Below are 50,921 nucleotides of genomic sequence, written 5' to 3' on the forward strand. Positions count from 1 at the left end.
ACAACTAAACAAGGTGTTAACTGAACAAACTGACCCAACACAATGACACGTGAGGGAACATTCTGTACGGCAAAATCGACCAAACCCAAAATCTCCCCCATGAAATGTCAGCACATGGTTCGGCCCAATGAGCTGGATCAAGGATTAAGAGTCCTGGGCCTTCAGCCACGCCTTTTGCTCTATCAGGAAAGGGCCTCCCCCAACAACCACTGTAACTCAAAGACAAAGAAACAATTGATTAATATAACAGCAGATTGCCCATGTAAACCTGCAGTGTTAAAATATGAGTACTCCATATAAAACAATGTAAGGTTAAAAGTAAATAAACTGATTTGAAATCAAACACACTGTGTGACATTTAGGTGTGGTTTACTGCAAATGAAAATAACCTGTGTTGGTAACAAACTAATGAGGTGAAGGTTGGAGTAATTCAGTATTACCCTGTGTGACTGTCTGTGGCTATCGCATTTATCAAGCTTATTTTGTGGATTTAGCAAAATGCAAAACAAAAGTGTAAGATCATCACTTATTACAAACATTGTATTAACATTTTAAAATATGGCCAAATGCAAATATGTGAAAGTCCAAAAATTACATTTGTATTAAAAATCAATCTTTGTAAACCTAATGTAAAACTTATTTTGAAATAGTACTTTGGTCTTATTATTTCATTATATTTAATATTAATTTAATGTTGTAAAACACACAAACCTACACAGCTATTTTGCACACGCCAGATAGTTTTAGTGAATTAATTTCATTGTTGGAAAGCTCCTATTCACAGGATATGATGAACATCTCTGGTGCTAATTAGAAGGGTTGTCGATAAAACACCAGATCAATTTAGCCATCATTAACCTCAGTTGTGTTCCTGTTTTTTAAGAGTATTATGCAGTGCTGTTATAAAAACATCTCCAAATCAAATAGTTGGCTACTGAACTCCAGTAATCACTACAGGGTTATCTATGGAGGTAATTTAGGGCCAGAATGTTTTAAAGCAATAAATAACAAAATGTGAATGTAAAACTAAATAAATAAGAAAATCTAACTGTAAACATAGAACAAGAACACTGAACTGAGAATGAAGAGTGAAAAAAGTTGATTTCAATGGTCTTGTTACCCCTTTAGATTTCATGTTTTGCTTAGTTTTTTTTTTTTTTTGGTTTGCTTTTTGTTACGGATGTTTGCTCATTTGCATTTTTTGTCTCATTGTTGGTTCTCTTGTTTACAGAGTTGGTAGCAGCTAATGCTACCTCTTAATGTCCAAAGTGTAGTAGCTAACGTTGGCCTTAAAAAGCTACTCCATTAGAGCTTTAGTGAGCAGCTAATGTTACTGGTAGTGATGTTACATGAGACATCGAGGCCTCGAAGAGTGTTTTGAGTACAGCTCCGCTTTTCTGTTGAAGTGTGTACCGATGCCTGTATCATTTTAGATAACTGAAGTCTAACTGAACCACATGACTGTTTTTGGTGGTGGTTTGAAGTATGGAGTGACCGCGACATGAGACCTCTGAGACAAATTATATTTAATAGTTTTAGGTTGACACTGATTGGCATTGACTGGTTGTATTTGCAATGCACCCACCAAGGAAAACTAAGACTTACCCAGTTTGACTACACTTTGATCTTATTTCTTCCAATAAAGTATGAGCATAATAGTGTAAATTTATTATAAAAGCTTTATATTTATTGAAAGATATTTTTTCAAGCACATATTGCTTAAAATAAAGATACAATCCTGGTTTCCCGTATACTGATAACTTTGTAATATACAAACATTTGCATTTGCCTATTTTACATTCTGGCCAGTAGATGTCGCTCTGTTAACATGAAGCATCAAGAAATAAACCTTTTCTCAAACCATTTTGCTGGAATAGTTCAGTGCTTCATGAAGCCTCATCTCACCATCACTAGTTCCTGGCACTGTTTAATGCAGCTTAATGCTACTTTGTCCAAGAGTTAGTAGCCAAAGCTAGCCTTGTAACACTGAGAGGTTACAAGGAGCTAATGCTATCTTTGTAATTGTAAGACCCAACTTAATGCAATTTCATTAATCTTTGTTGATCATTCTAATGTTCAACTATTGTTCAATGTATAAACAAATACTCACCAATCAATTACTCAACCATTTCATTGATCTTTGTTGAATATTGAAAATGCTGAACTAAGGTTAAAAAATACAAATAACCAATTAGTAAACCATTAAATAGTGAGGGTTAGGGTTGAATTGTCAAATCTCAAATAATGACCTGTTTAAATGTTAAATTCTCTGTGAACTCTTTGTGGGCAGACTATCCAAATTAACTGTTACAAACTTATTGTATAAATCCGAAAACTCACAGACTAGTGGGTAAAATATGTGATTCATCGTCAAAGTTTATGTGTGTAAAAACCACAGTTCACATACTGTATCTTAAGTATGTATGTGGACCACAGGTCTAAAGAACATATGTGAACGTGGTGAGTGTGAACCCTTTAATTGGATCTAAAAACCATTAAAAAAAAGAAACTTGAAATTCTAAAATAAATGGGTAATAGATCAGTTTAGATCAGTTAGACTCAGTTCTGCTGTAGTTTTATCCCATTGCCACTAGAGGTCAGAACAACACCACTGTAATTTTCAGGACAATTATTGAATGCACTAACTAACGGTCTCTTGTGATGGTGACCCAACCATTTATGTGTTACATATAGACCAATCAATCTCTGCTTAATGAGTGGGCACGGACAGCAGGAAGTCTTTATCTATCTGTAAAGCTAATTAGGAACAGACATATGTTTGAATGACAATGAGAACATGTACAACAGATAGTGATTAACAACATAGGGGTAGTCTACATAGGATTTGTATGGGTGACATGGTTCTCTGAATGTAAGTTGCTCTGCTTGTCAAAACAGAGACTTCCACAGGAAGAATATGTTGCTTGTGTAAATACCTCAGCTTCATCTTATCTGTTTTCTATCAAATTTGTCCTTCTGGTCTCAGCTCCTGTGAAGCAGTGGGTCTGTTCTCCTGACTGCAAGACATTAATCTAGAGCATATTTATTATGATCATATGCTAGTTGCATTGTTTGATTAATGGGTTGGCTATGGGTCAGTGACCTCAGTATGTCCATCAGTACATTATTAACGACCAAGGAGAAAGAGAGGGTGTGTGTATTACTGTGCACGTTTTTGTGCATGCATGTGAGTGTGTGTGGCATGTGCACAGACAAATGCTACGCACGACATCGACAAACGGAAATAGATGACTGGAAATATTGCAGTTTTATCTGAAACCAATAAGCAGGAGGAAGTGTGGTGCACCTGAAAATGGCCACATTTAATGTGGTGATTTGTCAAAGGGACCCTGAGAACAAACCTGGGATAGAAGAGGAGGGGATATATCTGTGTTTGGTGGCGTACAAAATGAGCAAGGAGAATACAGTTGTGCTATTTAGGAGACTGAGAATACATAAGAATACACACATGACTTGTGTGTATAGTCACTGTTGCAATGTATAGGTCTAGAAACAAGGACATGATCTTCAGTTTTAGACGTGTGGAAAAAGCTGTGATGCTTACTAAAATGAGGCACAAATTTGTTCACGACATCATACACACATGTAAAAACACACCCACACAGTTTGTTATGCAGCACTAATCGTTTCATCCTCTGGCAGAAAGTGCATTGTGATGTTATTGTGTCAGCTAAATAGGAAGCGCATGTTTTGTGCTTACAATGAGTGACTGCAGGAACATTGTACTAATGTCACTGAGCATTACTTGACTGGTGTTTTACACCAGGAAATCTCTGGGTAGAAAAGTGTGTGTGTGTTTTACTGTAAGATTTGACAGTAAGTTAAGGTGACTGGTGGTCACAAGACAACATAGTACGATGTGTGACCCAGGATGTATGTGGACTCAGTGAGAAAGTGTGCTGTTACGTAACACTGTGGTAACTGTGAAACACCCCTGTAGCCAACACACACATGCAAAACATGAACTATATGTCCTACTTAACAACAATAGTTCTGGACACTTTGTTTTCTTGCCAAGAGTCAGATGAGAACCACTCTCATGTCTGTGCTAAATAGGACGCTACAGCTAGCAGTTAGCTCATTTAGCTTATTTTGTACAGATTAAACACTAGAGATACATTACTATGTTAATTAATGAGATTTAAACATGCTGCTTGGAAGATACTGTTACTTATGGACAGAGCCGAGCTAGCCGTTTCTCCCTGCCTCTAGTCTTTATGTTAAGATGAGCTAACCGCCTCCTTGCCGCAGCTTCATATTTATCACACGATTTGAGATAGGTATGTTATTGAACTCTCAGCTAGAAAGTGAATATGTGAATTTCCCAAAACGTCACACTATTCCTTTAATCTCCTAAAACGGGAATACGCCGATGGTGTGACGTGTATGAAAGTCAGGAGGGGGGTGTTTTTCATGCCGAAGGATTTAAACACCCACACATGTACATACTTAGAGCAAACCACGATCGCTCCTGTTTCATTCCCCCTTTTTCCTCTAGAAATTACATACACAATGACTCAGAACTGGAAATCCTAATTGCACCCAGTTATTGTTGATACACTGTAAAGAGATTATATGACTAAACCAGGTTTCCCACCAATCAATATGGTTACAGATTTTGCCCGTTTTATGACAAATTTTTCAATTCTAGTTTCAATGAGTGTGACATTTCTTAAGTACAGCATTGAATTGAACCCATCAAGATTATGATAATTATTTTTGCTTAATTAAAATAATTGCTTGCAGAGGATAATAAATGCAAGGTACACTGATGAACACTGCTTCTCTTACAAACACACACACCAAAACACACACACACACACTGTGTTTTGGTCCCGCTCGTTGTGGTGAAGTATTTTTACCCCATCCTCAGGGCAGCACTGAACTTAATGGGAAGCGAAGGCTTGTCCACTATAGTTAGTGTGTGTGTGTGTGTGTGTGTGTGTGTGTGTGTGTGTGTGTGTGTGTGTGTGTGTGTGTGTCCTACTTGTTTACCATGCCCTGGCCCTCTCACTCTGCTCCTCACACCCTCCAGCTCTGAGAACATGGTCTCATCGCTGCGATGATGAATGTGACATGCTGCCTTCTGATTGGCTGGACGTGAGCTGTGGCCTACCCGCTGCTCCAATCTGCATCCAGACTGAATGTGAGAGGTGAGCCTCAGCTACACAAAACACTCACATCACAGTGACGCAAAAATAACAGTGTTTTTCCAGACCTATATTTTTGTACCGTCACATTTCTTTTCCCATCCACGGTTTGATTTGTATTTTGACACCATATAAGGAATTTAGACGTCATCGCAAATCCCCTTGAATCACTGATTCTCCACCTGTTAATGCTTCCTGCTGTCAAAGTACTTGTGTGCATTAATATTCGACCCTTATAAAGTACAGCACCTGAACACCTGCAGCAGTATGCTTTGTGTGATTATCTTAGGTTGAGATTTCTGGTTGTCCACTCAGCATCCACCCTCCTCAGGGTTACTGCCCTGTCAGCAGGATTCCTTTATCAAGGCCTCCAAACAGCTTAAGGTGGAAGTTGCTCAGTGATAGAAAATTCTCTTAAAATGGTCAAATTGGAGAAACTGAAAGAAACTCGAATGAAAGCTTAACTTTGCCAAGGCCTTTAAGGTTGACCTCAACCCTCAGCTAATGATTTGTAAGAACGGCTGACTCCTCTGCTCACAGTGACGTCAGCAGTTTCAGTCTGAGGACTGGATATGAAATATGGAAAAACGACTGGACTACACGTCCTCAAAAAGCTCTGCTGAGGTGCACATCAGACAGTAAGAAAACATACTGTTCAGACAGAGGTTTATAAGTAGACCATAATCACTACAAAGTTCTTGCACACCAGAACATCTTATAGACGGAAACTGTGACCATGAAAGAACCAAAAACATCCTGCCATAAATTAATATAATCGAATGTAATCTGATGAAGGCCGGAGGACTGAAACGTCATGAATAAAAGGAGAACAAGTAATTGACTGGTTGAAGAATTATCAGTGAAAAACAGATGACGTGATACAGGTGTCATGATCTCCCTCCATTAAAAAATCCATTCTTTTTTATCATTACTTGTCTTGGATGTGTGTGTGATGCATGTGCAGAGTCTCTACGAGGCTGCTGTCCCATCTTATGGTTCAACACATACAGTAGGTGGTTCAGCTCCACAAATACTGAAAGAAAACATCCCTTCAACAACCATGTTTGTGTTTTCCAGCAATCTCTATTCCTTCCTTAAACGCCCTGTGTGATTCTCATCCTCACATGTTTTACATTAATTCATTCTTTCGAAAACAATCAGTTTTATACTTTTTAAATTCACATTTTTTTTAATAGATAATTAGATTTTTTGCTCTACGTCCCTCTTAAAGGGCAATACTAGTTTTGAAAGCAGCTGGAAATTATAACCGACCACATAGAAAACATTTCATTTTCTAGGAGCTGAATTCTGAACAGTCGAAAAAGGCCTCAAGGCACAAGAGACATTTCTAAATATTCTGTGGATTGACTCGGCTGTGTTGCACGTAGGAAACGATAAACCTCACATGAAGAACATAGGCTCTGATTGATTAAATTTATTTATATATATTTATTTGTAGAGATTTTTTTGTGTGGACATTTTTGCAGAAATATATGACGGCAAGACAAAAGGGAGAAACTGTGGTTTTAACATTTTGTTGCCTCTCAGATGAACACACACACACGGACAGATTTTCTTAGTGTGTTTTTAATGAAAAGTCAATGGCAGTTGTTTTGTTTGAGGGTGACTATGAGAATATGAAACAGCAAATGTCTGTGATGTCGACAACGAGCAAGAAAACACATTTTGCTGGATTTTTTTTTTTTTTTTTAGACAAAACCAAGATCATCCTCCGTAGACAGATGTAGTGAAAGTATTACATCAACTAATTGGTGCAATCTGTGTTTTCAATTAAGTGTGTGTGATTATTGATCATGAATGAATGTGTGAATGTGTGTTTGCGTTGCAGATCGTTAGATGTAGATGTTTCCCGTCTATAGAGGTGTATGACAAAGAGGAAAATTGGGGAGGGTCCAGAGTCATCTCGAGTGCAGAAGGCCCATAATGCCTAGCGACGCCCTTGGGTACATTAATAATAATCTCTAACCGTCCTTTGCCCAGTTTAGGTCTGTATTTAGAGCCATTAACCCAGCGTATGTATCCTCTTCTCCCACACTCCTTCACTCTGCTTCCTAATAGCCTGGATTAGCCACTGCTTTAATAGACTCATCCATCTCCTCTGTTTATTCACTAGTTTCCCTCTCTCTCTCTCTCTCACACACACTGTCTCTCCATCTCCTTCTCCCTCCATCTCTCTCTGCTCATGGGCAATTACACAAACAAATGCAGTTTGTTTTCCACTCGGCAAATGAATGGATTTATCAGGCCATTACATTTTTAGTTTAAGGTCAGTTGTTGTATTATCACTGAGAAAAGGTGAAGTCACAGTGTCACTCCTTCAATTTGCACAGAACATTAGCCATGCAGATTTATGTAAATTCCTGCCACAGAGTTTGGCTCCTGATTGGCTGGAGCTTGACGCCCCTGCAAAGGAGACTCGGAGCTTAAATCCAAATTTACACAGCTTGACAGGAAGCGAAAGGGGAGGCAGAGAGGAACAGCTTTGTGTCAGCTGACGTCGCTGGGGTGGCAATCGTCAGAGATACGTAAGACACCCACGCACAGTTCAGACAAACACATGTATGGGCGGCACAAGCTTGTTGTGATTTCTGAAGGACAAATCAAGGACAACACCAGAGCTTCCTGATTTTTTTTTTGTCAAATGTTAAATTCTAGATATAAAGATTTATCCAAAGTGTAAAAGGGTCACCCAGATTGAAATCCAAAGCTATGGGCTGTAGGTTTCCACTTTAACATAACACACGGTTCTGTTCATTCTTCATTCGTGTAGATTAAACCCCTCACGAGTCGTTCAAAATAAAAGCCATGCCTTTGGAAGAAGTGTTTTCTAAACTCAGGTCACAGTAGATCGGCAACGTAGCTCCCCAGTAAACTGTAGGATGCAGCAGTGTGTGGTTGTGTGTGTGTCTACATGGTGTTTATTGATTAGCTGCCATTTCCCTAAACCAGCCTGAGAGGAGGCCTAAAGTAAGGATCACATACACACACACACACACACACACACGGGTTTGAAATAACATATCTGACTTAGTGTTACTGTAGGCGATGACGGGGGCGCCACTCACGTTCACACGTCAACTTTCAACTGTCACCGACCCACTGTTTCCCTCCCTCCCTCCCTCCTCCCCCACGTGCCCGACCCCTCACTCCACATCTCCTTCCGTCGTGTTTTCCTTTCGCTTGATTCCCTGAGGGGAGGAAAATTCCCCTTATCAGCCCCAACCAGATGCAGCTGTGTGTGTGTGTGTGTGTGTGTGTGTGTGTGTGTGTGTGTGTGTGTGTGTGTGTGTGTGTGTGTGAAGGATAATCCCTTGCCTTGCTTTTATTGGCTCAGCACTAACCCGTTTTTGGTGAAGCTGATGACTTGGGGTTTATTTTAGAAATAGCAGTGTTTCATTAAGCATTTTAAAGGTTGTGTCTTTTAAATGGCGCAGCAGTAATTACAACATGAAACATCTGAGAGTGGCATTTCAGAAAATTTATTATAAACTGTTAACTCCTGCCTAATCAGATTGTATTTGCATCCGCTGACTGTATTAGAGCATCAGTCTGAGTGTGTGTGTGTGTGTGTGTATTGTATTAGTATAGTGACTTACTGAGCTTGTCTAAGAACATTAGTGTCAGTTCAGCTCATTCTGTTTTTTTACCAGCCTGCTCCTCCAGAGAATCTGCTTTCCTCATCCATATTGGTGATACCCTCCATGGCTATGGGTGTGTGTGTGTGTGTGTGTGTGTGTGTGTGTGTGTGTGTGTGTGTGTGTGTGTGTGTGTGTGTGTCCGTTTCCATTAAGCAAAATCATTGCAGTCCACCTGCACGTGAACATGAACACCCTTCACTTCATTATGGGATGATTTTACATGACCAATCACTGCTGTCATCAACATCAGAACTTGTCATCCATTGGCTGCAGACTTAGAGCTGGTTTGTGACTCACGCCTCCACTCAGCACCTCAGCCATGATCACATGACGACTGTGTGTGTCTGTGTACAACCCTATTGCCAAAATTGAGAAAAACGAAAAACTCTCTCCGCTGTAGTTGCCATAGTAACCAGCGATTCGCTGCATCTGGAAAATTATAGGGTTGTATTGAAGGGCGAGAGGGTGTGTGTGAGTGTAAAGTGTGTGTTCATCTGTGTGTGTGTGTGTGTGATTGTAGGAGAGTGTGAACCTCTCCTGCATACAAAACCACATGTTCAGGTGAAAACGAAGAGGAAAAATGGACGATCAATTATCATTTTTGCAGCCAATCAGTATCAGATAAGGCAGTTCTTACTCTCACACTAACACACACAAGACACAAAGACACACATAGTCTGGGTCATTAATACCAGTTATTATACTCTAAAACGCAGAGTGGGTTGAGATGCTGTCCTCCCAGAGGGCAGCGCTCCACTGATGCTTTATGACGGAGTCAGAGAGAGACATGATGTCTCCGTTGACCTTGCAATAACCTCGTGTCACCTCTTCATCAGTGACGAAGGGTGTACAGGTATGAAGAGAGAACAAAGGGGTTCAGATGATACATTTCTCACGCAGCGACGTTACAAACACCCTCCTCCTTGCTCTTATATAAACACAGTAAAAGAAGGTCAAGAGGAAACAGTTGTTCCCTTCCAGTGATTTTATGCAGCGCCGGCTGATGGACTCAAACATAATCATAATACACCAGGATACATCTGTCAATACACACACTCTGAAGGTGAATAGGTGCATTTGATATTTTTATGATTTTTAGAAATGAGCTCAACCAGACTTATTGTGCACCTGTTAAACTAGGTCAACTTATACTTTTATTTAGCACTAAGTTATACTTTTCCAGTTATATCCCACTCCTTTTTGAATCCTATTTCATTGTAGTTTGTTTTATTCTGTTCATTTTTTGTATTTTTTATGATTGATTTTATTTAATCTGGTGCTGAAATTTTTTTTATCTTGATTTGCATGTAAAGCACTACCTTTGTTTTGAAGTGTGCTATGTAAATAGAAATTTTTATCAATCATTTTTATTGACAAATTGAGTTTGGTGATGCCCAGCACTGCTCCACCCATCACCATTGTGAAGTTAAAAGTAAAGTATTTTGCATTAGAAGTAGCATTGGTGCCTGGACTAATTTTTGGAGCTCAACAGGCTGCTAACATTAGCATCCAATGTGAGCTGTGTTTCAGGCTCCATAGAGCTGCAACTGTAGAGTTACAGGGAGTTAATACTCTGAGTTGGTCACTACTACAGACTCCCTTCACATACTGTTCAAATATAAATATTGATTAGTGCAGCTTTGTTATTTCCACCATTATAGAAACACAATTAAATGCAAAGCGACACCTACAGAATGACTGATTTGAAATCCTTAACGAGCCATTCACACATACAGATTCAAAAAGCTGGAACAGTGAGAGCTGCTTTTTTTTTTATCATGAATGAGATCTGGCTTTACATACCTGGGACAAACAGGATCAACTTTGCATTGTGTGGCTGCAAGCATTGCTCTATAAATCACATGGGTAAATGGTCTGTGTTTAAGGTTTAACCACTCCCTATTAGAGAGAGTCATGTATGGCTGTCAGCACGCTGTTTATTGGGAACATTAAGCTATTCATAAAAACTCATACAGTGTGAGTCAGGTGTGCTTTCCTTTCTTCTCACCTGACAGCATCTACAACTGAACCAGACTTTGACATCTTTATTTTTTACTGTATTTTATTAACTGAGGGAAGGAGGAGAAAATGGGAGCAGTCTATGGAGAGACGAGGAGGAGGAGGAGGAGGAAGAGGAGGAGAAAGAAAAGGGAAAATGGAGGAGAGAAATGAGAAGTAAAGGGAGATGTGAGATGGACAGCAGATAGAGGAAAGATTGAGAAGGAGGAGGAAAACGGAGGAAGAGGAAGGTGAATGATAGATGTGTGTGTGTTTGTGTGTCTGTGCGAGAGAGGAGAGAGGTACACAGAGAGAGAGAGAGAGGTGTGTGAGGGCACCATTAAAGCCTTGTACTATAAATCTCTGACAGTGCGTGTGTGTGTGGAGATAACAGAGGGATGTCTCTCTCCATTCTGGCTCTGTCAGAATGATGTATGCGTCCCTTTCTTCCTCCCTGTGAAATATTAGAAAGAGGCCCTGTGTGTGTGTGATCTCCGCCAGCATGTGGCCAACATGTTTGGTAATTCCTCACCTCTTATCAGTGCTCACATGAGGTATTGTGGGTGGGAGACTTGTGGCCACCTGGGAAAAGAGGTAAAAATGACTGAATGAAAGACACACACACACACACACAGACGACCAGTAAACCTGCAGAAATGAAAGAAAGCCAGAGACGAGGCAGAAACGGGCAACAGCTGACAGTGACAGCTTTCTTGATCGAGGGCTACGTGCTTGACAGGTGTGATTGATCACATAATGCCAAGCACATTTCGGCGCTCTGCTCCTCATTTAGCTGACAGCATTTTCTTTATGGCACCTTGTGTTATGGTATCATAATCATGCCAGTGCCACTGAAGCGCCCGAGGAATAAATCTTTATAATCCCCCCCCCCCCCATCCACCACATGATGCACCAGGAGATGCAGCTGAGCGGCTGCTGCAGCTGCTCAGGCCTCTCTCCTTCATGCTGTTTCAAATGGCTGCATCGGCTGTCACTCAAATTCCCTCATCATTCAACTGCGTCACAGACAGAGTGAGGGTCAGACAGAGAGATATAGAGGAGGAGGAGGAGGAGGAGAGAAATGAAGGAGGAAGTATTCCTCCTCAGGTGAAACCGCACCATCTCTCCTGACAACCTAGGGGACTGGTGAGTGATGGCATGCTGACGGCAAATGTAAACATGCTACAGCACCTGAACATGCTGTTTTGACTCCTAAGCATTTTTCTTTAAAGCTGCACTAATTAATATTTTTATAGTTGAGATGACTTTGTGTAACGAGAAAGGGTCGAGAAAGGATCTGTTTCTCTCTCATCACCAACCCACAGAGAGTTAGCACCAAACGTTTTAGCCTCTTTTAGCCTCTGCTTTGGTTTTCTGTCCCTCAGCAGACGAGTCAAACCTGGTGGTTTTAGCCAAATCGACTGTACCTACCAGTCTGGCATCAAACTGCCAAATGATAACATTAGCAACTAGCTGGTGAATATAGTAAAGCATCTCTCAAAAAATATAAAAAATCAAATCTGCTTCATTGGGACTGGTTCATTCAGTTATGATTCACAGTCATCTCTGATAGATAGATAGATAGATAGATAGATAGATACTTTATTTATCTCCTAGGGGAAATTCATGAAACATAAACAAAAAAAACACATCAGCTATAAACATTAAACACACCTTGAAAATCTTTAACTGTTTAAGCTTGTTCAGCCTGCGCCAGTATGTGATGTATAAGTGTACTGCAGCGTCTGTCGGTACACTGTGACATCACAGGTGGGTGTGGCTACAGGTGCATAAGACCACACAAATATTACAACCATATAGGTCGTTTTTTTCAAGCCTCTGATACGACCCATTGGGGTGTCTCCTGAAATAGCGCCCCTATGGCAGGAGGCGTACTGGACCTTGGTTGTCATGGTAACAGTAATAATGGTCGTGGCTTGGTTAGGTGTAGGCACAAAAACTACTTGGTTAGGTTTAGGAAAAGATCGTGATTTGGGTTAAAATAAGCATGCTACTTCCTCAAAATTAGACGATCTTTGTTGTTGTCATGGTAACAATAATAACAACACGTTTATCTTTGTCGAACCGCACACCTGTATCATAGTCCTGTGTTTTGTTGACCCATCCATCCATCCCGACCTCCTCCAAACGCAGACTTTTTACTACGTCACCGCACTTCTCGCTCTGGTCCTGTCATAATTACTTTGGCCACTAGATGTCGCCTAGCAACAAAACGTAACTATGGGTCATAATAACCTGCTGCACCATCTGACCTATGGGCTCGTTTTTTTACAGGACAGTCTCCACTAATACTACAGTACAGAAGCCTCTCAATGTGAAATCACCAGTATGGTTCCAAGTTTGGCAGATAATATATGTTCATGTAGGATCACATCGCTTTTACTAAGAAGTTTAAAAAAATAAATAAATCAGGACCTTTAAGTGCATGAGAGAGAGTCATAGAAGAACAGAGGGAGGGAGCAGGAGTGAGAGAGAAGAAATGTCTACTTTCACACAAACCCTTATGCATCTTCACTCTTCAACCAAATTTTGCCACATCTAAATGGCTCCCTCGTACTTTTGAATGATGTCAATATGTGTGTCTTTTTTTAGTTGTTAATAGCTTGTTGGAGAAGTTTTCTGTTTTTTGCGTAATTGTCGTTACAGATGCATTGATCAATTTCATTTCCTAATAGCGAGACAATTATTGAACTTTTTTTTCGGATCACGGGACCTCCTTCTAAGCTGATTCTTTGGTCAGATGAGCTCATATTGAGGGTTCCTCTTGAACGTACACATCACTAGCCTGCTCATAGAAAAATACCTTCCGCTTTGGATGGACGGCCAGCAGAAACGACAGAGGCAGAAAATGAAGCGAGGAAAAGACCGGATAGGCAAAAGTGAGAGGCAGATGGATGGAACGGAAGGAAGAGGTGGAATGAAAAACCCCTTGAAATGGGTGATGAGTTAGTGAGAGACAGAGATGGAGTGAGGAAAGAAAATGAAGAAATACAGAGTTGATGAGTGAGGAAATGATGAATGGGCTGAAAGAGAGACAGATGGTGCGGCTCCATCACAGTTTTGTGGCAGAAAAATGGGGAGAGTAAGTAAAAGAGAGACTACGAAGCCAAAATGATGATAATTATGACGACAATGACATAGAGACACACACACACACACTGAATAAAGTGCCCAGAGGCTGGAGTCATCCTCTTAAATAGATTTCACATTAGAAATACAGCATTTGTAATAATATAAATATTAGCAGTAAAACCCTTTGGCTCATGTTACGAGGACTCAAACAAGAGAGAGATTTAATAGAGCAAATGCAATAAACCCATGTGTCACTTCAGCATGTGTTTCTGTACACTTGTGCGTGTGTGTGTGTGTGTGTGTGTGTGTGTGTGTGTGTGTGCGTGTGTGTGTGTGTGTACCTACACAATAATTATGAGAGGTAAAATGAAGGAAGGAAATAAGACGGAGAGGTTAAGACTGTTTCCTGGACGTCTAAATGGAGGAAATTAACTGATAATGTGAATGAAATTCATGAATGTCAGAAATCTAGAGACCCTTTGAATGATTTTCTGCAGAAGCTGCAGTTTCAGTTATTTAGTTATTTGAAAGAAGACACTCAGTGGCAAATGTTGGAGACTCGCATAAAAGTTAATCTTGGCTAAAAGACGGATTGACAGTTTCACTATTTAGTTATATTACAAATATTTAAGTTAAAAAGGTTTCCATGGTTACAATAATGAGCTGTTGTGGTCATGGTTAAAAGAAACAATGGGAAACAAACGGTGGTCTCCAGTGTTTAGTTGTCCCATCCACCCAGGCTTTCTCCCAGTGTGGACTTTGTTGCTTCGTATCTACGCCACCTGACTTCGTCTTTTCCTCCTGTCATAATTACTACGGCCACAATAGGCTGTTGTCACTCGGAGGTAAACATGTTGTTTTGGGGTGTTTGTTGAACAGACTGATGCAATCTCACACGATGTTAGATGTTGCAGAAAAGTGTAACTGTATGACTTATGAGGTTGTTTTTTTTTTGTTTTTTTCGTGAGGACAGTCTTGTTAATTAGCAGGTAGATTTTATTACCTTTGTGCAGAGCCAGGTTGTTTCTTTATGCTAAACTAATCTGCGGCTGCTCGTAGCTTCACATTAAGCATACAGATGTGAGAGAGGTGCCATTCTTCTTCTCTACCTCTCGCCAATAAAGCGAATTTCCCAAAATTAAAACACAGTGTCTTTAGCTTTAAATGTTGAGTTAATTTATACTCGTTAGTGACATTAGTGATAGTTCTTTCGGTTTGTCTGGTTTTTCTTCATTGTGATATGATGGCATGATGTGCTGAACTGGATTTTGAACCCAAGAAGAAAATACTAGTCTCTGTTTCGATAAAGCTAATGAAAATCCTAATCGATTAAATTAAATTAGATTAAATGGAAAATCATGTAATGATTCTGACATGCGCCTCCTCTTTAAAAGACATGGAGTTCACACAGTGTTTACACAATTTGTACTTCAAACTCTGACAGAGGCATTCAGGAGGTGAATGTCATCTAGATCTTTCTTTCTTTATTTTGATTTGTGACGCACAGTTACATCACACACACTTTAATTAGCCTGATGTGAACCTCACAATCGAAAAGTGGAATTTTGTCCAACAAATAAATCAATTCCTGTAACACTTCACTTGTCCCCTTATGTAGTCTGTTTGTGACGTCAGCACCTAGCATTTGGTAACCCTCCTCTGCCGGTCTTATTCTGTTAAACTAGAAAACACTCACACACACACACACACATGCAGCCATAATGGAGCAATTATCCTCTCTAGCTCCGATCTGCTCTTCTGATTGTAATTTGCATTTATTATTAGCCTTCAGCCTGCCAGAGGCTGTGAGGCGTGAGGACGGCTCGTCATACACCACATCACACTGATAGACCTGCACAGATGCTTCATAAACACGTGTGCCCGAGGACACAGCAACACGAGCCCACACGCACATACAAACCAACATATATGCACCACGGATGAAGTCATGACAGCATGATGTTGCTTCATTTTGTTAATGCTGATCCCTGTTAATGATGCTACAGTGGGAACAGTATGTTCAGTGGCGTTCCATCACAGAAGTACATGCTTCACACCGTGATGTCTTGAAGGGCTGCGATGTGTCTTCCTGTCCCATTTCTTGGTCTGTGTTCTCTTTGACTGTGGAGATGGCCTCAGGGCTCATCATATGGAAATTTGTGAGAAGCAGAGTCTCTCCGGGCACATACACCACATACAACCCGCCAGCCCCCTAAAAGACTCGCTCACTGCTGCTCACGCACACACACACATGCTCATACATGCACACAAAGAGAATGTGCGGAGGATCAGTGAAGCGTGAAATGATTCTGTTATCATGTCGTCTGTGTGGAATATATTTTCCCATCAACCTTCTATGGCAGGTGTGCCTGTGTGTGCCTGATGGGCTACTGTGTGTGTGTGTGTGTGTGTGTGTGTGTGTGTGTGTGTGTGTGTGTGTGTGTGTGTGTGTGCATTTTGTGGCTCTCTCTGTCAGTCTGTTGTTTGGCAGAATGGAGGGAGGGCTCCATTAAAACACGGACAGAGTGTCAGAGCAGCTTTCGAGCTGCATGTTCCACCTTGCTGTTTGACATTTGACATCAAGAGGCCGACTCATTTGCTAAATTGCTGTAAAATCAGATCTTAAATGACTGATGGGGTCAGGGAAGATGTTTCAGATACTGGCAGAAGTGAACCCATTTACTCCATTTTTTGATATTAATGAACTCTATACGGGTCCGTAAAGGCCCTGTAAACTGAGCAGCGGGGATGAAACATGACATGAGAGATTTCGGTATTTTTTGTTTTGTCTGTACTCCTCTCACTGGTTGGGAGTGTGTGGGAATCAGTGATGTCACATTTCCATGCACCAATCACAGCTCGGCAACAACTGTCATGAACATATGATGACAGTTGTTGTGTTGTTTGCTTGTGTTGTCAGCATTGTCAATCAAATATGATCAAACCACACCCACAGACTTGACTCTTAAACTCATAATAGATTGTAGTCACTTTTTTTTTATATATCAAACTTTACCTCTTTACCTTTAATTGTTGCCTATTTAGTGATGAATCTTTAATGTTACAGAGATAAGCTGTATTAAAATATATGCTGAATAATACCTTTACATACAATTTCCCCCTTCCCTTTTAAATAGCATTCCTCATTGAAGCTCCATGACGTTTACGTGACAAAAGTCAAGTCTTGAGCTGATGAGAAAGTCTGAGGAGACAGACCATCAGACAACAAAGACATGACATGATAGCATGAATTCTTTTAGACTAAATACTCATTGCTAATTGTTAAGATATTCCCTTTGAACATCTATTTCTTTGGGTTTCTTCTGCTGGTGCAGTTTCAAGGCAAACTTTTCTCTAGAGATCGATTGTCTCCTTTCACACTCTTAAAAATACACACAGTCGACTCACATATGCACGTGTACACGCGCACTAAAAAACACTCATGCACACGCTTTAGTGGCATGTTGATGTGCATGAGAGGAGGCATCCGGAGGGAGCGCTCAGTCTGAGCGCCTTGACTGCACTGCCTAATTGATGTGTGCTTCCCTGTGTGAGAGAGACAGAGTAGGGGGTGAGGCATCCACATGTAACAGTCCAAACTAACCTCACCTTTCTCTAAACAGTGCCTTAAACTTTGGCAGGAAATGAACAAGCCTGTCAATCATGTTCTAATTTAGGCTCTGCAGGAAGTCAGAGTCTTCAATCTGTCAGTCTGACAGTTCATATCTTCCTGAGATTTTAAGACAACCGTGAAACAAGATAGCCAAGTCCTGAGGAGACATGAACCTATTAACTACACGCACAATACCTCCATCCTCACATCCTCTCACACTCACACACACACACACACACACACACTCACACACACACACACATCAACACACACACATAAACACACAAATTCAAGACTGAGGGCAGCTCTTTCGATGTACGCGCAGCTAATGTAGCAGTAACAGCTACTTATTGGATGAAATATGGCTGACATGGAGGGTGGACAGAAACAGCTAGGCTATGTGTTAAAAGGACCTGGAAAATCTCTCCTTCTTTTAGCTTTAAAATGCTCAACAAAACTTTCTGTGCATTTAAAGACATTTTTGGTGGCTGTTTTATTTCACAAATGAGGCAGCCAAAATGACTTTAGACTACTGTTGCAAGCTGAAGGGGAAATAGACAGCAGTGTTGATATTAGCATGTTTTGATGTTTAATCAAATATTAAGACATTACATGTATGTAGAAAACGTTTTATAACACCTGTTAAAGAACAAATTGTTACTCATTACTCAAATTCAGACTGTCTCTGAGCTGGTTAGTGTCAATAGTGGCAAAATGTCGGACAGTCCTTGAAGGCAGCATTGACTCGTAAGTTGGTCCGTCGCTATGGTAACGCTTGTTTATTTCCCAGTTGCGTTGCAACCATCGTCTATCTCACTGACGGCAGTTAGCGAACTCGCCTAAGCTAACATAACAAGAAATAGTCAGAATTTCAAATATAAGGTCCGGAAGTTGCAAATACTATATTTTCCTCCATGAGCAGGTGAGCCATGTGTAATCTTATCAAGGCAAGCTATTGTTAGTACACTAAATACAGTTAATGAAGGCTAACAAGTAATGTAACTTTACTAGCTACTATGCAGATGAATTAAAAAAAGCGTTAACCTTCTTAATTACGTTCCTGTGCCAATGACCAATGGTGTAATATAACTAAGTACATTTTCTCTAGAAGCTCCTGTACTTGAGTATTTCCTTGAATAATTTATGTTAACATAACTTTACTTTGTACTCCACTTGGTTAGCTAGCTACATGGAGGCAAATATTGTACTTTGTAATGCACAAACTACATTTATTTGACAGCTTTGGTTTATAGCAACGTTGCAAATTCAGATTTATTAATCAACTAATAAATTATGATGATGATGATGATGATAACGTTAATTTAAGCTACCCTGCAATATTTTAATTAGTTTAAAATGAGCCCATCTTTGGCAGTTGCAACACTAGTGATGTTTACACATGAATGCATTATTAATTCAACTTCGATTATTATTATAATTAGCAAGATATGGGCCATTCTGCATAATGAGCACTTTTACTTTAGGTACTTTAAATATGTACTTGTATCACAGTATTTCTGCGCTGTGATATTGCTACTTGTACTTGGGTAAAAGCTCTGAATTCCTGCCCCATGCTTTAAATGCTTTCTCCGCTGTAATTTGATGTCCAGGTTAGAGTGTTTGGGGAAATCCTTCAGTGGTTCCCAGAAACAGGTAATGTCTGTCTACATTATGTTGGTTTTTCTTATGAATTATATTGTTCACATTCATTGTTGCTGTTCGCAACTCACTTTATGACTTTGTTTTGTTTGTTACACACTGCTATGAGTGGGTCACATGTTACCCCTCTACATATTCAAATAAAATTGTATGAATATTCTAATTGGTTTATTTTTTAACTCACCCCCCGGATGTAGCTGGCAGTGGAAGTCACCTCTGCTCAGGCTGAGACTCACAAAGTCAATGGTAAGAAGTAATTCAGACTGCAAGTCAGTGCACAAAACATCACATGTAGATTCATTTACATGTTGAAGCCTGAAATGACAAGATTTCCACTGTATGCTTCTGGTGGTCATTAGCCTTTCAGGGCAAACTCATTCTCTTGATTATGATGTTCTAGGCACAATTGGGAAAAAGACAGTCACTAATAAACCTTGGTAAGAAAATAAGAAAAATCCCATCTTAGGAAACTTACATTTCAGTCATAGCACACCATGCTCATCGTCTACTTGTTTTTTTTCCATCCAGCAGGAGTCTTCCTGCCCGCACACTGCCTTGTTCCGTACAGGTGGGTATTCTGAGATAGATTACACCATAACTGAATTGCATCACTATTACACAACTATTCTTTACATTTTTTTTTTATTCTTTAGGTTTCCGGCAAGGAGACTCAAAAGCCTAAATCTCCAAGTCGGGGTGTGCTGAATACAGAAGGTACTCTGAGACTGAGGAAGAACTAATCTCATTGATACTATTTCACATAAGAAATCCATGGCTGCACAGGCAGAGATAATAATTTTTACTCAAAGAGCACCCTCAAAAGACCAAAATGCTATGCAACTATAGGAGTGACTCACGCTTTATCTTGAATAAATAAAGTCACTTCCTTTGTCATTGCACAAAGCCACTAACTGTTACAGAGAAAGGCTGAGCACACCAAAAACAAATAATACAATAACACTTGGTCATAAAATCTGTATTCTAATTTTACCCTTAAATCTTGTCAGCATTTGGTTTTATTTACACTTACTCTGCATTACCTGCTTTAAATTGTTTCATAATCTTGAGATGCTCTTTGCTATCTGTGTCATTTTTCCTTATCATGTCTCCAGACAGCGAGTTTAATGTTTTGTTTACTTTATATCACCAGACTAGCTCTGTTTGCAAGTGATTAACATCATATACTATCTGCTGTGACAAAAAATGACTTGAAGTCACTGCAAGTAAAATTAAATGTCTTGTGTGTCTTTGTTTTTCTTGTAGATTGTTCTCCAAAGGAATCCATCAACATAAAACCAAGGTCTGTACTCAGAGTTCGCGTCATACAGTAGGTGATTAGACCAATGAAACGTCCCCCAGATCCAGTTTTAAATTTCCAACATGATTTCAGGGTTGAAGAACCAGCAGAGTCGACTGCAGCACCTGATGAAGAGCTGAAAACGAAAGACTCGAGCAACTCGCGGTCGTCAGATTCAGCAGGAATAGGTTGGTTGTTGTAGAACAAAATGCAAAGTAAGAAACGTAGAGAGAGAAAAACTGATGACAATGATCATGGTTGCCAGGAGGAAGGACACATGCTCCTCCACCAGTTGAACCTGTCTCCATGCATGAGCCAAATGAGGAGGAAGAACAGACAAAGGAGGACGATGCTGAGGATGAAGACCTTAAGGCCCCAGTGGAGCTGAAAATTGAGGTAAAGTGACCAATGATCATCATTGATTCCACATTTGATGCTCTGTTGAGAGAATAGCTTCAACTGTAGCTGTTGATTTTTGTGTATTTCCAAATGTTTTGAGAAAAATTAAAAAAAAAAATGAAACTCAGGGGAGGATGTTATGGTTTCAGTTCCTTGGAGCTTTGATGGACAAAGACTTTCAGCTGGCCCACAAGCTGTGCCAGATGAGTATGTACAGTATCCTGCATCCATCAACTTTGTGTCTGTCAGTCAATAAATCACCCACCGGTGAAGTCAGCCAGTGGTGACGCTTCTCTCCTCATTCCAGTTCTCATCCATGAACCAGACAATCCTGAGGCCTCTGAGTTTCTCCCACTGATCCACAAGAAGCTGCTGGAGGGTGAGAGCCCCCCCCCCGCTTCATATAAACACAAACATGCTGCAGATTCCACAACACACCATGAATATGTGTAATACCTTTTCCCCTAGAGCAAGAGGCAGAGCAGAGCAATGAGGAAGATGATGAAGAAGAAGATAGTGATGATGATGATGGTAACTCTGGAAGTGATGAGGAGTCCTCTCAGAGCTCAAGCTGCTCCTCCTCATCTCGCTCCTCTTCTTCATCATCAGATGATGATGGTGAAAAAGAGGAGACGCAAGTGAACAGACACAAGCCGTGTCCTCCTTCTCACATTTCCCCCTAAATCTATTGAAGCGATCCAGCAGAGGCGCACAGATCTTTGTTACTTGTTTCTTGTTACTTTTTGAAAACGATACTCGATGTTTTAATCCACAAAGTCTTTGTGCATTTTGTAGATTTGACAGTTATTTATTTTTTCATATTTCACCTGCAGATAAAATATTTGTTGTGGACAAAGCAGGTGCCTTTGTGACTTGATCAGTTATGACCAGTTAGTGTGTCCCAGCAGACTGCAAAGACTGCATGTCTGCTTTCAAATGCCTCACTTCTTCTGTTCAGTTTGCTTTGAACATGTGCATTGAAATAAATCACTGCAGCTTTAATACTTTTGTCAGTAGAACTAAGATGACCAGTCGACTGGTTGTATTAGTTGATCAACAGATATCTTTTTTCAAGCAATTAAGAATAAACATAGTGAAAGCTGAACTTTGATTTCACAAAAAAACAAACATTTTTTATTGCTGTATCTCAAATCAGATACTTCAGTCAGTTCACTCAGACGTAGTACACTATGTACACAGTATACTCAGTTGTAGTGCGAGAATTTCAACAGGGTAGTGTTGTCTCAAATCAAATGATGAACGCAACAGGTTCCTCCAATTGTCGCCCGCCTGCCGGCTGCTTTCCTCACTTGACTTCCAAATTAACTTTTTATTTTCCTTTGTGTGTCATGAGAGATGGAAATGAGGCTGCGAATGGCACCGACGGAGTCGGATGTACGTGAATTGAGACACAGCAGATGTTTGGTGAACTTTTGAGTCGGACAAACTCAATGAGATACAGCAACTGTAAAACTTAAAATGAATTACAACCTTCGTAAAACGCCATTAAAGTTAGTTCAACCAACTTGTTAATTCAACTCTACATTTGACTTGAGTAAAATTTAGGAGAACGTCTGTGAGAATGAAGTTGCATCTACTGCTTAGGTCATTTTCTTACATTTAAAGCCAGCTCTTTTTTTAGGCAGGTATTCTGTATAAATCCACTCACTCCTCCTCCAAAATGTTGTAACGGCACCTGACTGGAAAATGAGTGCCACCAGCTGTTTATCACAATGAACCATCTGGGAGTGCATCTGCATGAGCATCAAACTTTTCAATTTGTCCAAAGTTTTATAATAGGCATTTTTAATAGGAAATAATGTGTAGTTGAGACCTTGGTGTCCCTTACAATTAATGTATATGAGCAAGTTTACATGGGTCTTTTTGGATTAGGATTTTTTTAGCTGACAATCAAGCTTTTCATTTATTTATATATTTATTTTGTGACATAACAGCTTTATGTGCATCATATATCATCTCTTAAAGGGTTACACACTCACACACAGCTGATCCATTCTGGTGGAATGCTATCATCCTGTATGATATTTGGATTTATTACCACATGGCAGGGCTTCTCTTTATGAGTCGTCTCTACGCCTGACTTGTGAGAAGAGAAAGTATGAGAGCGCCATCTGATAAAAGCTTTATAATCATCTGCAGTGGCTGAATGAACATAATGGCTGGTCTCTGCCCATCCAGCCGACCGGTACACAGGCGTGAGCATGACAGTGAGGACACTAAGTCAACGCCTGCCGGGCCGGATTCACTTTGATGTCTCTGTGTTATTGTCCATGTCAAGGTTATAAAAAGGGTGGGGGTCAAAAATTATGATGCATGCAGTGTTGTCAAATCATGAAGGTGAATACTACAGTGTGGATGGATGGATCATGGATGGTGCACGTGGCTCCCTCCATCCCTTGGTGCTTTTATAAGACTGTCTTTATCCTGGGTGAGATAACCCAGTTAAATAGATAGCATGAAACACGGAGCCTCCACAGGTCCAGTTGAACTGAACCAGTCACAGACACGAAGAGATGTATTAGATATTCTGAATGTGGATATCTGCTGTTACTAAAGCCCATAAACAAACTGGGGTTTTCATCCCAAGGTCAATTTCTGTTTCACATTCAAGTCTCCATCCTCCATCCTGTGACACCCACCCACACCTGGAGACACATACACACACACACACACTCAGAGAGAGAGGGGTGGGTACACGTCACTGGTGTTTTTCCTTTTGCTTTTTAGGCTTCTTAAAGTGGATTGTGGCTGTCAGTAGCGCTCAGGGAAGCTTCATTAGTCGTCAGAGGGAGGCAAGGCTGTGACTCATGCCTGCGTGAAGAGACCAATGGGCAGCCGGAGCCTCATATAAATAACGAATAAAAAAGATTCTTGAGGGAGAAAGGGTCACTTGCGCGCCGCTGGATGGGATTTTATTAGTGCTCCTCGTTGGTATTCCGCCGTCGCCGCCACTGGACTGCTTCTTGTCGCGCCTTTGGGTGGCAATTGTAACATCTAGTTATAGTTTCTCTGGACTCGACAACCTGTGCGCCCGTGAGCCGGTAAGATGCCTCCTCTTTTTAATTTCAGCTGCGCCCTTCACATCCATGTCTTTGTGGACGGACAGGTGATTGTTGATCATAACGTCGGAGTTATTTTTGGGAGAAAATGTTATTATATTAATTAGAAAAAAAAAAAAATCAGCTATAATTCGCAATGTCGTTTGAGAGAAATTAGTCCCAGGTGAGTGGCGGAAGGAATTCATTAGTTGTCTAGTCTGTCTTTCATATCATGGTGACATTGAGTGATGATAGTGAGGGAAATGCTTGTTCAAAGCGGAACTTAATTGAAATGTCGATTGCTGAGTCAATAGGTGAATGACGTAACCTATGTGGTCATTATAGTTACATATGATCAATATTTGTTTAATAAATCAATCTTGTTTAAAATGTGGATGGTCAAGCTTTTCTTTCATCTATACATTTGATTTTTAACATTTGATTTTTTAGCATTTGACTCTTAATAACTGTCACGATGAATGTGTCTGTTTTAATCTCGTTTTTCTTCCTTAGAAATATCAGCTTTTGTTTGTTGTGGTTCATCACAGACACGCTCGTAGATTTTAAGGGTCTGGTGCCGCTTTGCCAAAGACTGTCAGAGGAAAAAAAATGTCAGTTTTGCTCCAGTGAGCCATAAGAACTTAATGTAACCAGGGAATCTATTTATATATTCAGCTCCCTGGTAACTTTTATTGTTCTCTTTATTCTTCTGGCGATTAATGTCCGATACAATGGACATTTAATGGAAGAAATATAGAAGCTATCTCTAAATAGACATTATGTTATCACCAAAAGTATTTATCCTGATGTGCTTATTGCTTGTGCGTCGCGCGCAATCGTCTCCAGATTGTGCGCCTTGATTCACAGCCCACTCAGATATCCTTCGGGAATAAATCGTTCCTGGCGACGCACAGTGGATAACATCAGTTTGTGATCAAACCCCGGCCTGCCTATTAAACTGACTACAATCATTCAAATACACAGCCCGGTACAGACCGGGCCATTTCTAACCGTGGACCGTTTTGTTTGCAGTTGAATTATTTCCCAGCTGGAGATCAGATAATAGAGGACTGATGGCCACGTCTGAACCGAGAGCCAGCGGCGGGGACCAGGACCCCAACTCCGCCAATTTAAGACCTCCGTCCACAAGTAGGTCCTCACACTCCTGCCTCTGTGAATAACACCGATGTCCTACATCGATCCCCCGGGGTAAATTCTCGTTAGGGCCGTTCCTCTGCGGAGCGCTCAGGCTACAGCCCACGAAGCAGACAAGGACTCGGTGCCTTGCTCAGAGACACTTCTGCAGTGCAACCTATTGCCAACACACACCTCTCTCTGCCGCTGCCTGCCTCTGTCTGACTCTCCCTCTCCCTCTCTCTCTCTCGCTCTCTCTCTCTCTCCTCCTTCTCTGTCTGATAAAAGCGACTCTCTCCCGGGCCATTTGCTGTGTGGGCTCCGTCGTTAATCATTCCGGTTAAAAACAGAGCCATCACAGCTGCCTGTCGCTGTCTGGAGGATCAGCGGCGCGCACCGAGCGGTGGACGTGGCTCAGAAATAATGCGCCATTAAGGCAATGATATTTATAATGACCCAAAAGCGTATAGTGATAATGTCTTTAGAATAAATATGCATTTTGATATCAAAAATAAATCCTCATTTGAATATTTTGGTCTGTTTTCTGGCACCCGCGCTTTAGTTTTCTGCGTTTGAATAAAGAGTTTTCAAACGATTTCGACAGATTTTTCAAAATAAATTAAAATAACTAATTTTTTTTAATTATAATGATTTATTCTTGTCATAATTCGTTTTACCTGGTTTTCCTGAATGTTTCAGGCCTCCCGGCTGCAGATGAGTTAGTGTTGGACAAATTTTATGCTGCTCTTTTTTTTTTTAATGACTGAACCTATTTAGGTAAAGCCTACATGAACCTATGGGTTAATTAATCATTTTAAGCCTTTGTCGCATTCACTATATCGACTCCATTATAGTGCACTTGAGCAGCCATCTGCAGTGCAACGCTGGGAAATAATTACAGGTTTTTGTCTTCAGCCAAATATTAAAGGAAATGGTCTACAGATCCTGAGGGCCAGTTTAATTTCAGATTTTTTATCTCTATCAAATTAAATATGTTTGAATCTTTTATTTATCTGTGGCCCTTGGGTTTCAATAGATGTTTCTTATCTTAAAACATTATTTCGAAATGTGAATTTGTAGGCTACTGAAAAAAAAGCCCATTAAAAGGAAGATGTTTGTTTTGTCTGACTTGCTCGTATACTGCTGCTGGATGTTGCCATTATCTCTCTGCCACGCTCCATCTCACGCCTGGCGGCTTCTAGTGTCTGTACTTGCGTGTGCGTGCGTGCGTGCGTGTGTGTGTGTATCCGTGTGTGTGTCTTGGCCTCAGCGCCTCGAGCTGTTCTCCGGCTTCTCTCAGAGTGAAATTGCCTCAGTAAATTTAAATACTTGTTTTTGTTTTGAAAGTTTTCCATCAGGTAGCGACTCTCGCCGCTTCGCTCTGCCTCTGCTGCCGCCGTGCGCTCTGCATTTGATTCCCTCTGGCTTCTGCTCCATCTCTGCTCACGCATGTCCACGCTCGGGTGTGTGTGGTGTGTGTGTGTGCGTGTGCATGACGTGTGCACACTAAAGCCTACTATAAGTTTCTGCATCAAGCCTGCTATAGACTGCCCGGCCACAGACATTACCAGCTCGCTCCAGTCACATACTGTGTTTCACTCAATTAATTTCTGCCCTCCTCCGTGAGCTCATTTCACGGGTGTTAATTTCAGTCCGCCCCTTGGCTGGGTGTGTGAGCCGGCGTGGATCTGCCGCTCGGGCCACTGTTGGTCCCTATTGATTAAACTTAAATCGGAAATGTTATAAGACTCATCCACTTATGATCAGGGTGTTGTGGTATAGCTAAATAAAAAAAAGTGGGTACATTCTCGGTCAACAAAGGCAAACACCTTCCATATGGATGTAAAAACAAAAAAAAGCCCTCACCTGTGAGTGTTCAGCATCACACACCTGGCCAAGAGCCGTGCGCATCACGCCTCCACTGTGCTCACTGTGCTCCACCAGCTTTACATCCATCATCCGCCTCTATCCACGCTGTGTCCGCGGCCTGAACATGAGAAACTCAAACGTTCATTCTGTTTTAGCCAACGAATACGCGTGGATGCACGGATGCACGCGGAAACTGGGGATGAAGATTTGTGGTAAGTTGTTTTGGAGGGTCTTGGTGAAATGCCATATTTGTTCCACTCACTTATTTCACATCTTAGAAAAATGCTGTTTGGGAAGAATCAGATTTTTGTGGCATCTGTACATGTCACCTACAGACTTTATTACCATGTGAATCCTTCGTATTGAGGCTGTGAGTTTTGCCTCTTTTGCTTTTTAAATTTTCATCATCATCTCGCTGTTATAATTTTTTTTCTTTTACCCGTGTTGAGGCCTTCTGAAATAGGCCGTGATACAGGCTGTTTACAGAGCAGGGCCATCCACGACTGTCACTGTGCGTTCCCATCTTCTAAAGGTCAATGGACATTAGCCTGTAGGTCTGGTGATGAGAGCCCCGGATCAGACCCTGAACCCCCCCCCGTGCCTTTTCCATTTCATCAGTAGGAGGAAAATCCACAAGACAAGCCTGGAAATATAGGTTTTAAAGCCCAGACCGTCCTTTAAATTAAATGGAGTGTTTTCATCGTTCACATATTTCTTGAGTGACATTTATCTGAATGCCAATCAGTGCAGCCTTACTGTCTCACTGTGAGAGGCGGATGTGACGTGGCAGGGAAGGCGTGTTTACTTCTCCATTTGAAGGAACCTGTTTCTTTCAGTGACTTAAAAATGAAAATCCATGGATAATATTTTGCACCTACACAGCTGGAGATGAATGCCGTGCAGACATGATCCATTCTTACAGGATGTTATTGGCCTGTTTGTTATGGCAGAAATCAATTAAGACCAAAGGATCGAATATGTTTGATATTGCCATTTCTGAGAATGAGAAATTGACCAGTAGACTTTGATTGGTCTAAATGACATTTTAATGGACTGGAAATGGGATGGAAATATTTCTATGATATTTCTGTATGAGGTTCTCAGATATTGATTTTGAATCATGCCGTTTGGGATTTAATGAAGAAGATATTATAGAGTTTCCAGTGAAAATATAAGAGACATAATATTTCATAGCTTACAGATCATAGTGTCACTTCCACTTGTTTTGCGCACAATTAGGCGCAAACATTTCTCTGCAGATGCAGAGGGCCTATATGCAGAGCACTGATCGATCATGGTGTTCAACACATACACTTCAGGCAGACTGCCGCAGGGCTGTGTACATCCTTCATTAACCCCTCTTTATGGGATGTGATGTGTATTTATTGGCTGCATGGGTCATCACCGCGGGCTGTCCTGCTCACTGAGCCGGACAGTCTGTGTGGACAGGAGGGTGCTTCCTGACCGGGGTGTGGTTGTGATGTCACAGGGTGGGGTGATCACCCCAACGCCTCTTGCTTGTGTGTGTGTGTGTGTGTGTGTGTGTGAGTGTGTGTGTGTGTGTGTGTGTGTGTGTGTTCATATGAGGCTTATATAAGTTTGGCCTCCACCATAAACTCATTGTGATGAAAGAATTAAAAGAATTAGGAGCTGACTTTATTTAAAACTGATATTTTTTCAAAAGCTGCCTTACCACCTTCATATTTATAAATATTTGGACTTTAATTAGCCTTATAATAACATCTCTTTTATTTATTTATTTTTTATTTTTATTTTTTTAAATTTGCATCTGTTTTGTTCCCATAATTTCGTCTTTTTCTTTGTGTGTGGGATGGAGATGTTTGGTGATAACTCCTGCCCTCCGCCGTGTAACACCCTAGGGTTCCTGCAGAAGAACAACAGTCTGGAGGAGAAGGGGAGGCTCGCGGGCCAGAAGAACTTGCTCTCGTGCGACAACAGTGACAGGGACGCGCGCTTCCGTCACACCGAGACCGACTTCTCCAACCTGTTCGCCAGAGGTGAGAGCTACACCTGAGCTATTTCACCAAACCCAGCTACGTGGAAAAAGACCAATGCTAATATCTAATGCTTTACTAGAGGCTCGTTATTTCAAATTTAATTGACTTCCGGTGCTTTTTGTCAAGATAAAGGTTTTAAAGGCGAAAAGATCCAGAATGTCTTCAGTTTTTTCACTGTTATCCTTTTATTGATAATGTAAGCTGCGACATTGTTAGCCTCTTATATTGATAAAGGCCTATATATATATATTATTCATTTATCAATATATATCCAATTATATATATACATATATATTTATATATATATATACTGTATATATAGATAATTGGGCCAATATCTGGAAAAAGAAGCAGCTTTAGTGTTAAAAACGTATGCTGGGTTGGGATATATGATTTTTTTTGTCTCTGAAAATTAAAAACAATAACTCATACACCACTTTTTACTTCAGGGAGATTATCCTAAGGTTCTTTCTGTAAAGTCTGTAATGAGTATTAATTGTTAAGAGGTTGTAAGATCGATGAACCAGAATTTATGACCATATAAGGAGCTGTTACTCATGGGATTAGGCTCCTCGCATCCTATATTATAAATATGACCTTATTCGACCAGAATAATTAGGCTAGTATATTAGACCAACCTAAAAACCCTGTAGAAATGAATAAATGCCAATGTCTCTAATGATTAAATGCCGAGAGACTCTTATCTTGGCAATAGGAGGCCTCCAGTACAGGCCCGGTGTTTATATTCAACACCCAGCCTGAATTTCCACCGCCTGTCCCTTCACCTCTTAGACCTGCTGCCCGCCAAAAATGGAGAAGAGCCTACCATACAGTTTTTGTTGGAGGTGGTCGACATCCTCACTAACTACGTCAAGAAGACCTTCGACCGCTCCACCAAGGTGCTGGACTTCCATCACCCTCACCAGCTGCTGGAGGGCATGGAGGGCTTCAACCTGGAGCTGTCCGAGCAGCCCGAGTCCCTGGAGCAGATCCTGGTGGACTGCAGGGACACGCTCAAATATGGCGTCCGGACAGGTAGGACAGGGCACCTTCAACGCAGAGCTGCACCTGGGATGGGTTAGGAAAATCACTTCAACTGTGGCCTTTTGAATAATTCATATAGTGTCGTGTGTTATTTTAAATAGCAAAAGGACAGTATGGAGACAAAAGGCAATTAACCTTTTTACTCTCTCTGTTCAAAGTAGGCATTATTTATTTATTTTATTTCATACCAACATATAGTCATATACAAATTATTATCCAAAACAAAATATAATATTCGCGCTCGAAAATTGCTTTACAGTAATTTTATATTTACATCTCCAATAATAGTCCTATAATCTATGAGTAGCTACAATTGACAAAAAAAGTGTTCGTTTTATCTCTTTCATGTAAATGAATACTGACAGTTTTACTGTGCAGAGGTGAATTCAACACAAATCATTAGGGAAGAAGCTGTTTTCCAGATAGTATACAGCTTATTACGATGACTGCTTTATTTATTGTCCCCCTGGTAATTCAGTTGACATCCTCCTTTTCTTTCCCCCTCGACTTATTAAAGCGAGTGTCGCCTGAGGGGGGATCCTAACACGGCCTGTTTCAAGCTGTTAAAAACGACAGCGCTCAAACTGTCTCTTGGGGTTTATATATGAAGCAGTTTCCACTGTGTCGACAACTCAACACTTTTCATACGTGTTTTCTTTTTCTCTCTCTGTGAGATCTGACTGGAGGAGCTGTCCGCGGTGCTGAAACACGGAGCTAATTTTTTCTTTTCTTCTCGTCAGTTTATTTAAAATAGGCTCAATATTAGATTGTTTTTTTTCTTATTTAGTATTCTTGTTTTAAGAGTAACTCAATAAAGCTTACATATTATGAGTTATATTATATGTGAGGCACACAACATTACATCCACAAGGTGCTTATATATCCATGACTGCATTTAGGCTCCAGGCCTATTGTGTGTGCAAGCACCTCAGAGTCTAAATGGCTGTCACACAGCCTTGTTACCAGTGTAATTATGGTGCACTGAACAGGCTATGTCAGATCCCTCAGGTTTCATGGTTGACCAAGGGGATACAAAATGAACCCAAAATGATTATGAATGCTCATATTGTTTTTAAATGATTAGATTACTTTCACAACTAGATTTATGTGGCCAGCTTTACCCAGCAGGGCTTTGTAGTTATTATACAGAATGCTTCATAAAGTCTTTCTTATTTGTTTCTCTTTATAAAAATCACAATTCTCCTATTAAGACAGGATGTGTATGTTTTTTATGTTTAGGTCACCCGCGCTTTTTTAACCAGCTGTCTTCTGGTCTTGACATCATTGGTCTGGCTGGAGAGTGGCTCACCTCCACCGCTAACACCAACATGTAAGTCCTACAGTACACTGCTCCCTTTGTTTGTGTGACACAGTTATCTATACAGGGGGAACACCTCTACATGTCACGAGAGGACAACTGAGATTTCCTGTTTGTAGGACACAGGAAATAGGACCCAGTCATCATCATATAAAGTCATTATGGAAGACGCTTATGGTGTTTCCCCTCAGCTCACTCCACCATTGGTTACCACATCCTCTGAGGGCAGTTATATAAAGTGTTTAGTTTGTCCTGTAGAGACTTTGTGTTGACAGACGGTGGGCTGCAACTGTGTACTGTATATCGGAGGCAGCCCAGCCCCAGGGGTGGTTAGATTGCATATTGATCTCAGCTCACAGTTACATGGTGGCCCAGCCTGATAGAGGGCACCAACCACATCAACATCACACACTCGCAACACTCGCGCACACACACACACACACACAGACTCAGACGCATGTTGTAAATAAGATATAACTCTGTGATCACAAGAATAGAATGAGAAACATCATAGTAAAACTACTTTACAATATCTGAACACTCACACACACATTACACACACATTACACACATAGTAAAACTGCTCTGTCAATTTATTCTGAGTGGAGGAATGAATAAATCTGTCATTTACGTTGATTTCCTCACTCTGAGCTAAGGCTGCAACTAATGATTATTTTCATTATCAATGAATCTTCCAATTATTTTCTTGATTAAGATTTAGATTAAGATTATTTGTTCCATTTATAAAATGTCACAATTTCCTAAAGCCTAAGATGACATCATCAAATGTTTTGCTTTGTCTGACCAACAGTCCAAAACCTGTAAATACTTAAATTATTACTAAATAAGACAAAAAGCAACCCATCCTCAACAATTTAGATGCTGAAACGGGGGAATTTTTGGCATTTTTCCATAAAAAAAAAAAAAAAAATCAATCAATTGAATAACTATCTCAGATCTCTTATGTATGAAAAATCAGAGCATGACAGGGTCATGACACGTGTCACAGTCACTGAGCTACAGACAGACAGAAGACAAGAAAACTCACATAACAACAATTTAGATAAAGATCCAAAGCAGAATCAGTCACTTAAATACAACAAATCTGCAGTTTGCCTTGACGACACTGATGTAGAGACGTGTTGACATCCCAGAGTTTCACGGTACAATCTGACGTGGATCTGCAAAGACAGCAGGACCGATGCATTGCACAGAATAAACAGTGGGAAGAAGACAATAGACCCCAGTCCATATACATGAAATGGGTATTCAGTATTGTCCTAACTGTTGTGGCCACTGTCTTTTCTACTAAGGATAATAAACCAAAAGCTGAAGGAAAATTGAGACACTTAATTTATCCCATTTCTCAAAACATTAGCTCAGGAACCCACCCCCTCTTAGGAAAAACTTTCCCATCTCATCTCCTGGTTGGAAGAATGCCCCAAGAGACAGGCCATTGAATTCACACACACACACACACACACTCATGTACGCTTTCATAATGACTCTCTCACACACACACACACACACACACACACACACACACACACACACACCAGCTCTGGCTGTCCCAGATACAGCAGCTAAGGTTTCCAGTCCATTGACTGCAGGCTCATTGTGAGCTGGTCTTAGCAGATAGGCCAGCTGGGCCCCACACTGACACACAATGTCCTCCGGCTGCACAGAAAACCCTGTCACACTGTGGAAACTGACTGCTGCAGCTCCCCGTGGAGTGCTCATTCTGGCTCTATTGTCCCTGTGGATACAGACTGACTCAGTGGTCCTTTTAGAGGCTGAGAGCAGAGCGTGGTTGGGGGTCAGAGGGTTAGTCACATAGAGACACACGCACACACGCATTCAAACACAGACTCATACACATTGAGTGCCCTTGATGATGATAATAAGGGCATTTAGGGGTTGTCCCCGGAGAGAGGCAGGTGACTGAGGGGTAATTTTCACCCTGAAAAGACCAATGATTGGCTCTGATTGTGATAATGATCACCATTATTGTCATTACAGCGTGAAATGACTCACGGAGAGAAGGAGAATTTTAAAAAGGTGTACTGGTTTGGTTCTTTTTCTGATGTGGCTGGCATAAATTTTAAGAGAAAATGAAAGTGAGAAATCCAGGATATTAAATATTTTTGAGCTCCTTATATGAACCATAATTCCAATATCTAAAGCAATATGATATTTCTGAAATTAGGGCAGTGAGAGGCTGCGGAGTGAGACATTTTGTCTTCCTTGTGATTTTATCTCCCGTTGTGGCTGTTCATGGTCAAAGCCCAGCAGTCATAATCTGGTCCGGTGTATTGACTAGAAGCTAATGTTCCAATCAAATCCATCCCGTGGGCTCGTCCTCACCGGGCATAATTACACAAGAAAAATGTCTGTCATCTATTTTTCTTCATCTTTATGTTTCTCTTTTTGTCTTCAACCATGGCTGTCGCTCTCTTTTCGTCTTGTTTTCTTCTCTGTACGCGTTCCTCGCTCTGCTTCCACATCCTCCCCTCCTCTTCTTTTGTTGTCCTCTGTCACAGTTTCCTTCAGTGCATTGTTTCCCCACAGCCCCCAGTCCTCACAGCTTTTATCTCCCCTCCTTTCTATCCTAACTACAAAATGCTTCAGTCCTCGTTTAGATACCTACTTGTAAAGAAAAGGAACGAGAGGAACTGAAGAGGAGAGGAGATAATGTTGTTTTAGATGGTGGTGGCTGATGGAAGTGGGGGAGTGTTGTGTAACTGGCCTCATTAGAAGCAGGGTAAACAGGGATCAGTCCTAAGGGTGTGTGTGGGAGGTGGTGAGACGGCCTGTCAGTTAGCAAAGAGAGCAAAAGCTCAAGCTCTCTGTGACACATTTAACCTACTTTATCTCCTCCAGGAGTTTTGTTCTTGGGTTTTCTATAGAGCCACCAGTCATTTTATCTTTTGTCGAGAGGTTAGACACACAGCTACCGCTTTTTAAAAGCTGTTTTCTGTCTCTCTTCTTCTTGTGTTTTGAAGATTATTTTCTGTCTTTTAATCTTTTCCTTTCTTGTAATGACAGAATAAAATTAATAATCCTGCTCTCTTCCTCAGTTCCTGTATTTTGGGGCCAGCAGAGGCTGTTATCTCTTTAAAACACTCTCTCTTCCTGTCTTCTTCTCTCACACACACTCACACACACACACTCACACACAAACACACATTCACGTCCTCTCAGCCATCAAATCAGCCCCATTCAGGCCCCACTGAGATTGGCAGGACTGACAGATAGCCATCAGAGCTTTGTGTGCTTTAATTAAACTACTGAGTGATTTTAGGAGGCATTTGAATATTAATGTTTGCTGCTCAACTCCTATCAGACACTTTTTAATTAGCCCAGTCAGCACAAGCTCCAGTTTGTGCTCTGTGGATGGAATTATAACAGAGCTAATGAAAAACCAGTGTGTGTGTGTGTGTGTGTGTGTGTGTGTGTGTGTGGTGTGACTGTATTTGGATTTTCTAATCTGCAAGTGCAAAGTGCAAAGCAGTTGTTAATAGCTCATCTGTTGCAGTGATGTTGAATGACATGTTATATTCATCAGTTCTGCGACATGATTGACAGGTTCACCTACGAGATCGCTCCGGTGTTCGTGTTGATGGAGCAGCTGACTTTGAAGAAAATGAGAGAGATGATTGGTTGGCCAGACGGAGAGGGAGATGGACTCTTTTCACCAGGTTGGTCTATTATAACAGCATCCATTTCCATATATTGTAATATAGTTACTTCTCAAAAAACATGAAGACTACTGAGTCGTATCAGTTTTGGTAATAATACTACAGTTGTGTGCGTTCTACTGTCCGTGGTGCTGATGTTTCTGTCTCTACTCAACAGGGGGCGCTATCTCCAACATGTACAGTGTCATGATCGCACGTTACAAGTATTTCCCAGAGGTCAAGACCAAGGGCATGTCTGCTGCTCCCCGCCTTGTCCTCTTCACATCTGAACATGTAGGTCACCATGAACAGACACATACACACACACACACACACACACACACACACACACACACACACACACACACACACACACACACACACACACCATTTTAAAGGTCCCATATTTCACTCTTTTTTATTTATTTGTGTTTTATTTGAAGTGTTGTCCCATAAGAAGATATATTTGTGATTTTAAGAACCAGAAACCATCTCAATGTAGTTTTAAATCTCCTCTCTCAGGCTTCTCTCTGGAGCTCTAGTAACAACAGGTCAGTGAGCCAATCAGAAGAGAGTACGCTCAGAGCCTCTCCTCTGATTGGCTCACTGACCTGTTGGCAGATTTCAGGTAAAACACTCAGAAAAACCAAATCCTGCAAGGTTAGATGGTGGGGCTTGGGGCGTGGCTGAGGGCGGTGACTGCTTTGTCGTGACATCACAAAGTTACAGAAGTCCTTATGGCTCGTATTAAGGCTCAGTTTCTGAACACAGGCTGTGTGCATTTCTCTGTGGACTGAGCGCTTTGATACTCTCACAGTATTAATATAGAACCTAGACCTGCTTTATAATAAAAAAAAGACATGGACATCTGCTTGATACAATATGGGACCTTTAAATATTCTCATAAAGTAGGCGCCATGCTTCACTGACTGTAGATTGAGGCCATTGAAAAAGTCCTGTAGTAATCAGTAGGTCTATCTGAATCAAGGCAATGACTATTTTTAAGGATTCTTTTTGCTTTTATCACGTCTACTTGTGTCTATAAAGAGCTGCACAGTTGACAACATATCAGCCAGTAAGACAAAAGCTCATGTAGCAGTTAGCTCACAAATCTCTACACTGCTTGAATTTAGCTGTTATTTCACGGGCCAATGAATTATTGTCCTAATGTGTGTTCCCCTCAGAGCCACTACTCCATAAAGAAGGCAGGAGCTGCTCTGGGCTTTGGCACTGAGAATGTGATCCTGCTGAGCACAGATGAGAGGTACGGGATCCGCATTAGAAATTTAACACAACAATCAGTATAGAAACTGTGTAAAAACAGTGTCATAGAGTCATGATACACATGCACTGCTCTGCACTCTTTCAGGGGGAGAGTCATTCCTGCAGATCTGGAGGCCAAGATCATTGATGCTAAACAGAAGGTCGGTATCTTTCTTATTTTCTTTTGCTTTCATTTCACCAAGTTTCTGTCCCTCTAAGTTGTGTTCGTGTGGTGACTCTGCAGGGGTACGTGCCGTTGTTTGTGAACGCCACCGCTGGTTCAACTGTGTACGGTGCATTTGACCCCATCAATGAGATCGCTGACATCTGTGAGAAGTACAACTTGTGGCTCCATGTTGATGTAAGTAGCTGACACTGGGTCAGTAGCTGTAGTATTTTCATAGAAGCAGTTCTATCAGGGGATACTATGTCCTTGTCTGTGTAGCCTTATGTAACACTAACTGTCTTGCATCCTCAGGGAGCGTGGGGTGGTGGACTGCTGATGTCCAGGAAGCATCGCCATAAGCTGAGTGGAGTCGAGAGGTTAGTACACAGTGATAGATGGACTGTTGTTTAAAGGGAACTCTCGGTGAATCTGCATCAGTACAATTAACTCATATATTAAACTCACAGGGCCAACTCTGTCACGTGGAACCCGCACAAGATGATGGGCGTGCCTCTACAGTGCTCTGCCATCCTGGTCAGAGAGAAGGTACAGTAACGACACACACACACACACACACACACACACACACACACAGTTTCTCTTGGTACTAGCACTCCATTAAGTTTTACCTTGTGCTAACATTCCCTGAGCAGAAGAGTGGATGGAGGTGAAACATAGTGTGGACTTTGTGTTCGTCTGTAGGGAATCATGGCGGGCTGTAACTCCATGTGCGCTGGCTACCTGTTCCAACCAGACAAACAGTATGACGTCACGTACGACACAGGGGACAAAGCCATCCAGTGCGGTCGACATGTCGACATCTTCAAGTTCTGGCTCATGTGGAAGGCCAAGGTGAGATGGAGTGACACATATAAACACGTATATCGGCCAAACTGTAAATTGTTCTTTAACCAACGTGTAAAACTGTCTTTAACCTTCGTTGTGTTAATCCGAACACATGCTATAGGTTTATACTCAGTGTTTTTTGTTGTAATCGTTGCCTTACCAACTTTTTCCTGCTGCAGGGCACCATCGGGTTTGAGCAGCACATTGACAAGTGTTTGGACCTGTCTCAGTACCTGTACAACAAGATCAAGAACAGAGAGGGATATGAGATGGTGTTTGATGGAGTGGTGAGCTTCTCAAATTTTCTATTCTATCAATGTCAAATGAAACGATAAGGAAAATTCAATATTATATCTTTTTTGTTTAATAAGTAATACCAGCATGACAGAAAAATATTTTGGGGAATTAACCAACAAGAACACATTTCATTTTATGAGCTGTAATTAAAATTATGTTCATTTTTTAAAAAACATTTTAAAGGTCCCATATTTTGCACTGTTTCATTTGAAGTGTTGATCCATAAGAAGATATATTTGTGGTTTTAAGAACCAAAAATCCTCTCAGTGTAGTTTTACATCTCCTCTCTTGGGCTTCTCTCTGGAGCTCTACTAACAACAGATAGGTGAGCCAATCAGAAGAGAGGAGGCTCTGAGCCTCTCTTCTGATTGCCTGACTGTTTTTAAAGTAATCCTATAAAATTATAGCAGATTTCAGGTAAACACTCAGAAAAAGGGGCGTGGCTGAGGGCGGTGACTGCTTTGTTGTGACATCACAAAGTTACAGAAGTCCTGACAGCTTGTTATAAGGCTCAGTTTCTGAATACAGGCTGTGTGCATTTCTCTGTGGACTGAGCGCTTTGATACTTTCCCAGTATTAATATAGAACCTAGACCTGCTTTATAATAAAAAATGGCATGGACATCTACCTTTATACAAAATGGGACCTTCAGCCCTGTTACAGTATTTCTCTTGCTCTCTTTCCACTACCTCCATCCTTCTTTATTTTCTTTTTGTTTGGTATAAATGAAAAAAAAAAAAATCATATGCTGTGTGTTTATAAATTGAGTTAATTGTTCATTTCTGTCCGTAGCCCCAGCACACCAACGTTTGTTTCTGGTACATACCACCCAGCCTGAGAGGCATGCCAGACGGCGATGAGCGGCGAGAAAAACTCCACAGGGTACAACACCTGTCATTTCTGCCCATCTTTTCAATCATGCACCCGATGGACGATGTTCTTACAACTATTACTATTTCCACCAGGTGGCGCCAAAGATCAAGGCCATGATGATGGAGTCCGGGACCACCATGGTGGGCTACCAGCCTCAGGGCAATAAAGTCAACTTCTTCCGCATGGTCGTCTCCAACCCCGCGGCCACCCAGTCTGACATCGACTTCCTCATTGATGAGATTGAGAGGATGGGTCACGACCTGTAGGCCTCGGCCATCACCGCTGCCTGGAGGTCTTTTATCTGTTGTATTTCCAGTGAGGTGAAACATTCACAGTGCTGCAGACGGAGTAATGATAGGACGTGTTTCAGGTTCTTTCTATCTGGTCTATCTCTGCCTGAAGCATTTTGGTTGTTTCTCCAGCTGAAGAGAAACTAGCAATGAGAGAGACTTTGAGTTTCTTACTAACTCTGTCCCACATAGTTCCTCCTATAGACAAAATATATAAACCAGTATCTGAAAGCTCCAGGTACAACAAACATGCTCTACTGTGTGTGTGCGCTGTGGATTCTTGTTATGTGTGTTTGCGTGTGTGTGTGTAATCTAGTTTCTCGTCCAATGTAGTTTGTCTTTGTCTCTGTGTGTGTGTTTGTGTGTGTGTGTGTGTGTGTGTGTGTGTGTGTGTGTGTGTGTGTGTGTGTGTGCGTGCGTGCGTCTGAGTGTGTGTGAATCTGATTAAACAACGAAAGGGAGAAAAGCACAGATCACAATATTACAAAGTATCATAAATTATTCTGCTGTATCATACATTTGCTACACACAATTGAATCATTGGTGCTTTCAGCTGTATATATATTTAATCTTTAGTGCACCGACCTACTTGTCCTAAACCAGTGTCCGAGCCCCTGAAGCAGTGTGTGTATGTGTGTGTGTGTGTGTGTGCAGGTGAGCATGTGGCACACTGAGTGTATCCTGTCATGTATTTTAGGCTTTAGGCCACTGTGTTAAAAATAAGCTAACGTGCACACCATAGATACCAAGTGTGTTAAACTGAGAGATTTTAGCTAACCTACAGCAACTGATCCACAGTCTGCAATATTTTCCCTCGTAGAAGTTTAAGATTAAGATTTTAAATGTCTACAGCGATCCCACGTCTGTGACAACCTGTAAAACGCTGGCTCGTTGTCTGTTTCATGCAATCATGTGATGCCCATATGTGTTTCTAACATTGTTAAAATATGGATATTTGATTATATAAGAACAAATATTTATTGCATTTCCACTGTTTGCAGATTCAGGTATTTTTTTGTAAATGTATCTGTGTATTACATCGTAATACATTTGTAAATGTAATCACAGGAACTTAAGTAAAGTTTATTTATAGTGATTTTGTCAGCCAAAGAAAGAGAATCGGGAACAGAGCAATCCATCGTCCTTCATATATAAGTTCTTATAGATTATAGGTGTTGTTATCAAAATGTTACCTATTGACCCTCGACTGCGATGCAATTTCTATGGTGTGTTTCTTTCTGTGATTGTGAGTCTTTTTGACTGAATGTTTTGAGATGACTGACTGGCCTTCTGGTGAGATTAAGAATGAAGTCTATATAATCCTCTGGCAGTTGTGCTGGTCTTTTATTTTAGAGAGAAGCACAAGGATGTGAGAATGTACTCTCCTCTCGAGACTGGGAAGAAAGGATTGTTGTATCTGTCTGAATCCTAATGCATTTACTGTAATATAGTATATTAATTGTAAAACATATTACCTGTATTCTCAGTGTTATGGGAGCTCAATGGAATATCTTATATAAGGAGTTCCAGTTTGTGTCTTTGCACAATGTTCACCTTTCTTTCTTCCATTGTAAATGGATGTGTACTATGGCAGTATTATATAAGAGTTATGTTAACAAAGTATTTATGGTATCTAGGGACCATATGTGAATGGCACAATTGCATAAATCATATTTAAGGTAATCTGTGTACTGTATGTGACCAGTGACTCCTGTGTATGACCAATCCCAGATGTAAGGGAACGTTTCCCAGGAGGTTTTCAGTAGGCACTTTAACAGAATCATACCATCTCAAAAAACATCTTTAATAAAGTCTATTAAAGGGAAAACTGAGTCAGAATTATTTAAACACACACACACACACACAAAATAACTATCTGTCTTTCACATACTTATTTTGCTCTGTGGTTTCTCAAACTGCACTCTCATGAAGAGGATTTTGGTTTATGCGCCAAAATATCCCCCTCTGCCTGTGAACTGCCTCTATCAGTAGCTACACACACACATATACATTATTGCCTCCCTGCCTAATCATCCTCGAGAAGGCTTTGTTTGCCCCCCAGCTGTGTGTCGGATTGGCTGTTCTCCAGCGTGAAACCCTCCTCTCATATCAGCTCTTTCTCTCGTTTATTTTCTCCTTTTCCTCCCCCTTTCTCCTCTCTTCATCTCCTCTATCTCCTCTCCTCTACTCATCTACTGTTTTCTTTCCTCACTTTTACGCCTTCCTTACTTCCGTCTTGTCCTTAATTTCCTCCTATCCCTCCTCTCTTGCTTTTCTTCACCTGCAAATTTCTGTGGCTCAGCCTCACGAAGCCACCATTTCACAGAAGAAGAAAGGCATTGGTTACAGTATCTCATAACCTTCACATGGAGGGAATAAAAATATCAGAGGGAGGAGAGGTTGTGGATTGAAGCTTTAAGTTCTACTTTGCCGGCGACAGTGAGGATGTGATGTACTGTTACTGCCCTCTGGTGGTGACTCTCTGCCTGCACAATCATCCAATGTAGTATAACCATATTAATGAATATGAACACAAATAATGAAATGTGCACTAAGGTGTAAGAGTCTCTACTGAGTTGTTTATGATTATAAACCAACAATTGATACAACACTGCAACACAATACTTGTTATGTGGCACCTGCTGAACAGGTAAATCAGCTTTACATTAAAGAAACAAGCCAGTCCTGTCCTTATGTTCTTCAGTCAAGGAAGTATTATGGTCTGTAAACCCTGTTAAAATCATAAAACACACTCTTCCTTCATGACAAAGAGCATCTGGAGTTTTAAAAGCATTGCCCTCTGCCTCATATGTCATATGAAAAACCTATATCATACACTGTGCTTCAATACAACAACAGAAAAATACCTTCAGGAATAAAAGTATATTATAGATAAATAAACCTACCAAATATAATGCCAAGAAAATCCTGTTGCCCCTTCAGAAACTGGAGGTTTAGAATGATTACATTTAGTTTTACATTAAACATTGAGTGCACATTATTTAATAACCATGGTTCTGTTCATCTATTTTGGATTTTAGGTTCTGTATATACAGTATATATGCACTGTAGGCTATGTAGGTGTGCATTGAGTAGATTTACTTCAATAATACTAGTACAACATATTACCATAGCAAATTACACAATAATAAACTATACACATGAAATACAGACAGATATGACCTGACAGACAGATATATATTGATAGATTTAGATAGATCCAATCCATTTAACTGGTTCATGTATGTTGCTGTAAGAAAAGTGTTGATTTTTACAGTGTCAATTAGTTATAATGAACCAGCAGAGCATGACAATTGTACAATGTGCTGCATAGAGAGTTTTGTAAAGCTAAATTAGAGCAGTCAGTGATAAATAGGGGTAGATGTCACATCATTGCTTGTACTAAATAAAGCACACATTTGTCTGTAATTCTAATTAGGCAGAATGTTAGTTTATAGTTTAATTGGTAATATTAATTAAAAAATGATAATGGTTTATAATAGATTAAGTGGGGAGAGTATGGAACTGGGGTGTCCACAGTAACTATTTCAATAAAACTACATTATTGAAAATATTTTGAATTTAATTTAAAAAAGTATAAATACAACCCCTGTTTTCAGGAACACGTTAACGTTTTGTGACACCTTAACATTAAATTAGTTTAACCTTAAATTAGGAAATTTCAAAAAGGCGTTATTTCCTGCCACGTAACGGCGCATGCGCATCGCTCAGCTAGTCACTTGGCGACGTGTACCCGGTGTGTGGAAGTATTCAGGTATCTCACCTCTGCTGGGTTACAAGCTGCCATAAAACACCTAAAAAGCCTTAAAATACGAAAGCATGGGAGGATCGCAGAGTGTGGAGATACCGGGGGGAGGCTCCGAGGGCTACCACGTCCTCCGGGTGAGTTTTTGGCTTCTACATCCTGCTATTAGCTGTTAGCTGTTAGCTTAGCATCCGGCCAGAGGCGGAGCGTCCCCTGCTCTGTGTGTTAACGAGAGACCGGGGATGTCTGCCGGGGCCTCCGCCTGGTTAACACCTACACCACGTCAGGAAACTGTTGTGTGCTTTAGAGCTGGATCGGCGTCACATACCGTTTCTTCGCATGGTTTGGTTTGTCCTGCTAGTTAACCGGTTCAGTGTGTTTACCTGTGGCTAAGCGCCAGTGCTGAAGCTAGCTGAAGCTACGTAGCTGCGCTGAATGACAGTTGACAAGCTGTTTTTTTTAATACACGCATTATCGGACCGGTCTGTGCAGAATGCTTCTTTAACCTTGTCTGGCCCTATGAAAGATCTGGTGTTTGGGTTAGGGCTAGGGTTAGGTCATGGGTACACACGGCAGAGATCACTGGATGGGGTTAGGGTTAATACTGGGTGCAGGTTAAGGTAATGGAGGCACATATCAACAAAGAAAACAGTCTTCGACACAACACATTTCTTGTACGTTGATCAGCTCAGGTCCAACCTGTTCATGTTGTTTACACTGAGCATGTCAGATACTATTTCTTTACAAGGCATTCAGTAGTATGCAAAACGTGAGTGTCACACCCTAGCAGCAGCTCAGATTGTCTCTCAATTTTGTGCAGGTTCAGGAGAACTCACCTGGACACCGTGCAGGACTGGAGCCTTTCTTTGACTTCATTGTATCCATCAATAACACTAGACTGGTAAGGAAAGCCAGCAACTGTATCTAACAGGATCAAATATAAGTGGTAAGGGACAGCGTATTTCATGGTTGCCTCATCTTTCTTCTTTTTCTGCAGAACAAGGACAACGACACTTTGAAGGACTTGCTGAAAGCCAGCGTAGAGAAACCAGTTAAGATGCTGGTTTACTCCTCAAAGACTCTGGAGCTGCGGGAGTCCACTGTCACACCCAGCAATCTGTGGGGGGGGCAGGGCTTGCTTGGTGTCTCTATTCGTTTCTGCAGCTTTGAAGGAGCCAATGAGAATGTTTGGCATGTGCTGGTAGGCAGCCTTGAAATCTCATCTGTGTTTTACTGTTTTATGTGATAAAGTGGTTTTTTGTTCACGTATACTCCTCCTCTTTATTTAACAGGAAGTAGAGCCGAATTCCCCAGCAGCCCTTGCTGGCTTACGGCCGCACACCGACTACATAATTGGAGCCGACACTGTTATGAATGAGGTAGATTATCAGCATTTCGCATCCTTGCTACTGTCACTCCTTCACATTCTCCACCTGATATTGATATTGACTGTGTGTCTCCTCCTGTTGTCCGACCTCTCTGTGACTTGATCCTGCAGTCAGAGGACCTGTTCTCTCTGATAGAGAGCCACGAGGGGAAAGGCCTGAAGCTCTATGTGTACAACACAGACACTGACAACTGCAGAGAGGTGGTCATCACACCAAACAGTGCCTGGGGAGGCGAGGGCAGGTAAATCCCTACACACTTACACCCTTCCTGTTAGACATACAGGTGTAAAGAGAAGTTTGTCCATTTTTAAGCATTGGTGTACTTCCAAAAGAAATATTATTATTTTCAGTTGATTGCATCTCACATTAGCCTGGTAATCAGACTGAATTGAATTGTAGGTGATTAGTGATTGACATGTCCATCTCACCAATGTTGTGTAGAGTGTACACGGACACGGTAGCAGTTGTTATGCGCAGTTGATGTTTTTCATGATAATCGTAGGTGTCACTGTTTCTAAAAGTCGATTTACAACAACCAGTACAGCTGTGTCCATTTCATCCACACCAGTCACCATTTTTGTTTCCATTTTTCATGGATGTAGCTTTTCTCTGGCTCCAGCACAGTGAAACGACACACCCGTTCTCAACCCCACTCACAACACTTTGATTTGTTAATTGTTTCTCTAACTGGGGGAAACAGCCGTTAATGAGCACAACACCAGACAAAAAATGATCTGGAACCGAGCTAATCTCAAATGTATTTGAATGAAGATTGAGATTTGTTCTTAACGTTGTTCTCTCTCTTTTCCAGCCTCGGTTGTGGGATTGGCTATGGATACCTTCACAGGATTCCCACCCGGCCTTTTGAGGAGGGGAAGAAGATCAGCTTCCCTGGAAGTAATCCCAGTGAGCCTGTCAGTCCACTGAAGGATGGATTCACTGAGGTCAGACGACACACGCTCACTTCTTATTCCTGGTTGAACTTTATTATCGTTCCACTCCAGTCCTCAGTTCGGATTAAACAAATGTTGAAAGGAATTGAACAGCTCTTAAATATGCATGCAGTGGATGGAAATCTGAAAATCACCATTAGCATCAGTACTTGTGTTTTACATCGTGAAGTTCCCTAAAACTTTGTTTCCCTGAAACGTCTGGTTTCCTCTGCTTTATCACAGAAGCCAAAACTTTACCCATCAGTATGCAGAGTGTGTGCATGACATTGAAAAGATTTAAGTTTTGAGTCATGAGGTCTCTGATTTTTTAAAATATGTTCACACTTTAAAAATGCAGGTTTCCTCATTATGTATGCAGCAAAGCAGGCAGGAGGGACAGAGAGCAATGTTGCTCATTAGAGATAATTGCACGTTTGGATGAATGTGACCTTATCTGTTTGACAGCAGCATCTTTTTCTCTGCCTCCCTCCTCATGTTCTCTCTTTTAACTCCTTCAGGTCCAGCTTTCAGCAGTGACCCCTCCTCCCACTGCACCTGCTGCCTCCACAGGCCTAGAAAATTCACTGTCCGGCCTGTCAATCAGCACAGCCCCGCCCACCATGCCCAGTGAGCTGCAGACAGGTATTTCATTATGCTCATTAAATGAAAGTGATATTTGTGATTGGGGAAAACTGTGTCACACTCTCATTAACATTGTACATCCACTCCATATTCTTATCTAATCCGATGTTGCGTTCCTCCTTCCTTGCTAGGTTTGCCCACAGTCCCTCTGCTCCCTTCCTCCACCAGCCCCTCCCTCAGCCCCCTCACTCCACTGAATCCCGCCACCACCAACTTCAACCCCGCCACCACGCTACCAGGTGGGTGATTTCTCAAACATTCAAAGCACACGTCATCGGTCTGCTCAGTCAGTTAGCTTTCAGTAACAAACATCCAGAACAGCCGGAGGGTGGCAGAAGCATTACAGCTCTCTCTCTGCAGATTTATACGGGTGTGATCACACACCTGCAGAATAAAGACAAAGGTCAGCCTCAGCTGCATTAGTCAATATCAAGTCTTAGTTTGTTTACACTTTGTCTACTGAAGGACAAGCTGCCATCAGTAATAAAGTGATTAGCTTAATTTTCAGACCAGTAGCAGAAACTCACTGAGCACAGTCAGTGTCATCAACCACTACCAACCTCTCATATTTTCTCTGTTGTCATTCTGTTTTTTGCTCTGGCCTTTAAAAAAATATGAATGAGTAATGGCAGTTGCCCTTATATTGCATTGTGTGTGTGTGTTTTTAGGTCTGATGCCCCTCCCAGGTGGCTTACCTCCGCTCCCTAACCTTCCCAATCTCAATCTGCCGCTCCCAGACCTCAGTGCCGTGCCACTAGCAGGCGCCAGCACTTTACCACCGCCAGTAGGGACGACAGGTAAACAAACATTCACACTTATGCTGCAGTTGCATATTTTTACTGTGCACTCTATTCCGGTGGCTCCAGAATGACGGCCGGTTACAAGTAGACATCTCTTTGCTTTAAGGCGTCATAAGACAACATGTTTGGGTCACTGCTTTATAAATATACAGGTATACAAACTGTTTGAAAATAACTGTAATTCAAACTATTTGTCCCATAATGCATTGAGTTTGAAAGGTGCTTTTCACACTACTTATAATCTGGATTCAGTAGATTATCTGCGCTCAGGTCATATTTGATGGAGTATACACTGGGTATATATATATATATATATATATATAGTATATAATACATGAGCACTGTCATTTAGTAGATATATTGTATGAGAATACTCTACAGGCTAAATTCATTCTGTTTAATTGAAGTATGCAGTGTTGGGGTGAAATTAATTTTAGAAATAAATTGACGACACGGCATCATGTGACTGTAACACCTCTCTTCTTTTTTTTTTTCATCCCTTCCGTCTGTCTCCAACAGTCCCACCTCTGGCCTCTCTCCCACCCCTCAACTTGCCAGGTCTGGCCCCGTTCCCCCCTCTACCCACTGTGCTTCCCTCCCAGCTGCCTCCTCTCCTTCCTCAGGGAATGGCCCCTCTCTTACCCACGTCCACCGCCGCCCCTCCTGCCTCGGTCACAGTCACAGCAGCGCCTGCCGCTAACCCTGCCGCTGACTCCACGTCACCCACGGAAGCCGTCTCAACGAACACCACGGAAGCACCGGCCCCCACGGAAACAACACTAACGTCGTCGTAACCTGGGAAACAAGATTCCGCTTGCCATCAAACCAAAACACACACCCGGTTTCTCTCTTTCCCCCGTCTGTCTTTCTCCGTGTTTTTCTATTTATTTGGCCAAGAGGGACAGGCAGACAGCTGCACCAGTTCAGACACAGAGGTCAGCATGCTCCGGTTTTGCGTGAGGAAGCTTGTGTGGCGCGATGAAGGATGGATGGATATGAAGAATGGAGGACAGATCTAGACTGGTCTTACCAACATGTCTTTATTACCAGATTGTCACGGAGCTACTGTATGAGGAGGACGAGGTCTACTCTTCGTTTTATAGTTTGCTTTGCACTTCTGCAGTTACATCCAGGCAAAGAACTATCTTAGGATTTCCCCCCTTTCTGATCTGGCGATCCTCTCTGTTTCACAGTTAATTTCTATATATAAACAATGTATGTTTATGGGGCTGGACGATGAATCGAATTTACTGAATTATTATCTACATTGTGACTCCTATATAAATAAACTGAGTAAAGTTACAACAACCACTGACCTGTAACTGGAAGTTCAGCCAACCAATCAGCTCACTGTCCAGTCATTTAACTGGTCATACTGGAATAAACCAAGACAACGATATCAGACGTGGGCCAACACAGGGAATGATCGTGCACTGCTGTATCAAAGAATAGGTAAATATTATAGATTTTGGGTTCAGTCGTCCAGCCCTGACATGTAACCTTTTATTATTAGTTAATAGACCCTCTGACCAATAGATTAATTTGATTGCCGTATTAATCTTTGTTGAAATTTCTGTACGAGTGTTTTCACCCAATGAATGAATCTGCATAATTTTGCACCAGATTTGTGTTTTGAAATTATTAGTCTGTCCCTTTTGTATGTCTCCACGTATACCCAGAACTCTACAGTACACGCCGTCTCTACCACACAGAGACCGTAACAGCCTGACGGCCATGCCAGAGGACACCAAGGTTTACAGTTACAAGAGCTACTGAGTGTGTGTTTGCTGTTGGGTGATTATTAGTGGGGTGAAACAGAGGTGTAGAGTCACTGAATACACATTACGTCTCCTGGCATGGCCGACGCGAATTGGTAAGCAGAGTTGCAGTGATGCAGAACAGCCACAACGTGTCACTGTAACAGCAGTTTCTGAAAACATCTGCAGTATGCACAGTGCAAGCAATAAAGCCAAATAAATTTTACATGATGCCTCTTTGTGTCTTTATCAACAGTCTACAGTGTTTGTTGTTACTCTTTTAAATTCCCTTTGACAGTCACCTTCTTTCTAAACAAATATAAAAAACAAAAGAAGGTAAAGTTGTAATGAGAGCACAGAGCACAGTTTCTATGGAAAATCAAAAGGTACAGGTGTTAAATTTATGAATGAAAAACAACAGGTGTAAAGACCAATAACACACAAAAAGCAGGTATTGGGGGGGGGATAGTGAAAACACATGCAAAATTCAGGTGTAGTGTGAACAAACCACACAGGAAGATAAATGATATTAAAAATCCAACAGCAAGTGAGAAAGCTTCACATATACAAGCAAACATCAGTGAAATACAGGCGAAAACTGGACTTAAGTTGTCTGCACTTCAGTGAGTTGATGTTTCAAGTATGACTAACCATACATGGACGTTAATAAGCCGTAACAAATTGAATTTCAACTTAGCAACTAATTGTGAAATTTAACCGTTAATTAATAGATAATTAAATACCACTGAATTTATAGCAAAACAGATCTGAGTTTATTTAGTTTGAATTCCCTTTCTCTATGGAATTTTAAGAGGGGTCAGTTTGAAGTGTTTTTGTCTTTCCAAATTGAGAAGAAATCAATCACTTAAATTTTTAGATTGAATTAAAATTCATAATTTCTAATTATTGTCTCCACCAAGGCAGTAATGTTTTCACCAGTGTCTGTTTGTTTGTTGTTGAAGTTTCTATGACTTTCCTTAAGGTTGCGAGTTTCATTTTTTCAACATTTTCTTAAATTTTTCAGGAAATAAAATGTTTAAATCTGTAAGAGAGTCTGTAAGAAATCAGACATATTTATAGTGCTAACATCTGGATCTGGATTATACTACCATTATACTATGACATTTTATGCCTTGCTATGCTAAGACTACCTGGGCCTGATGTTACTATATATGATGTTTTTTTTTTAGATTTTCATGCGTTACTATACTAAAACTTCTTTATGCCAGTTATTAAACTATTGCTTATTCAACTGCTATAGTGGTGGTGAAGTGGTTGGAACTTTTACCTTGCAATATAAAGGCTGTGGGTTTGAATCCAGGGACAGTCCTGCCTCTAAACACTATGACAATTTATGTCTCACCATAGGATGACGTTTTAATCTCAAATAAAATGACCTCTTAAAGGGGCAGAATTATGGTACAGTGGTTAGAACCTTTGACTGGCAATGTGGAGGATGTGAGTTCAAGCCCCTGATCTATCCAGCTATACTTTACAGTGTTGTTTTTATGCCTTACTATACTATGACGTTTATTGAGAAATCTACGCCTTACTATACTATGACGTTTTTTGACATTTTTATGCCTTACTATATTATGACATTTTTTGAGAAATCTATGCCGTACTATACTATGACGTTTTTTGACATTTTTATACCTTACTATACTATGACGTTTATTGAGAAATCTACGCCTTACTATACTATGACGTTTATTGAGAAATCTACGCCTTACTATACTATGACGTTTATTGAGAAATCTACGCCTTACTATACTATGACGTTTATTGAGAAATCTACGCCTTACTATACTATGACGTTTATTGAGAAATCTACGCCTTACTATACTATGACGTTTATTGAGAAATCTACGCCTTACTATACTATGACGTTTATTGAGAAATCTACGCCTTACTATACTATGACGTTTATTGAGAAATCTACGCCTTACTATACTATGACGTTTATTGAGAAATCTACGCCTTACTATACTATGACGTTTATTGAGAAATCTACGCCTTACTATACTATGACGTTTATTGAGAAATCTACGCCTTACTATACTATGACGTTTATTGAGAAATCTACGCCTTACTATACTATGACGTTTATTGAGAAATCTACGCCTTACTATACTATGACGTTTATTGAGAAATCTACGCCTTACTATACTATGACGTTTATTGAGAAATCTACGCCTTACTATACTATGACGTTTATTGAGAAATCTACGCCTTACTATACTATGACGTTTATTGAGAAATCTACGCCTTACTATACTATGACGTTTATTGAGAAATCTACGCCTTACTATACTATGACGTTTATTGAGAAATCTACGCCTTACTATACTATGACGTTTATTGAGAAATCTACGCCTTACTATACTATGACGTTTATTGAGAAATCTACGCCTTACTATACTATGACGTTTATTGAGAAATCTACGCCTTACTATACTATGACGTTTATTGAGAAATCTACGCCTTACTATACTATGACGTTTATTGAGAAATCTACGCCTTACTATACTATGACGTTTATTGAGAAATCTACGCCTTACTATACTATGACGTTTATTGAGAAATCTACGCCTTACTATACTATGACGTTTATTGAGAAATCTACGCCTTACTATACTATGACGTTTATTGAGAAATCTACGCCTTACTATACTATGACGTTTTTTGAGAAATTTATGCCTCACTATAGTATGACGTTTTTTGAAATTTTTATGCCTCACTATACTATAAAGTTTTTTGACATTTTTATGCCGTACTATACTATGACGTTTTTTGAGTAATTTATGCCTTACTATACTATGACATTTTTATGCCTTACTATACTATGACGTTTTTTCACATTTTTATGCCTTACTATACTATGACGTTTTTT

General features: G+C 40.8%; 3 protein-coding genes across 5 annotated transcripts; all 3 read left to right on the forward strand.

Annotated features, from left to right (window-relative positions):
- Positions 1–5,094: 5,094 nt before the first annotated feature.
- Positions 5,095–22,416, forward strand: LOC111228748 (nucleolin-like). 2 transcript variants are annotated; one of them, XM_022754768.1, is made up of 12 exons: positions 5,095–5,174; positions 19,145–19,187; positions 19,391–19,439; positions 19,594–19,630; positions 19,722–19,761; positions 19,847–19,907; positions 20,457–20,493; positions 20,584–20,678; positions 20,756–20,886; positions 21,039–21,096; positions 21,197–21,268; positions 21,358–22,416. In XM_022754768.1, exons 1-12 carry the CDS (start codon positions 5,098–5,100, stop codon positions 21,570–21,572), a joined length of 915 nt encoding a protein of 304 aa, XP_022610489.1. In that variant the 5' UTR covers positions 5,095–5,097; the 3' UTR covers positions 21,573–22,416. The 2 variants fall into 2 exon arrangements, with proteins under 2 accessions (XP_022610489.1, XP_022610490.1); XM_022754769.1 differs by lacking the exon at positions 5,095–5,174 and adding an exon at positions 18,339–18,456.
- Positions 22,417–22,890: 474 nt separating this feature from the next.
- LOC111228750 (glutamate decarboxylase 1-like) lies at positions 22,891–39,063 on the forward strand. Of its 2 annotated transcripts, XM_022754771.1 has the most exons (17): positions 22,891–23,951; positions 24,981–25,097; positions 27,107–27,163; positions 28,832–28,969; positions 29,762–30,004; positions 31,253–31,343; positions 34,917–35,029; positions 35,187–35,302; positions 36,193–36,272; positions 36,378–36,432; positions 36,516–36,632; positions 36,750–36,814; positions 36,905–36,983; positions 37,140–37,289; positions 37,463–37,570; positions 38,373–38,462; positions 38,546–39,063. In XM_022754771.1, exons 2-17 carry the CDS (start codon positions 25,022–25,024, stop codon positions 38,717–38,719), a joined length of 1,752 nt encoding a protein of 583 aa, XP_022610492.1. In that variant the 5' UTR covers positions 22,891–23,951; positions 24,981–25,021; the 3' UTR covers positions 38,720–39,063. The 2 variants fall into 2 exon arrangements, with proteins under 2 accessions (XP_022610492.1, XP_022610493.1); XM_022754772.1 differs by lacking the exon at positions 27,107–27,163.
- A 3,413-nt stretch (positions 39,064–42,476) lies between these two features.
- On the forward strand, positions 42,477–48,254 carry LOC111229174 (Golgi reassembly-stacking protein 2-like). The gene is made up of 10 exons (XM_022755383.1): positions 42,477–42,646; positions 43,330–43,410; positions 43,507–43,710; positions 43,802–43,888; positions 44,008–44,138; positions 44,709–44,841; positions 45,348–45,471; positions 45,603–45,710; positions 46,140–46,268; positions 46,791–48,254. Exons 1-10 carry the CDS (start codon positions 42,584–42,586, stop codon positions 47,063–47,065), a joined length of 1,335 nt encoding a protein of 444 aa, XP_022611104.1. The 5' UTR covers positions 42,477–42,583; the 3' UTR covers positions 47,066–48,254.
- Positions 48,255–50,921: the final 2,667 nt, after the last annotated feature.

This window comes from Seriola dumerili, unplaced genomic scaffold (genome assembly GCF_002260705.1).
Source record: "Seriola dumerili isolate Sdu_G_001 unplaced genomic scaffold, Sdu_1.0 BDQW01000226.1, whole genome shotgun sequence".
In the NCBI taxonomy this organism is placed as follows: Eukaryota; Metazoa; Chordata; class Actinopteri; order Carangiformes; family Carangidae; genus Seriola; species Seriola dumerili.

Excerpts from the sequence above, each read along its gene's own strand:
- LOC111228748 (XM_022754768.1), top strand. The coding sequence starts at position 5,098 with ATGCTGCCTTCTGATTGGCTGGACGTGAGCTGTGGCCTACCCGCTGCT. Across the intron at positions 19,188-19,390 it reads TCAGTGGTTCCCAGAAACAG|CTGGCAGTGGAAGTCACCTC; the intron begins GTAATGTCTGTC and ends CCCCGGATGTAG. Across the intron at positions 21,269-21,357 it reads CCACAAGAAGCTGCTGGAGG|AGCAAGAGGCAGAGCAGAGC; the intron begins GTGAGAGCCCCC and ends CTTTTCCCCTAG.
- LOC111228750 (XM_022754771.1), top strand. The coding sequence starts at position 25,022 with ATGGCCACGTCTGAACCGAGAGCCAGCGGCGGGGACCAGGACCCCAAC. Across the intron at positions 35,030-35,186 it reads AGATGGACTCTTTTCACCAG|GGGGCGCTATCTCCAACATG; the intron begins GTTGGTCTATTA and ends TCTACTCAACAG. Across the intron at positions 36,633-36,749 it reads ACTTGTGGCTCCATGTTGAT|GGAGCGTGGGGTGGTGGACT; the intron begins GTAAGTAGCTGA and ends TTGCATCCTCAG.
- LOC111229174 (XM_022755383.1), top strand. The coding sequence starts at position 42,584 with ATGGGAGGATCGCAGAGTGTGGAGATACCGGGGGGAGGCTCCGAGGGC. Across the intron at positions 43,711-43,801 it reads AGAATGTTTGGCATGTGCTG|GAAGTAGAGCCGAATTCCCC; the intron begins GTAGGCAGCCTT and ends TTTATTTAACAG. Across the intron at positions 46,269-46,790 it reads ACCGCCAGTAGGGACGACAG|TCCCACCTCTGGCCTCTCTC; the intron begins GTAAACAAACAT and ends TGTCTCCAACAG.